Source organism: Musa acuminata, chromosome BXJ1-7 (assembly GCF_036884655.1).
Source record: "Musa acuminata AAA Group cultivar baxijiao chromosome BXJ1-7, Cavendish_Baxijiao_AAA, whole genome shotgun sequence".
Taxonomy (NCBI): Eukaryota; Viridiplantae; Streptophyta; class Magnoliopsida; order Zingiberales; family Musaceae; genus Musa; species Musa acuminata.
Window position 1 is genome coordinate 13479795 of NC_088333.1, and position 72089 is coordinate 13551883.

The following is a 72089-nucleotide window of genomic DNA, read 5'->3' on the forward strand; positions in this document are numbered from 1 at the left end:
GGTTTCATTAAGCATAAGACATTTTTAATCAAAAACATTTTATTTGTTTATCATAAAACATGTAATTTTCATGATTATTTTTAAAATCACTAGAAGGTAAGTAGGATCCAATTTTATTTTTGCATTTTCATTAAACATGCAATTCAAAAAAAAAATAATTAAAAAATAAATTTTCTAAACTAATTTAAGAACAACTTATGAAATGTATTAGGTAATTTCGAAATAAATTAAAGGAATTTCGTTTGAGTTGTTTACCTCGTTGTAGAGAGTCGTTAAGGCATAGTTTGACACTTCGCCTTTGTTATTTTCTCCTCGTCTTCGGATAAGCTTGATTCGTCTAAAATCACCTTCTTCCTTTTTTTAAGTTTATTTTTAATTTTTGATTCTTATTTTAAAATTTTCATGTGGAGCTCAAGTTCACCATCACTTGAGCTTATGCTCGAGTGGTCTTCGATTGTTTTTAGTCCGAAATCCTTCTTATTCTTTGGAAGGTGGTTCTCAAGTTCTTTGTATATATTTCACGTCATTTCATAGGTCATTAGAGACCCGATAAGTTCTTCGATCAAAAAAGTATTCAAATTTTTTGATTCTTGTATATCCATTATTTTTTAATCCCAATTCTTAGAAAGTGATCGTAAAATCTTGTTAACAAGTTCAAAATTAGAAAAGCATTTGCCAAGAGCTTTGAAACCATTGACAACATCCGTAAAACGGGTGTACATGTCTCCAATGGTTTCACTTAGCTTCATTCGAAATAGTTTAAAATTATGCATTAAAAGATTTATTTTAGAGTCTTTTTCTCTATTAGTGCCTTCATGTGTGATTTCGAGAGTGTGTCATATATCGAAAGTCATTTTATAAGTAGAAACTCGATTAAACTTGTTTTTGTCGAAGGCATAAAATAGAGCGTCCATAACTCTAGCATTTAAAGAAAATATCTTCTTCTCCAAATCATTCCAATGGTTCATTGGAAAAGAAGACATTCGAAAATCATTTTCAACAATGTTCCATAAGGTCAAATCCAAAGAAAGTAAGAAAACTCTCATTCGAGTTTTCCAATATGTGTAGTTCATCCCATTGAAAAAGGGAGGACAAATGAGAGAGTGACCCTCTTGAAAGCCGAAAAGAGTCATTTCTCTTGAGTGTTAAACCAAATGAGAAATATGGGGCTTTGATACCAATTGTTAGGAATGAGTCGGCACTAAGAGGGGGGGTGAATTAGTGCAGCGGTAAAAATTGTTGAATCTCGTATTTTGATGATGAAACCACTTGATATGTGTTTATGATTTAAACTGCATTTTGAGCGATGCAGGTCTACTCGATCAGGTTTAGACAGTTGACGCAGGAGGAATTGACATTGCGCCGGAAGAGATCACGTCAGGATATTGGATGGCTGAATGCTTCGGATGTCGGGCATCGGGCCAAGGAGAGCGAAATTGCGCCAAGGATATTGGGGTTATGGAGGTCAACCGCCGATTGGGCAACAAGCCGCAAGAGAGAATGATGCACCGAAGAATCGGACGAAGCGCCAACCAATGACGTGCCGAGCAATAGAATGTCAATTCGCGTTGTAATAATTGTCTAGATCGGAGTTGAGTTTTGGTTTATGTGTGCAGGATTAACTACGATAACGATGAAGACATAAAGCGAAACAAAGTGCTGGAGTCAAGCGCGAACGATTCGTTGGGAGTTCGAGAGTTCGACGGAAGTCCGAAGGTTTGTCGGGAATGCTGCCGGAACTAGCCGAGAATGAGTAGGGAGCTTGCCGAAGGGTTTTTCGGAATCTCGTCGGAAGGTTCGTTGGAAGTTCGTGGAGCTCACCGAGAAAGATTGGAGCTTACCGAAGAAGCTAGTTGGAACTCGCCAAGATCAAATCGTGAAGTCTAGGAGCTTGCCGGGAGTCCACAGAATGGTTTCCGAGAGTATATCGGAAGACCGTCGGAAGTTCACCGGAAGAAGTCTTGACTTACGGACTTTGTAATAGCTTAGAAAATATCTTTAAATTTGTAGTTAGCACGTTAATTAGGGTTAAGATTAGGTGTTAATCCTATAACCCAAGTAGGGGCCAAGTTTGGAGCCCAACCAGTGAGCTGAATTGGCCTAGGCGGTGGCACCACCTAGGCTGGGCGGTGGCACCGCCAGCATCGGGAACATAAGAGAATTCAAATTTTTGGAGCCCAAATTTGAATCCTCTTGAGGCCTATAAATACCCCTCAAGTCTCAGCTGAGAAGATAACTTTTTGTGCAGCAAGTGATTGAGAGAAAAGTCTTAGAAGAGTCTTTGCCTTTCTTGTTTTTAATTTGCTAGTGTTCACCTCCTTCTTTCTTGCTGAATATCTGTAAGAGAGTAACCGCTTGTAAAAGTTATAAGAGGGGTATTTACCCTTCCCTTTCAAGAGATTTGCTAGTGGAAGGTGGGAGCCTCATCGAAGAGGGGCCTCGCAAGTGGATGTAGGTCATTTGACCAAACCACTGTAAAATCGGCGTAATCTCTGGTTTGCATTTACTTATTGTTATTTATATTATTGTAAACCATTTGCACTTTAATGCTATACGACTTTGTCTCCGTCTTACTTATCTCTTCAAGTTAAAACGTAATCGAAACGGTTTAAATGAAAACATTACTTTTATCGTACGAAGTTTCCGAAAGTGTTTAAATCATCAAAAGTTTATCACACTTTACCACTGCACTAATTCACCCCCCCCCCCCCCCCCCCTCTTAGTGCCACTCCGATTCTCATTTCAGATTTACACCCGAGAGAAATGGCTCTTTATGGCTTTCAAGAAGGCTTATCGGTTTTTCGTCCACCATTGTTTAACGGATTGGACTACACTTATTGGAAAACTCGAATGAGAGTTTTCTTGATTTCTATGAATTTGGATTTATGGAATATCGTTGAAAATGGTTTTCAACTTCCCTCTAAACCGATGAACGAATGGTCGGATTTGGAGAAGAAGTATTTTTCTTTAAACGCAAAGGCTATGAATGCCTTATTTTGCACTTTAGACAAAAATGAGTTCAATCGGATTTCTACGTGCGAAACGGCTTTTGATATTTGGCGAACACTTGAAATCACGCACGAGGGAACTAGTAGAGTTAAAGACTCGAAAGTTAACATTTTATTGCATGATTTTGAGCTTTTTCAAATGCAACCAAGCGAGACTATAGGCGACATGTACACCCGTTTTACGGATGTCGTTAATAATCTAAGAGTTCTTGGTAAATCTTTTTCGAATTTTGATCTCGTAAGCAAGATCTTAAGATCCCTTCCAAAAAGGTGGGATTCTAAAATAACCGCAATACAAGAAACAAAAGATTTAAATATTTTTCCACTTGAAGAACTAATTGGTTTGTTGATGACATATGAAATGGTGCACAATGCACATGATGAACAAAATCACCTTCCAAAGAATAGGAAGGATTTGGAACTCCGGACAAATGGATACCACTTGAGCAATGACTCAAGTGATGAGGACAATGATGAACTTGAATTTCGAACACTAAATCTTAATAAGTTTATTAAACAAAAATCTAAAATAAACAATGAATTTGAACGGAGGAAGAGGCCAAAGAAGAGGAACGCAACCAAGGATGAATCAAGAACTTCCAAAGGTGAAACAGCGAATTGGGCTTTGACGGGCTTCGACTACAAGGTAAGTAACTCAACTCTCTTGAATTATTTTGAAATTACTTGATGTTTTTCATGATGCATTTTCACTTTTCTTTTGAATAATTATTTTTCTTGAAAATTGTATGTTTTATGTTAATAGAATAAAATGTTATATTTAAATAATCATATATATGTGCTTGAGAAGCAAGAATGTGTATTTTGATGATTTCCATATTAACCTTCAATGATGATGCATGGTTTTTATATGGAAGGCTTGATGATTTTTTTTTTAAAACCTTGTCTTTGGTTTTCAAACATGATGTATGTTTTTGACATAAGAACAAAACTTGAGCATGCTAATATAAAATCAATCACATAAATTAAAACTAAAGAAGTTTTAGTTATCTATAAGAATCATTCAAAATTATGTTCAATGAAACCATTGCATAATGATGTAATGAAAATATTAAACATTTTGAAACCATGTTTTAGTGTCATACATAATGATCATGCTTAATAAATTTCAAAATTATGCATATGAATCTTATGATTTATGGATTATTGATTTTTACCATAATGAAAGTGCCTTATTAATCTTTGTTGTAATAAATCTTACACTTTCGGTTTTAAACATTATACATGTTTTTATTTGGTATAAGTGAAATAAAATCATATTTATCATGAAAGGAAAATATTTTTTCCTTGAAAAATTATTTTTCTCTATCCTATTGATCTTGATGTTTATTATGATAAATCTATGTATACCATTTTGAATCTCTTGAAAGTAATGTTCATATTTTGATGATTTTGATGATTTAAATTTGAAATGAGTTTTATCAAAATCATGATATTGATTTTTTGGAATAACATGAGATTACCTTTGATGATCATTTTGATTCATGGAATTTTGGATTCATGACTTGGTCTTACATTTGTTTATGAGATGGTTGAAATCTTTGTACGTTTGAATTCTTCCCTTCTCCTTCCAATTTATGCATGTTATATGTTAAAGATTTAAAACCATGTTTTGGTATCATGCATATCTAAGAAATATTGATGTGACAAATTGAATAAGTTGAAAATGAATGATGATTTTTCTCTTGAATATAACTTGTGATATTTTTTATATAAATCATCATTTTGATTTCTCGACATTCGATACATGAGATTTTATTATAAATCAAAATTTCTCATTAATCGATCTTCTACAATTTTACTTGATATTCTCTTGAGAGGAAATTTTCTAAATGAATCATGATTTTTCCTTGTGAGTTCTTGGAGTTATTACTTGATTTTTCTTTTAAAACAAGATCTCTTCTTTGTACTTCTATGATTTTTCTTGATATTTTATTTAAAGAAGATATTTACTATATGAATCATGTCTTTTGGTATTCAAATGATTTTATCCTTCATGACATGATTTCTTTGTATTTATGGCTTGCATGGCTTGAAATGTTTTGGTATAATGCACGCAATGATGAAATATTCATAAAGTTAAAATGATGTATGCAATACTTATGATAATGATGTACATGATGTATTTATTGCATATGATGTGTATCATGAATGCTTTAAATGATGAATGTTTGGTATCATGATCAACATGTTGATAAATGCTTAAAAATTTTAATGTTTGAGTATCATGTATAATATGCTTATTAATGATGATTGATTTATTTTTCGGTATCGTGCATGAAAAATAAGGTTATTGAAATTGTGTATGTTTTAATTTGAATATATAATGATGCACAAATAAGAATGATACTTACCTTTGTCATAATATGAAAATTGATATAAGAGTCTTCCCTTCTTTTTGACAATGACAAAGGGAGAGCAAGAATTTCTAGCGTGGACATCATGAAATGAGGCAAACTAACTAGCTTGCACAATTCAAGATGAAAGCAAAAATTGCACTTCTCAAAAGAGAAGATGCAAATGTAACATTTGCCTAATTGTTTGCTTGCCTCATGTAAAACATTATCTCTTGCTAGTTTGGCATTTTTGCTAGCTTGTATGTTGCAAAACTTGATCACTTTTTCAAACATTTTGCTAGCTTACACTTTGCAAAGAAAGAAAAAATGGCACTTCTAGAAGAAAGAGCTTGTTATTTTGAACATCACAAGCTTGCCTATCTTAAGAAACAAAAATTGCAAAAGTGCTATCTTGCCTATCTCAAGAAGCAAAACTTGCAAATTGCACATTGTAATAGGAAGCAAGAATTATGAGCTTACACAAGAAAGCTATCTTACATTTGCTTTCGAAATTTTTGCTAGCTTGTATATTATGAAACTTACATATCGTAAAAATTGCTAGCTTGTAGTCTAAAGAGAAGCAAAAAGTTGCTATCTCAAAAGAAGCAAATGTGCTATCTTTCCTATCTTAAGAGGCAAAAATGCTAACTTGCACATCTAGCAAAACTTGACAAATTTGCATATTTCAAGAAGCAAGAGTTGCTTTCTTGAACATCTCAATATTGCTAGCTTGCATGATGTAGAACTTACTATCTTGAACATTACCAAAAGTGCTATCTTGTATGCTGTAAAACTTGCATATCTAAAACTTGATAGCTTGAATGTCCTAAGCATGATGCATTACTTGCTAAATTTTCTAGCTTCAAAACTGCATGATGATCAAACTTAATATTATGTTTTTCATGCAATGAGTTGAACTTATATTACAAACACAAAGAATAGTTGTACTTCTCCTTTATGTTGATGACAAAGGGGGAGAAGTATGTTGATGACATGATATGAATAAGTTTATGCATATGTTCATGATGATGTGTTGCAAGTATTCATGATGAATATTGCAATGACTTGAATTCAGTTTGAATTCAAGGTTCTATCAATATGGCATATTGATAAGGGGAGTTTGTTTAAACTCCGGGAGTTAAGGTTAACTCCGTCATCAAGTGGTTGTCATCATCAAAAAGGGGGAGATTGTTGAATCTCGAATTTTGATGATGAAACCACTTGATATGTGTTTATGATTTAAACTGCATTTTGAGCGATGCAGGTCTACTCGATCAGGTTTAGACAGTTGACGCAGGAGGAATTGACATTGCGCCGGAAGAGATCACGTCAGGATATTGGATGGCTGAATGCTTCGGATGTCGGGCATCGGGCCAAGGAGAGCGAAATTACGTCAAGGATATTGGGGTTGCGGAGGTCAACCGCCGATTGGGCAACAAGCTGCAAGAGAGGATGATGCACCGAAGAATCGGACGAAGCGCCAACCAATGACGTGCCGAGCAATAGAATGTCAATTCGCGTTGTAATAATTGTCTAGATGGGAGTTGAGTTTTGGTTTGTGTGTGCAGGATTAACTACGATAACGATGAAGACATAAAGCAAAACAAAGTGCTGGAGTCAAGCGCGAAGGATTCGTTGGGAGTTCGAGAGTTCGACGGAAGTCCGAAGGTTCGTCGGGAATGCTGCCGGAACTAGCCGAGAATGAGTAGGGAGCTTGCCGAAGGGTTTTTCGGAAGCTCGCCGAAAGGTTCGTTGGAAGTTCGCGGAGCTCATCGAGAAAGATCGGAGCTTACCGAAGAAGCTCGTTGGAACTCGCCAAGATCAAATCGTGAAGTCTAGGAGCTTGCTGGGAGTTCGCAGAATGGTTTCCGAGAGTTTATAGGAAGACCGTCGGAAGTTCGCCGGAAGCTCGCCAGAAGAAATCTTGACTTACGGACTTTGTAATAGCTTAGAAAATATCTTTAAATTCGTAGTTAGCACATTAATTAGGGTTAGAATTAGGTGTTAATCCTATAACCCAAGTAGGGGCCAATTGGGCCCAAGTTCGGACTGGTTTGGGCCAAGTTTGGAGCCCAACCAGTGAGCTGAATTGGCCTAGGCGGTGGCACCGCCTAGGCTGGGCGATGGCACCGCCCAACACCCGAGAGTTGGGCGGTGTCACCTCCTGGGCTGGGCGGTGGCACCGCTTGGCTGGGCGGTGGCACCGCCAGCATCGGGAACATAAGAGAATTCAAATTTTTGGAGCCCAAATTTCAATCCTCTTGAGGCCTATAAATACCCCTAAGTCTCAGCTGAGAAGATAACTTTTTGTGCAGCAAGTGATTGAGAGAAAAGTCTTAGAAGAGTCTTTGCCTTTCTTGTTTTCAATTTGCTAGTGTTCACCTCCTTCTTTCTTGCTGAATATATGTAAGAGAGTGAACCACTTGTAAAAGTTGTAAGAGGGGTATTTACCCTTCCCTTTCAAGAGATTTGCTAGTGGAAGGTGGGAGCCTCATCGAAGAGGGGCCTCGCAAGTGGATGTAGGTCATTTGACCGAACCACTGTAAAATCGGCGTAATCTCTGGTTTGCATTTACTTATTGTCATTTATATTATTGCAAACCATTTGCACTTTAATGCTATACTGCTTTGTCTCCATCTTACTTATCTCTTCAAGTTAAAACGCAATCGAAACGGTTTCAAACGAAAACGTTACTTTTATCATACGAAGTTTCCGAAAGTGTTTAAATCGTCAAAAGTTTATCACACTTTACCGCTGCACTAATTCACCCCCCCCTCTTATTGCCACTCCGATCCTAACAAAAATCACGGTTATAAAAATTTCTTTCGTTTCGTAAGATAAAACTGATTTTACAAACTTGCTCAACTTGAAAGCGTATTCGTAAACATGTTGAAAGCAGTAAGCAAGTAAGCAGGTTTGTAATAATATAAATTACACAAAAGAAAAGGCAAACCAGCTTTTTATAGTGGTTCGGTCGTCGTCGTGACCTACATCCACTCCGTTGATTCCTCTTCCGTCGAGGCCACCAGCATCCACTATCGATCTTCCTTTAATAAGCGAAGATCAACCTCCTTCTTACACCCCTCTTCTCCTTTTCACAGGTTTAGGAGACAACCTTTACAAGCACTTACTCCTCTCTCAAACTATTCTAACACTTAGACTAGAAGATTCTCACAAGAGATTATAACAACGTTTTTCCCTTTTTAAATTCTCTGTGCTTGTGTAAGTTAACCAAGGATAAAAGGGGTATTTATAGGCTTCAAGTTGATTCAAACTCGGGACCTAAAAAGGTCTCATCTTAGGTTTCCTAGGTACTAGCGGTACCACTGTCGTTCCTGGGCGGTACTATCGCCACAGGATCTGCTACTGGGCAGTACCACTGCCATACAAGGGCAGTACCACCGCTGGCATCATTACTGTCGATGGTACCACTGCCCAGCCTAGGCGGTACCACCACCCAGATTTCCTGGGGTGCTTTTCCACAGGTGGTGCCACCGCCGGCCAGGGTTTCAACACACGGTTGGGCCTTGAAGCTGGCCCAAACCAGCCCAACTTTGGGCCCAATTGGCCCATAACAGAGTTGATGGGATTACCTCCCAATCCTACCTCTAATTATGTACTAATTATGATTCCTAAGACATATTCTAAGCAAGATAAGTCCGATTTCTTCTGGTAAGCTTCCAGCGATCTTCCAACGAACTTCCGACGATCTCTCGGCAATGTTCCGGCGGACACTCGGCAAGCTCCTGGACTTCACGACAATCTTCTTGGAGAGTTCCGATGAGCTTATTTAGCAAGCTCCTGGACTTCTCGGTTGGTTCTGATAGAACTTCCGATGAACTCTCGAACTCTCAATGAAATCACGTTCTTGACTCCGGGACTTCATTTTGCTTTATGCATTGCTATCGTAGTTAATCCCGCATACACAAAAATACACTTCGATCTAGACAATTATTACTAAGCATGAATCATATCGTCCGGCATGTCATTGGTCTCCATCGACGCTTCGTCCGATTCTTCGACGCATCATCCTCTCTTGCGGCCTATTGCCCAATCAGCTAGTTGACCTCCACAACTCCGATATCTTTGGTGCAATATCCGCTCTTTTTGGCCCGATGCCCGAATCCATGGCCTGAAGCCTTTTGTCGATACGTCGACCGATCCTTTGGCCCGACGTCCAATCTTCTTACATGTATTCCTCCGGCCCAACATGATTCTTCCAGCTTTAATTGTCTTTCCCTGATCGAAGCATCCTGCGTCACTCAAAACACAGATTAAATCATCAACACTTATCAATTAGTTTCATCATCAAAATTCGAGATTCAACACTATTAGGAACGAGTCGGCACTAAGAGAGGGGGGGTGGTGAATTAGTGCAGCGGTAAAAACATGTCGGTTCTGAAAAATTCTTCATACCGTCATGGACTTAGCTAGTTTTGCCTAAGTCGTGCGGCACCCTTGCGTGTCCGTCCGCAAAGGTCAGCCTCCCCGAAGCCTCCCATTGTCCCTTGGGACCAACAAAAGAGAGAACGGGTTAGAGAGAACGCCTCAATCGGGATCTACAAGCAAACATCTCCGAAAAACACTTCATAGACAATGCAAATTATAAACAGACTTTACAAGCTCTGAACAATTGCACAACAAAGGGTAAAATGGTCCATTATAGACCGAGAATCTCTCGCACGTGTCCACATGACACAACCTTTATTTACAAGCCTAAAAAGGCCACCAACCCAACTAAAATGGGACTATTAAGCCTTCGGCCGCCCCTCTACATACTGTACAAGGCATGAACATGCCAAAAGACATGGATATACATAAGCATTACATCAAACATCTTGTTTAGAAGTTTGTCCATAACATTCTCCCCCACTTATTCCTTCGACGTCCTCGTTGAAGCCTTTGTCAACACTGCAACTCCTCGCCTTTGCTAAGTCTTCAATCTTCTACTCCAACTACAATGCGCCTCTTGACTCCTAGCTGCTCTCCGCTGCTGTTTTTGAGTAGTCGAACCTTTGATCCGTCATGCTGCTTCAACTCACTAATGACTCTAACTCTGTTGTGGGGTTGGCTGAGTTGTGTTGATCCTTGTTGATTCCTACGGATCTCCTAGATGAAGGAAAAGACCATCCTTACTACGCTAGTCTCTCAAATTCCTCATGCTGCTTGAATTGGGTGGATGCTTGTTGGAGCTTTAACGAGCATCGTCTCGCAAACTTCTGAAGTTTTGGGTCCTTCCTCCACAAAATTTGCTCATTGACTCTTCTTTCACTTAGTTGTCACATCAAAGTAGGTTCGCATCACTTCCGCTTTCGATTGGCATTTCGTTGGGGAATGAAGCGGACAATCTACTCTCAGTAGCACTAATCACCATTGGTGAGGATTTGACAACTATTATCTTTCATTATCTTTGAAGGGTCTTTGAATTTATGCAGAGCTCCTCTGCTGGATAGATAAGAGAATTAGGATACTCGGTTTCGCCCATTCTCTTAAGAGTTGAGAAGGCAAAGGTTACTTGACTTCGCCCGCCTCCTCGAGGTTGTACTCCATGCATCGAGCTGGTTACTGGCCTTCGCCTGCTCTTTGCTCACACTTCTAAAGCACTTGAAGTGTTTACACTCCTTGCGTTGAGTTAGTTACTGTGATTCACCTTCTCAATGCCATCGAACTTCTGGAATGCAGGAAGTATTCACCCCAACTTGGAGTAATTCTCTCATAGGTTTGGTCGCCTCTGGGATTGTACCGTCTTCTCCATCAACCCTGCCACCTACTACACTGAGTAGCAAAGGTACAACACCGTGTACTGCCTGCTTCGTTCCTTGGTTATGCACTCTTGCATGACCCGAAGTCCTTCACTTTCGACTATCTTGATGAGAAGCTCATTGACACCGGTCTTACAAAGTTCTTCGGCCTCTGCCCTTCGGCCTTGTCTCGGTACTTGGAGATTGCCTCTTCATGCTCTACCTCCTCGGCCCCTTTCACGGCCAAGCGCTCTCCCTCCATGAGAGCAAGGGATCAATGACTTTCACAGAAGTCCCGCCTCTGCGGTACCATGGCGCTGCCATGCCCATGGCCCTACTATCCGTTGCCACGCATCTGCATCCCTTTTCTTCACGATCAGTAGACATGTCTCCGTGGCACTCCTCTGCGTCCACCTCCATTCTAACTGATGCTTGATTTTGGGTAGCTAAGTCCCTCTGGACTTGTCGTCGCTTCCTCGCCCCTTTCAACCCCCTGCTTCAACACCTCTGTGTTCTCCAAACAGTCCGTTTGGTCGATGGAAAGACATATTGCAACTCTCATGCATGGCCTCCGCCATCACGTTGTAGGGTTTGCACCGATTCTATTCTCCTTAGCTTCCTTGGTAGCAACGTTCACTTACTCGACCTTGTCATCTGACTTGCCGGGCTCCCTTAAGCGAATATGAGCTCTGGAGCAGTCCAACTCTCCAACTGCTTCGATCATACCTCTGCATGATCAAGTCCCTCCCATGGAACTCACTGGTACTTGCATTCAAACTTTTTCCTTGGTGGAACCCAGCCCTCATATGCTGATGACCAAGGTTTTCATCCGATGCAAAATTCGATGCACGCCCGGAAGACCCGCCTTTGCGGTACCATGGCCTTCACTCCTTGAATCCATAGCCCTTCTTGCCGTCGTGTTGTTCACTGAAGTGGAGCTCCCAGTAGCTCCCGATCATACCTCCATATGATCTAATCCCTCAAGGGACTATGTCGTGTGTATCGCATTGCCACGAACTGTCCCACCACAATCCGCTGCACCATGTCGCCTCCTAATGACATCTCCATTGCATTCTGATCCTTGTGGAATAAACTCGAATTGTGAACCCTCCATGTGTGGCCTCTGCCAATACATCGCAGGGTCTCTTCCATTTTCGATTTTGTTCGCTCCTTTGGCAATCGACCTTCATCCACCCACTCTTGGGTCACACCTAGATGAAGCACTGCTCTAGGACAGTCCGTCGCCTAGTAGCTCCCGAAGTCCACCGACTTCACTGTAATTTGTGCACCATTGTTTGGATCCTGGGCCTCTGCCCCCTACCAGCACAATCTCTACTGCGCACCGCTTCCTTCATGGCAACTTGAATGGCAACACTGTGGCATATTCTTCAAAAGTACACGCCTCTGCGTCCTCTTGCCCCGTGCTAAGGCCTTCTGAAGCCAACTTCGCCTCCGCAAATTGAGTCGCCTTAGTTCCTCCATCAAATGCTCCTCCGAGATAATGTGCATATGCCCAGAAGCTCCCTTCGTCTTTGGCACCAAGCAAGATGCGTCCACTCCGTTAGAATGAAGGACCCATGGAACAACATGATCCTACTCTTACCTCTGTAAGAGTTCATGTCCTTGACCTTTGTCTACGGATAGCATAGTGCCTCTGCTCCATGTTCCAACTTCTATGCTGGCTCCCTTCATACGGCTTGAGTACTTCGCCAAGTTACACCCAAGTTGCTCCGCTCCTCGTTTTTGCATTGAGTCAATGGTGGCCCTTGTGCCCACCATTCCACGGGTCAGCCCTCTCTTGAGTCCGATCTCCACATCGACTCCAAGTGTGCCTTCATTTAAGTTGCTTTAGGTCGCTCCTTCACTTGATCTTGCAATGCATCCACCAATGCATTCTCTCAAGCGAGATCATGTGACGACTCCTCGCCGCTTGCTCAGTCTATTGAGCTTCATGGAGTCGTTGTTTGTTGAGGTATTCCTCCTCAACTTGTGGGGTCCATTTCACATGATTCTCCCTCTAGAGAGCAGGGACTTATCCCTCCTGGATAACTGTCCCATTGGAGCAACATCTCTCTTCGTTTCGGAGACCACCATCCCCTTGGACTACTCCGATCTGCTGAACAAACTATGCATTGTTCTGCCTCCTGCAAACGCACTTGCTAGATTGCGACTCCACGTCAATACAACCCCCGCTGCGCCACTCAAGGCCTAGCAACATGCTGAACTCATTGCACACTTCAGCCTCCTACGGACATATCCTTCACATGTCGAAGAGAAAGTTTCAATGCTCCATGGCGCCGAGTTTCGATCGCCTTTGGGATGGCCGCGAACATTCCGTCGTCCGCATACAAGCCCATGCATGAGTACCGACTTCTTTGAGTTAGCAATTCCCCTCACCTCTGTGAGCTTTGCACAACTCTTTCGATCGCTGAGCAACTCATTCCACCTTGCATGGTCTCATTCTTTACCAAGCGCCTCGCTTGCCTTGAGCACCATCAAGTATAGTTGTCAACGTTGAGCCGTATCTCAAACTCAGCCATCTCAACCTTTGTGTGCTCCGCATTCTTCCAAGCTTGTCTGTTCTCGTGGTGCCTCTTGCGCGAAAGGTTGGCCATTCCTCTGAATGCCAATCTCAAATGCCCGCTCCACCGAGCGATTCCTTTTCCCTACATCTCCATGCCTGTTTTCCCCCAAACGGTCGCGCGTGTGCTGACTACCCTCAACGCAGTCCCGCTAGGTTCCCCACGTTTGTATGCTAAGTGTTTCTATAAGTGCTTGTCCTGCTCTGATACCATCTATCACGGACTTAACTGGTTTTGCCTAAGTCGTGCGGCACCCTTGCGTGTCCGTCCGCAAAGGTCAGCCTCCCATTGTCCCTTGGGACCAACAAAAGAGAGAACGGGTTAGAGAGAACGCCTCAATCGGGATCCACAAGCAAACATCTCCGAAAAACACTTCATAGACAATGCAAATTACAAACAGACTTTACAAGCTCTGAACAGTTGCACAACAAAGGGTAAAATGGTCCATTATAGACCGAGAATCTCTCGCACGTGTCCACATGACACAACCTTTATTTATAAGCCTAAAGAGGCCACCAACCCAACTAAAATGGGACTATTAAGCCTTCGGCCGCCCCTCTACATGCTGCACAAGGCATGAACATGCCAAAAGACACAGACATACATAAGCATTACATCAAACATCTTGTTTAGAAGTTTGTCTGTGACAGTACGTTAAAAACCGATTTCGGAAAATGTTGACTTGAAAGCATATTTGTAAACATATTAAAAGTAGTAAGTAAGTAAGGAGGTTTGCAGTAAGATAAATTACACAAAAGAAAAGGCAAACCAGATTTTTATAGTGGTTCGATCATTGTGACCTACATCCACTCCATCGATTCCTCTTCCGTCGAGGCCACCGGCATCCACTATCGATCTTCCTTTAATAGGCGAAGATCAACCTCCTTCTTACACCCCTCTTCTCCTTTTCACAGGTTTAGGAGACAACCTTTATAAGCACATACTCCTCTCTAAACAGAATTCTAAGTTTAAGCTAGAGGAGGGGATTTCTCAAGAGATTTCTATAGTTTTTTCTCACTTGTAAACTCTTTGTGCTTGTTTTAGTTAACTAGGAATGAGAAGGGTATTAATAGACTTCAAGTTGATTCAAACTTGGAGCCTAAAAATGTCTCATCCTAGGTTTTCTGGGTACTAGCGGTACCACCACCCAGAATTCCTAGGGTGCTGTTCTTTTAGGACTCTAGCTAAGAGAGTCCTAATTGAGAGGGACATTTATGTAAAATCTATCTAAATCAACCCCTATTAAAGAGGTAAAGAGGTCAGATAGGGTTTGAAGGTTATTTCTTAGAGAAGAATTAGGAGTTGTAAAGGAATAGGAGTCTTGAGTAGGAGTCCTATTAGGAGTCTTGAGTATGAGTCTTAATTGAGTAGGAGTCTTGAGTAGGAGTCCTATTAAGAGTCAGAGTTTAGAAACCCTATAAATAGTCATGTATTCATCCTCTTTTGATAAGAAATAGATGAATCTTTTCTACAGCCTTTGAGCAGCAACTTAGAGGGAGGAACCCCTATAGAGTTCCAAGGAGGCTGATCCCCTAAAAAGATCAACCCATAGTTTAGAATCTGTAAGGGTTCTAACACCAGATATTAGAGCAGTGTTCTTGGTATCTCGCTGCCCTTCCATAGCCATCCATCGGCCCTCCACAACCGCCCAAAGCAATTCCCATAATTGCTTAAAAAGTCATCGTCAAATTCCGTCGTCATCTCCACCACCGCAGATCATCCTTTGATCTCCCCGTGAATTGTAATAGGTTCTGGTTTCCTACCTTACTACTACTGAAATTTAGTTATCCTTATTCGAAAATCCAAAAAAAAAATTGTTCCAAAATTGCTACATAAACTTTTTGTCGTAAAGTTTTCATCTTTATGACGAAAGATACATGGCAGAATTTCAGCCTTATAGTGCATAGTCTTTATGATCTTGCTACTGTGTTTTTTCTATCCAAATCTTTATAAAATTTTTATGATAGCTTTGACACTTCCTAACAGCAGATTTCTCTTTGGATTTGTTAAAAAGTTCTTAATATACACCATTGATCTTTTACGTCTAAACTACTATACTTGAAAATCTGCACTGTAAAATTCCAACCGCATAACATAGCTTATTTGATCTTGCTATTATATTTTTTTGTCTAAATCTCTATAAAATTTTTATGATAGCTTTGACACTTCCTAATAGTGGATTTCCCTTTTGTTTCATCAAAAAAAATTTAATATAAATCACTGATCTTTTATGTCCAATCTCCTATACTTGAAAATCTGCAGAAAATTTCAGCCACATATTGTTGCCTTAACCGATCTATTTGCAATCCTTTTTGAACAAAATTTCTTATACACTTCATAAATCATCTCGGCATCTATTAATATTGATCTATTAAGAAATTCTCTAAAAATGATTTTGTGTTGCTGAAAAATTTCGTCGCAAACCGCTGAAATTTTTTGACGAGAATTCTGTTATCGCAACTTGCACCAATTTCCTTGCTGTAATACTGCCAAAATTTTCTTGATTAAATTGGACATCCTTACTGTCATATAAACTGAGATTTTGCTGTCAATTCTCTCCTCAAATCTCTTAAGTTTTTGGTAGAAATTTTATCGAGAAACCGTTGCTTCTTCGACGATAATTCTGCTCTTACAAGACAACATATATTTGCAGCAACTTCCACTGATTTCTATCAAACCTTTGCTGCTATCTACCACAGATCCAAAACTTTCATCCACAACCCTAAAACTTCACTAAACCACGCCCTCAAACTGCACCCAAAACAACCACAAAACAAGCCTAAACCGTAACCACATCCACCAATCCACCCACCCTTTCGACCATCACTTCTCTCAACTTATACATGCCTTTAACCCGACAACAAAAGAGATATATTAATATCACAGATTTGGAGGCATATACTATGACATCTGAGGAGGTAATCAATACTAATTTCGAAGCCTTCAAGGTCTGAATGGAGGATAAGATTCGGATTCTCTTTGCCGAACACAGTTTGGGCCGACCACCAAGCCCAAAGAAATCACATCAATAAGAGAGCTCAAACCAATCATACCAAGCCCGAAGAGATGACTTCCAAGAGAGGGGAGGCTCTATGACTGACCCCAACTATCCAAGCATGAGGGTGGACTTCCCTAGATGGGAAGAAGAAGACCCGATTGGTTGGATCTTGTTCGCGAAGCGATACTTTTGGTACCACAAAATCGTAGACGCATCTATGGTGAAAATTGTAGTTATACATCTTGAAGGAGATATCATACAATGGTTTAACTAGTTTGAACATACTCATGGAGACCTCTCATGGCGATAATTCAAAGAATGACTACTGATCCGCTTCGGACTAACCGATTATAAGAACCATGAAGATCCGACAAACCTCCACCATTCAAGAGTACCAAACCAGGTTTGAAAGATTATCTAATCAAACTCGTGATTGATCTCAAAAACAGCTATTGGGGACCTTCATTGAGGGCTTGAAGCCGGAGATCCAAGGAGAAGTTAAAGCATGACAACCGTACACACTTATAGCAGCCATCTCTTTCGCATGATTTCAAGAGGAGCGATTGAACCATGAAGCCTGGAGGACTAGGGTTGCTCCCTAACCAGTAATATCGAAGCCCTCAGCCCTCCTGTTAGGACCCTTTCATTTTATGAGCTTTTGAATAATGTTTATTGAGTCTATTAATTTCAGTTAGAGTCAGGTAGAGGTTTATTTAATATTTATTTATTATTAAGAGTCCAAGTCCAGGTGGACTCTAGGTGGAACTCTATAAATAGTGATGTAACCCTTTCTTTTGATCAAGTAATCAATTAATAAAATATTATTCCAGTTTGTTATGACAAACCATAGGAGGTCGATCCCCTCGAAGTGATCAAAGAGGTCGATACTTTCGAAGCGATCAAGGAGGTCGATCCCCTTGAAATGATCGTTATCATTTTCTTTTCTCCCCTTTCTTCCACGATAAGACCTTAGAGTCTTATCATTTGGTATCAGAGCGACGATAAGACTTTAGAGCCTTATCATTTGGTATTAGAGCCTTATCATTTCTTTTATTTCTTTTATGATAAGACTTTAGGGTCTTATCATCCCCCTACTATCAACCAAGTCCCTGCACTAAAAAGTTTGACAAGAGAAGAACTTTGGGAGTGATCTACGAAGGGGTTATGTTGGCATTGTGATGAGCCGTGGAGCCGTGAGCATTGTTGTAGTAAAGAGAGACTTTTTATTATTGAACCAGTAGAAGAAGAGATCATTAAACATCTAGAAGAGAGCCTTGAACATGAAGAAGAAAATGCAGAAGAAGAGTCATAACCGATCGAAGTTATGGTATATGCACTAGTCGGCTACTCAAACCCGCAAACGATGAAAGTTAGAGGCCTTATCAAACAATAATCAGTCACTATTCTCATCGACATGGGTAGCACTAATAACTTCCTAAACAGTAAGGTTGCTATCAAGATGGCCTTACCTATCGAGAATTGCAGTAGGTTTAATGTTAAGGTCGTCGACGGATGGATTCTGAAGTATGATCATAGTCGCCTGCGGGTGAAACTGTTGCTGCAGGACTAAGAGATAATTGCATATTTCATCCTCCTCCCTCTTGATGATCATGAGGCCATGCTTAGAATTAAATGATTGACGATATTAGGTGATGTTTCTTGGAATTTTATGAAATTAATTATGAAATTTTACAGTAAGGAGAAACAGGTGATCCTGCACGAGAAACGTAAGGGCGACGTAACGACGATTTGCACACAACAAATGGAGAAGGTTTTGCATAAAGTATGCACCAACATTTTGGTATAACTTGAGCAGCAAACTAAGAGAGAGCCAACAGAAATTGAAGATCCAAATCTACTTCCTTTGCTTACTGAATTTTCAGATATATTTGACGAACCGCGCAACCTACCTCTTACCCGTCGGCATGATCATTGTATAACAATTCTTCCAGAAAAACCTCCAGCAAATACTCAACCATATCAGTATCCACATCTCCAAAAGGATGAAATAGAAATGATTGTAAAAGAGATGCTCAAATAGGAGTTGTTCGGTCAAGTTGCAGCCCCTACTCTTCACCGATGCTCCTCATACGAAAGAACGACGAAACATGGCGATTGTGTGTTAATTACCATGCTCTCAATGGTATAACCATCAAGGACAAATTCCCTATTCCAATAGTAGATAAATTGCTAGATGAAATGGAGCGTAAATCTTCACAAAGCTGGACCTTTGATCCGGGTATCATCAAATACAAGTGTGCGAAGAAGATATACCGAAAATCACCTTTTGAACACACAACGACCACTACGAATTTTTGCTTTCTTCAACAAAAGGTGGAATATCTTGAGCATATCATATTAGAGGAAGGTCTGACAGTGGACCCCTCCAAAATTGGAGCAATGTAGAACTGGCTGACCTCGAGGAACATAAAATTGCTATATGGCTTTCTTGGTTTAATAGGCTACTACCGTAAGTTCGTAAAAAATAATGAAAAGATTAGTGCACCACTTACTTCCTTGCTGAAAAATGATGCTTTCCAATGGTTGGACAAAACCACCATCGCCTTCGACAAACTTAAAGCTGCAATGACTACAATGCTCGTACTAGCGCTACTCAACTTTGGTAAGACTTTCGAAGTCGATGCCTCCAAAGTCAGAACTGGTGTTGTACTAATACAAGATGGCTGCCCTCTTGCTTTTACCAGTAAGGCATTATCTCCTTCCCATCTCAAAATGACTATTTATGATAAGGAGATGCTCGCGATTGTGCATGTGGTAGCCAAATAGAGATCGTACTTGATCGAATGACGCTTTCAAATCAAGACCGACCATAAAAGCCTAAAATATTTTTTGGAGCAGAAGATATCTTCCCCCGAGCAGCAAAAATGGATAACAAAGCTTCTTGGATATGATTATGAAATAACTTACAAAAGGGGGAAAGAGAATATTGTTGCAGATGTGCTTTCATGGCTACCCAAGCAAGCTGAATTTTCAGTCATTTCACTTTTGACTAGCAACATCCCTGAGGATATTAAGAGGGAATGGTAGGAAGATCCAGAGACTCATTATAGTTGGGACTCAAAAGAATTACGCTATAAGAGACGCATTGTGTTTGTGCCAAATTCTACTTGCATCTTCACGAGCAGATTTTAGACAGAGTTATTCCAGATGCAGGGCACTAAATTAAAAAGGAGTATGACGTATCACCCATAAACCGATGACTAGATGGAAGTGGTGAATATGTGCTTGGAGATAGCCCAAAGCCACCTACCAAATATGACTACCCAAGGAGAACTCCATACCTAGTCGATTGCCATTATTGATCGACGAATCATGACTCGACAGTGACGACCCACTACTAAAGTGCTAATATAGTGGGCGAACTTACCAGCAGAAGGTACCACTTGGGAGAACTTTGACGACTTGAAGATCAAATTCCTAGAATTCATATATTGTTAGCCTCGAGGACAAGGCTAATTTGAAGAGGGTAGGTCTATTAGAACTCTAGCTAGGAGAGTCCTTATTGAGAGGGACATTTGTGTAAAATCTACCTAAGCCGACCCCTATTAAAGAGATAAATAGGCCAGCTAGGGTTTGAAGGTTATTTCTTAGAGAAGAATTAGGAGTTGTAAAGGAATGGAGTCTTGAGTATGAGTCCTATTAGAAGTCTTGAGTAGGAGTTTTAATTGAGTAGGAGTCCTATTAGGAGTTAGGGTTTAAAAATCCTATAAATAGCCATGTATTCATCCTCTTTTGATAAGGAATAGATGAATCTTTTCTGCAGCCTTTGAGCAGCAACTTAGAGGGAGGAACCCCTATAGAATTCCAAGGAGGCTGATCCACTAAAGAGATCAACCCCCAGTTTAGAATGTGCAAGGGTTCTAACATGTTCCCCAAGTGGTGCCACCGTTGGCCCTAGTAGTGCCACCACCGGTCAAGGTTTTAGCACCCTGGTTGGGCCTTGAATCTAGCCCAAACCAGTCCAACTTCAGGCTCAATTGGCCCCTAATAGAGTTGATGGGATTATCTCCTAATCCCAACTCCAATTATGTGCTAACTATGATTCCTAAGACATAATCTAAGCAAGAGAAGTTCGGTTTCTTCTAGCGAACTTCCGATGATCTCTCGGCAATGTTCCGGCAGTCTCCCGGCAAGCTTCTGGACTTCACGATGATTTTCTTAGTGAGTTCCGATGAGCTTCTTTGGCAAGCTCCTGGACTTCTCGGTTGGTTCTGGCAGAACTTTCGACAAACGTTCGGACTTCCGACGAACTCTCGAACTCCCAATGAAATTGTGTTCTTGACTCCGGGGCTTCATTTTGCTTTATGTCTTGCTATCGTAGTTAATCCTTCACACACAAAAATATACTTCGATCTGGATAATTATTATTAAGCATAAATCATGTTGTCCGACATGTCATTGGTCCATCAATGCTTCGTCCGATTCTTACATGTTTTTCTCCGGCCCAATATGATTATTCTTACTTTAATTGTCTCTCCTTGATCGAAGCATCCTACATCACTCAAAACGCAGATCAAATCATAAATACTATCAATTGGTTTCATTATCAAAATCCAAGATTTAATAGATACATACAAATGAGAAGTTATGATCATGCATGGTAGGATGTAATGTAATTTGATATTTTGATACCATCATGATTTAAATTATTTATGATTTGGAATGATGCATGCAATACTATAATTTGTTGCTAAAGTGATGTATCATGAATGCTTGAGTATCATGTATGAAATGCTCATAGTGATGATTTATTTTTGGTATCATGCTTGAAGTAAGGATGAAATGTAAGGTTTTAAAATTGTGCATGTTTTAATTTGAAACTATAATGATGCACAAATATATTGAAATAAGATTGATACTTTACCTTTGTCACAATTTAAAAATTGTTATAAAGGGAAAAAGAATTACAATATTGTATTCTTCTCTTTTTTTTTACAATGATAAAGGGGGAGAAAGAACTAGCTTGCATATTCTAAAATGATGAAAAATTTGCTAGCTTGCATGGTGCAAATTTGTTAGCTTGCTTGATGTAAAACTTGCTATCTTACTAGCTTGCATATCTAAAACTTGCTAGCTTGCACTTCTCAAAAGAGAAAAAAGGACTTGCTATCTAGAACATCACCAAGAATTGTTAGCCAACAATCTCAAGAGAAGCAAAAGTGCTATCTTGCCTATCTCAAGAAACAAAATATGCTAACTTACTAATCTAGCAAAATTTACAAACTTGCAAAACTTAAAATTATTGCTAGCTTGAATGATGATAAAACTTAATATTATATTTATTATGCAATGATTTAAAATTATATCTAAACACTTGATAGTTGAACTTCTCCTTTTTGTTGATGACAAAGGGGGAGAAGTATGATGTTATGCATGATTTTATCATGATATGTTGCTTGAATTTTTTAATCAAAAAGTTCTATCAATATGGTATATTGATAGGGGGAGTTAAAGTTAACTTCGTCATTAATCGGTTGTCATCATAAAAAATGGAGAGATTGTTGAATCTAAGATTTTGATGATGAAACCAATTGAGAGTGTTTATAATTTAATCTATGTTTTGATTAATGTATGATCCTTCGATCAAGGAGAGATAATTAAAGCAGAAAGAATCATGTTGGGCCGGAGAAAAATATGTCGGAAGATTGGACATCGAGCCGAAGGATCGGTCGACGTATCGACAGAAAGTTTTAGGCCATGAGTTCCGGCATCGGGCCAAGAAGAGCGGATATTGCGCTAAGGAAACCGGAGTTGTGGAATCAACTGACCGATTGGGCAATAGGCTGTAAGAGAGGATGATGCGCCGAAGAATCGGATGAAGCGTCGATGAACCAATGACTTACCGGCCAACATTTGACTAGCTTAGTAATAATTGTCTAGATTGAAGTAGGTTTTAACTGTGCAGGATTAACTACGATAGCAAGATATAAAGCAAAATGAAGTCTTGGAGTCACGGATGCGATTTCGTTAGGAGTTCGAGAGTTCGTCGAAAGTACGGACGTTCGTCGGAAGTTGTGCCAGAATTGATCGAGAAGTCCAGGAGCTTGCAAAAGAAGCTCGTCAAAACTCACCAAGAAGATTGTCATGAAGTCCAAGAACTTGCCGAGAGTACGCTGGAATATTACCGAGAGATCGTCGGAAGTTCACCGAAAGATCGCTAGAAGCTCACCGGAAGAAACCTAGACTTATAGACTTGTTTAGCTTAGTAAATGCCTTAAATTTCATAGTTAGCACATAATTTGGATTGGAATTCGACCAACCCAATTAGGGGCCAGTTGGACCCATGTATGTACTGTGTTGGGCCTAATGAAAGGCCCAAAGAGTGACCCAATAGGTGGCACCGTCATGGCACAATCTTCAAGACTATGTCAGGCGGTGGTACCATCAGACTAGGTGGTGGTACTGCCTAGTGTCAGTGTCAGGTGATGGTACAGCCAGTTTGGGTGGTGGTACCCCCCAGACACAGTCTACAAGAGACTATCAAGCAGTGGTACCATCAAACTGGCTGGTGGTACCGCTTAGTGTCAAACTGTAAGCAGTGGTATTGTCTAATGCAAGTGATGGTACCGCCCATACTTGGGAAACCTGGGATAAGATATTTTTAGGCTCCAAGTTTGAATCAACTTGAGGCCTATAAATACCCCTCTCATCCCCGATTAACATACACAAGAATTGAGAGTGAAAAAGAAAGAAAACGCTGTTGTAATCTTGTGTGAAATCCTCTCAAAGATCTAAGTGTTAGTATAGTTTGACAGAGGAGTAAGTGGGGGTGTAAAGGTTCTCTCCTAAGCCTACAAAAAGAGAATAAAGTTGTACGTTGGTGGTTGATCTTCGCTTATTAAAGGAAGATCATTACTGGATGTCGTTGGCCTCGATGGAAGAGGAATCGGTGGAGTAGATGTAGGTCACGACGACCGAATCACTATAACTCGATTTGCATTTACTTCTTACAATTTACATTTACTACAAACTGTCATTCTTTACTTGCTTTACATCCACTACACTCTTTCATATGCCTTCAAGTTAATATCTTTCGAAACAGGTTTAATTGCAACAAGATTTTGAACTGACATAATTTTATCTATTGCACTAATTCACCCCCCCCCCCCCCCCCCCCTCCCCCCCCTTAGTGCTAACTCATTCCTAACAGAGATCATGCACCGAGTCGGGCCTAGCTGCTTTGGTCGACCCTACCTTCCCCGCATGCTCCTTGCTGTGCCCACTCCCAGCGACCTCCTCATTAGGGGCAGATCCATAAGACCGCCCCCTTGGGATACCGCCTGCTTGAGTGGCAAACACCCCAATCGCAAATAGACTCGAAAATTTTGGACATCCCGGTCTTCGGCTTCTTACGCAGGCGGTCGAGCTCAGAATTTCCCAATCAGTCCGAGTCCCCCGGAGATGGCGCGGTAGTTTGACAAGGCCGAGGAGCTGAAGAGGCACGAGGGATGCCCCTCATTTTCTTGAGGTTCACCATATCTGCTCAAGAAATCAAAGAGTTGTCAATAACGCAAAATAATGATGATGCAGCTAGTGAAAGGGGGATTGGCTCGAGCCATACCCTGGAGAGCTGGTCTAAGACCTACCTCGACCAACCACTCCTCGGTCATGTCCCTAACAACCCGGGAAGTAGAAAGAATCTCCTTCAAGCGCCCGAGCTGCTCGTACTCATCGTTAGATAACCCGGGGCAGCTATTGTTGATCACCCGAGCCGACCATCAGAGGCTAAACCCCCACCCCGACTACAGTTAACGAAAAAGTAGCGGCTTTCCACTCTTTGTTATTGGAAGGCGCCCTGCTCACCCGAAAACCACTGCGAGATGATAGAAAAAAGTCGCATGACCCCTTGGAAAGATGGAAGTAGGACAAAAAAGGGAATCAGGTTGGAGTAATGCTTACTCCTTGGCATTCTCCAAGGAAGGCCACCATGTATCTCCACGAGTTCGAGGCCATCTGAGATGGCGAAATCTGCCACTAGGAGAGACAAGCCTCAATCACCAGGTGTAGAGGAAACCTAAGCCCGTCCTCGAGGGCATCAAGAGTTAGTCCAAACCCATCTAGGAACGGGTCATGGGCCTATTGTCTCGACTGAGGGGCATATAGCTCATATTCGGTCAGGATACTGTAATGATCCATGACGTGCCCAAGCAACGTCGCGGTCACGATAGAGTCCAAATCGTGTAGGGATTTCATGACTTCGAGGGCCCGAGCAGCCTTCTCATTCATAGGAGATGCCCCACCCGATGACAGACCATTACTCGTGGTCAGTGCTGCAACCTCAGATCCCGACCTACCAGATAACGAAGAAGAGGAAGAAGGAGACATCTTGACCAACCTGAGATGTTTACCAAGGATCGGTAGGCAAAGGGGGAGAAGGGGAAAGGGGCCTTTATAAGGCAAGATTCCGCCAACTAAGGTGACCCTTCACCTCCCCCCAGGATGCGAGCGATTCCTCACCTCGCCATAATGACTCATAAAAGAGTACAGGAACATAAGTTCCAAGGCAAGGCATTCCTGCTAGGGCAGAAATCTCCCGTCGAAACTACAAGGCAAGAAGGCTCCCACCCCGGCTAATTTTGGCCATGGGCGAAGCAAAGTTGTCCAGTCACGTCAATCCTCTATACCCGAGTGACAATGCTCAGTCGCACCAGCCCCCAACACTCGAATCATGGCATTCAGTCTTCAATACCCAAGCCATGGTGCTCAGCCTCATAAATCCTTCAGTGCCTGAGCCATAATGCTCGGCCACATCAGCCTTCAATGCCCGAGCCATGGTGCTCGGCCACATCAGTCATCAGTACTCGAGTCACGATGCTCGGCACCATCAGTCTTCAGTACCCGAGCCATGGTGCTCAGCCACATTAGCCTTCAATGCTCGAGCCATAGTGCTTGGCCAAATCAGTCCTTCAGTGCCCGAGTCACAACGCTTGGCACCATCAGTCTTCAATGCTCGAGCCATGGTGCTTGACCACATTAGTCTTTAGTGCCCGAGTCATGAAGCTTGGCATCATCAGTCTTCAGTACCCGAGCCATGGTGCTCGGCCACATCAGTCTTTAGTGCCCGAGCCATGGTGCTCGGCTACATCAACCTTTAGTGCCCGAGTCACAACGCTCGACACCATCAGTCTTTAGTACCCTAGCCATGACGCCTGGCCACATCAGTCTTCAATGCCCGAGTCATGACGCTTGGCCACATTAGTCTTCAATGCCCGAGCCATGGTGCTCAGCCACATCAGCCTTCAATGCCCGAGTCACAGTGCTCGACACCATCAGTCTTTAGTACCCGAGCCACAACGCTCGGCCACATCAGTCTTCAGCGCCTAAGTCACGATGCTCGGCCACATTAGTCTTCAGTACCCGAGCCACGACGCTCGGCCACATCAGTCTTCAGTGCCCGAGTCATGACGCTTGGCCACATCAGTCTTCAATACCCTAGTCACAATGCTCAGCCACATTAGTCTTCAATACCCTAATCACGATGCTCGGTCACATCAGTCTTCAATACCCTAGCCATGGTGCCCGGCCACATCAGTCCTTTAGTGCCCAAGCCATGGTGCTCAGCACCGTCAATTCTCAGCATCCAAACTATTACACTCGGCACCATTGCTGCACTCGGTATCAAGCAACGCCACTCATCTAGTCAGAACTCTAACAAGCCCCATCTTCGACCGATGCTCGTTCCCAAAAATCCTTGGCCAACCATGAAAAGTGAGTTCGCCGCTTAAAGGGTCGACGACCATGAATGAGTCAAGTACGGCTAGTCCCGATACATAGGTATAAAAACCCATCGCTTGGCCAGCGCCAAGGGTAGATTCCTCATTTTGACTCAGTTCTAACTAAATCTTCGAATGGGTCGAGTCGGAAAATCCCCCTCCCGACCTCGACTAGTGTGTAGGAGCCGGGCGACAAGGAAGGAGGCGACCAATCAAAGGGGAACCCCCGCATTCCTGAAACGAGGTTCGAGCTCGATCCAACTGAATGACGACTTCCACTGCCCGAGCATCCACACGAGTGATCTTGCGCATCCAGGATAGAACCGAATCATGGTGACACCTCAGCCACCATGTAAAGGTTCACTAACAAACTTCAATTTTTTTTGCCCTCCTTAGACATTCCGGAAGCAAATGAAGAACTACTTTGCGTCTCATGAACGAAGAAGAATCTTACGTGAACCACATGAAGGTATGATTCCAAGAGAGACTCAACCGGTGTCATTTATAGCGAAAGAACTCTATGAGAAGTCATCTGTAATGCGTCATGCAATATACAAGAAGCTTCTTTCTGAATACACCTCCAAGCTTTCATCAGAACAAGTACGTCCATAAATCTGTACGTAATATAGCCATTTGCAGTATGGATTAGTTTGGTGCTTGATGCCAGATATCACATCTCTTATCTCCTCACGCACGCCACTTGCGATGGATCTCATATGATCGGAAGACTTTGGTTGACTACACGTTCTCCGGGAGATGAACCAGCCGTAGGTACGGACAAGCACAGCTGCTGCAACAATAGGTTAGACATCATGCTTTTCTAGATGCTATTGTGAATACAATACTGACAAACATTTTTCTCGTGTCAAATGGAAAGTTCAACCGTATCTTTTGCCCATGGCCAGGCAAAATCTAGCAAATCCCAAGGTGTCGCCTGTTCTGACTGAAGATATTTAGCTTTCTAGGTTTTTTCTTCCTTCCATGAGAGGCAGCCTAGCTGTAGGGAAGAACTTTTCGGATGCAGGGAGAATCCTGCAAGATTTGACCGACCTTTGTCTTCGTTGTATCGCTCCTCCTCCGACATGACCACACACGAGAAGCGCCTGGGATTACGATAATGTATTAAAACTTTAAATTGAACAGTTATTCTAAAATATCATACATTTGGATAGATGTGATGTTTTGGACATGCGGATCAGCAGATCTTTTAAAGTTCTGCCTATATTATTTCGGGCCGACAAAATTTTGTTTTTGGATTAGGCTAACATCCGGCCCTTTTTTTTTTTTTTTTTTTGATATAATTGAATAATGAGTTCAGATTTATTTTAATCCTTATGATTTTGATCATCAATCATTTAAATTTTTATACTTTACTCATGTATCAAATAATTCTTATATTTTTAAAATTATAACATATAAACTCTTTACATCAAATCTGAGTTAACAACCGTGTGAATATAATATGCTTACATGTTGACTGATAATAAAATATTAATATAATAATATATATAATTTAAGTAAAAAAATATTCATTTTAGCCTATAGATTTTGGTCATGGATCACTTAAGCCTTTATAGTTATTGTTTGTCTAAAATAACTCTTATATTTTTTAAAAACATAATATATAAGTCCTTATTAAATTTGAATTGATAGACTTTAGAGTTTGCTTACGTCGTATACTAACTCACAATAAATCATTAAGTTTAAGATAAAAGTTTATCTTGTAAAAAAAAAAGGAAACGACAAAGGCCGTAATGATGGACGAAGGCAAAAAAGCAAAGGTAAGAGAGGTCGAAGACAAAGATAAGGAGTGCTGAACGACTCGTAGGCATGATAGGTGAGGGCACATGAGATGATGAAGTGAGAGATGATGAGGACAAAGACACTCAAGAGAAGAGAGACTAGGAGACCATTGCATACTTAGCATCGGACTGGTTGATACATATCCACTCGAGGTAGGACCAGAAGCTCCTGAGCTTATCATCAACACGAGAGAGGATGCATGCATACGATGCCTTACTAAGCAATCGCAACTCGATGCTATTAGTAGTGATTACTTCCACGATGATGCCTCTTTCCGCTATTGATAGTAGTCTTAATTTTTAATTTAAAATATATGTATTATTATATTAATAGTTTATTATGAGTTAGCATGTCACGTAAGTATACTCTAACGTCTGTCAACTTAAACTTGACGAGAGGGGCTTATATGCTATGTTTTTAAAAATATAAGGGTTATTTTATATACAAGCAAAATCATAAGAGCTTAAGTGGTCTATGACCAAAATCACAAGAGCTAACATAGACCTCTTTTTTTATACTTAAATTATAAGTATCATTATATTAATAGCTTATTATGAGTCAGTATATAAGCAGACTCTAAAATATATTAACTCATATTTGACAGGAGGAACTTATATGTTATGTTTTTGAAAATATAGAAGTTATTTTGGATATGAGTAAATCATATGAGCTTAGTGATCTATGACAAAAATTATAAGGGCTAAAATGGACCTTAACCCTTGAATAATTTCTCTTGAGATCATTGGGCATGAGTTAATTCATATATTTTTGAAATCATGTGTTATCTAGATTGAATAAATTACGACTAATTAGGCTCCATAGTTCATCGATCAATGGATAAGACTAACCCAAATTAAATAATTATTTAAATATCTCAATATTTATACATGAGAATTTTATTAAATTATTATTATTATTTATTATAGTAGTGACATGGAGGTGGTTATATTTTTAATATAAGACTCACTTATATTTATATATATTTATAAAAAGTTTGATATGGTTGAGAGAGGGACTCGAACACTCTCTTAAGGATTGAAATGGATTTGAATGGTTATTTCATAGTTAATCTATATAAAAATGAAAGTTAGATTGAGATTTTTGATATAATTCTTTCGATACCGAAGCTAGTAGCTTATATAAGTGAAATCGGAACCATCATATCTGAGATAGCTTTTACTGAATTTTTATATCCAACGTAGCTTTTATGAATTATTATATGAGTTAACTAAGTGAATGTTCCATGGATAGAATATTTCAAATTCTATGTATTTTCAATATATTCTTCAATTATTATGAATGTTGACTGAGACCTATCCTATAATTGCTAACCGTGCTGCCACATAGCGAATTGTTATTGGAGGTAAATATTTCTCCTATCGACGTTAAATTTCATATAATCTAGGGAAGGACAGCTACCTACTAACATAAAGCTACAAGATCGATACAACTGCAATCCATCAATGATCAAGTGATTGATCACCTATAGCTAAGTGCAATTACTGGAAACTGCACCTGTCGATGATACCCAAAGCACCCCCTGTTCTTGATCCAAGTTCATGATTTGATGATCGACTAGCTTGAACTGGTGGTAATACATGAGGAAAGAAGCTGTGGATGGCTCGCTTCCTATTTCAGTCAGCAGCTTCATTGCCCACTTGCATGGCATTCCTGCTGTCAACTGATATAATCCATGCTACGTCCCTCTTCGACAACATTGCATGCACCGATCATGGAGTGACAGCCACGTCCACTGTGCATGCAGCCGACTAAGAGCTCAACACAGGAGATGGGAGGCGCTGCAGGAACAGTCTGATGGAGATGGGAGTGACATGTCGTTGAAACCAACACAGCACTGGTTCAGCTCATCCACAGTGATGGATTGGACTCTTGGGTGCTCTCAGGATCTTGACATCCAACTCTTCAACCACCACAATAGCTAGGGCTGAATCCAGTTCAACTTTGTGACTGAAATGAGTTAAAAGGCCTCTGATATTGGAACAGCAAAAGTTTCCAGATGATTAATTATGGTGAAATGGTACACTATGCTGATAATTCATTGAGAGCAGCCGACTAGGTTTATGGAGTTAGGTTGGGTCTCCAACCTTGATGTGTATGTGTGGTGGTGCAGGACCGACCTTGATGGATGGATGAGTATGACCTGGTGTTCAATGCATCCCACGAGTGATGGAGATGTTCACATGCACTTTGTCTCGGTAACTCTGATCTTGAACTCACATGACAAGCTTGTTCATGCAGAATCTCATGGATATCACACTGGGTTTTGTGCAAATCTTTTACTGGAATCAGCTGGGAACCACTGAAACCGGTAGATACAAGGGGGATGTTTTTGGAACTTGCATTGTTGTTGCATCTTGGAAAAAAGATATTGTGGGCGCAAAACCAGGTCTGGAGCCTGAAGTTCCTCACCATTATGTGACAGGCACAAACAAAAACCAAGTCTTCTGATTGTCATTTGTTCATCTCATGTCGATCTAATGTAATTCTACGGGTGATGGATGATACTAATAACACAAATAATGTAGATTTAGATGCATCAGAAGTCATCAAATATCAGTAGCATTCATATTAAAGCAAAAAGTTGTTCTGTGATTCTTTATATTGCTTACTCAAAAAGGTTCAACAAGTTCTATATCTACCTTTCTTCAATGCACATGTATACTCTCTTGAAAGAACAATTGTTCTTTATCCTATAGATCATGGATAACACATTGCGCACTGTGAAATGCTTCATTGACATGATCATTTTGCATGAGGAGTGTGTCACAGGATTAAAGATGATGCTGCAGTTTATTGCCTGTGCAGTGTTATATTCCTTTGATTGCAAATGTCCAGTCTGATAAATCAAAACATAATTAAGGCCTAAATCAAAATTATCTGTAACCTAAAGAATCCCTTTTTACATACCTTATTTGCATAAATAGAGGTTTATTGATCCATTACATCAGTGACTGTTCTTAAATATTAGCAGGTGACCTATTAATAAGGAGCAGATGACAACCGCCATGTTTGCTAATTATGATGTGCTGTCGATGACATTTATAAGCGATCATGCATTCCTTCTTGTTGGCTGATGGGTCATTTTAATCACAGGGACCCGTCAAACACCATGAGGTCACCTAATCTATATGTTACCACTACCGACAAATTAGTTCAAACCCTAAACTCCACTCTGTTTCCTTTTCTTCTTGTTCAACTGAGATATCGAGTTGAGATGATGCCTTTTGTTTGCATGTACTAACCTTAACGAGGATGAACTCAGCTTCGGATTAAGCTGAACCGATAAGGAAAGCATGAGCCTCGGAAATCACAAAGATATCAGTAAGTTTAGTGAGGTAAAATAGAACATCACATGATTTGGCGGGTACAGATAAAGCTGCCCTTGAAAAGACCTAAATATTGAACCTCCAAACATCGCATTCCTTGACAAGGACTTATCATAAGCAATAAAGTAAAGCGACGACCAAAACTAAGATTTGAGGACATCTCCAACCCTACATCATCGTTGGGTAACCGCTCAAAATTAAGGCATGATAAATGACATAATAGGTGACTTATTTAAGCTTGGTTTTGGTCCCTACATTACAATAGCAGACTGGTTTAAATGGCTTCCTGTGCCATTTCTTTTGTCCGACGCAATTCAAACGTGGCTTGCCAACTGGTACAGGAGGTGCTTCATTTGCTGCTACTGCTTGATTTCATCGGCTTTGGATTTGTGTGGAAGGAAAGTGAATCTATCCAGCCTCATGCCTATTTATACCTTACTTGCTATACATTTCTCATCCTCTCCGTCCTACATTTCCTGGTTCTCATCACTTAGTTTTGCATGGCTAGGTCCTTATCAATGAGAAGGGCATCACCTCCTGCAAGAAGGGGAGGTAGAGGAATGATGCACATGAGAGAGAAGAAGCCCCTTCAATGTTTGGTGCTAAAGAAACTTAGGAAGCTCAAGAAGATCGTCCCTGGTTGCAGGGATGTTGGGTTAGAGGCATTGCTGCGCAGGACAGCTGACTACATCTCCTTTCTGGAGTTGAAAGTCATCGTTCTTAAGAGGATATTTGACATCCATGGTGTTTAAGACTGTGTTTCCTTTCAGTTCGCGTCATTGAATCTCCTATTTTAGCTGAAAAGAGAGTTTTGTTGTCTTTCTAAGTCCTACTTACTCTATCGATGCCTCGGGGTTTTATTTCAGGATATATATGAAGCACTCTTGTCTTTCTACTGTCATCAAATGCTTTTGAATCTTTGCAGCTGTGGTCTTGTTTCTTCTCATCTGTCATTTGCTTCTCATAGATCAAAGTGTCTACTTGTTCTTTGTTCATCGTATAAGTTTCTATACTTCATAGATGGGTTAGGATTTGTTTTGCAAATATCTTCCCGATGACTTTTATTTGCACAGGAGAAGATAGACATCAGAGTTAACATGTGTTTTCTCGTGATCCATGAAAACAACTTTCTCCAAATGATGGATTGGCTTTCATTGTATCCTAAGAAGGTTCTCATATCCTTTTCGTTCTTAAATTATGGAGCTCTGATAGTCCGTATTCTATTAGTGGATACATTATGGTGTTTCCTTGAAGCATGCAGGTCCTGTGATTCTATTGATGAGATGTTACTGACTTGACTTGCATCTTGATCTTGGAGTCTTAGGAATAAGTGTCCCTGATGAGAGATCATGGTCACATCGTTCTGTAATGTACGACCTTAGAACATGACTTAGGTGCTATAAGCTAAGCAGTCATAGTTGTTGGGATGTTGGAAATTGATGCTGATGTATCTTATATTTATGCGCACATGCCTTGCATTATCTTGCAGATACCATGACTAATATTTGTTGAGTTATAGCATGCAAATGAATCCATGACAGCTTTTGCTGGCCATCAGCTCATCCATCATTGTGTTTTCTGTGCATATTTGTCAATAAAATTTCTCAAAATTCTGTATTATTACCATCTATCGAAATACTTCGTTTAGACATGACTAAAAGTATAGATAATCTTTCAATGTATTGGCGATACGATGGTGTTATGTATTCTCCAAAAAAAAAATGACAATATATATGATATTTTGTAAGCTATGATTGGAGAATACTTCAAAAGTATCCTTCTCTTTAAAGGGACAAAAAATGACTTATAATATTCTAAAGATCAAACTATCCTCTAATATGATTAGGGTGAAATAACATCAAAGTCTGTGAACTCATTAAAATCTCAGCAGGATATTAATGACATGATTGCAAAAACAAGGAAAGTTAGCAACAAATGGAAAAGATTGAGAGATTTATACAGCCAAAAAGAGCGATATCAGCCATGACTTGTGCGATATACTCTGACATCAGTTACCTAATTTTTGTCCACTAACATATCTGATCATGTCTTTGCCAATATCCGCAAATCCCACCTTACAATCATGGCGTTTTTGTTTTTGTTTTGAGTTGTGGAAATATATTAGATTTGATCGAGATTGTTATTTCATTATAACTTAAACACTTAAATTATGATTAAGTCATGACTCGAATATAATGTATATTATTGAACTCTTATAATATCTAATTTATCTTTATTTTTATCTCAGATGCATGAAAATCCTTATTTTGTACTTTATTAATTTCTTTCTTAGATTCATTAGTAGTTAATATAATCGATGCTGATGAGGAGGAAAAGCCAATGACTTCCTACTGGATCTTTTAATGAGAAAAAAATTACTATAAGTTGTGATATATACATATATATATATACACACATATATATATACACATATATATATATATATATATATATATATATATATATATATATACACATATATATATATATATACACATATATATATATATATATATATATATATATAATACTGGAAATCTAAAAAAAGAGAGTATACAAATACATGAATAAAAGTCGGTAGTAAATGAGATATAGAATTCTCTGTTCACAACGTGTGGACCCACCAAAAAGTAAACAGAGAAGGTGGTCAAACCTTTCACGTCTCGTCGCAGTGTTTCTGATTACCAATGCGAGATATGGAAGATATCAGAAGCTTGACTCGTCATGGAATGCAACAGAGATGAGAGAGAGTGAGAGAGTGAGCGAGAGAGAGATTTAAGAAGGCAATGCTTATTGCCGAGAACTACTTCATCTTGTCATTGACAACGAGATCAGTATGAGGCGTTCTTTAGTTAGCATCGAGGGTTCAAGAATGCAACTAGTCACCTTCGATTGCTGGAAGGCGTGAAGTTTACATAGAATACAGAAATATACAGTGTTAGGGTGCATCTCATCGCAAACAGAATGAAAACGTGATACGGAGGAAACATCTAAACCTGGTCATGGCACAGCTCCAGAGATTAAAAGGGTCACTTCGGAGACCATCTACCCTACATTTCTTTCCTCGTGAAGAGCACACGACGTCGGTAAAAGGAACAGTCGCACATCTTATCACCCACCTTTCCCGGATCTTGCGAACCATCACATGCACGCAAGAAGAGAAGAGACCGAGCTCCCACCATGCTTTGGCTTTCCACCGGATCTTGCGAACCATCTCGAGGACAGGGCAAGCCTTGAGTCTTCGCTTTCCACCATGCTTTGGCTGTGCGTAATTATCCCAGCCCACAACATAGCTTATTTCGTGCAAATGTAGTAGCCAAATGAACAGTCGCAGATAAAGCAACTGCAGATCAACAGGGCTCTCATGTCGAGGTTTATTTTGGTGTGTAATATTGGTGGGGGCTGATACGCCATGTGCTTGCATGTGGTGTGTCCACTGCACCAACCGATCATGAAACTGATGGTCGTCGAAGGCTCGTAAATGGCATGGGAAGCTAGCAATAAAGATAATGGCTTACAGTAGCAAGCCAGTCTTGACGCCTCGCCATGGCATGCTATGAACTCGTCATATGAGTCCTCAAGAAAAGTCTGCATCAAGAATACCCAGTTAGTGGTGACAGAAGAACTGCTGCCTCTCCTATAAATTTTCTTTCTTCTCCTCTGTTTTCATTTCTTCCCTCGCTTCTAACCAAATATTTCACTGTACATCAGCATCTCGGCCCTTTGGGTTGTTGTTATGTCATCAATTTACTAAATGTTCTTAAAGCAATGTAATAGCAGGATCTGATCGAAACAATTATAAAGGCTTAGGCTAAAGTTTGAGGAGCAGTGTACAAATATATATATATATATATATATATATATATATAAGGTTATCATTAGTTAATCATGAGTTGGTATAATTGCAACTAAAAATTTACATCTAAATTCGTAGATAATTATTACTATAGCTAAATGCACATATCAAAATAGAATTCAATATGCTAATATATATTATATTCCCAGAATCATATTTAACCATTATAGGTAATACATTTATCCCTCTGTCAAGGCTAAAAAGAAAATTAGTTTCTAAATTTATAATTAATGTATAATCCCCATAGGTATTATCTAAATCATAGTCAAACTGACTAAACAACGGAAAATTACGTAAAATAACATATCAATATATCCTTTCAATAAATCAGTCTTTACCTATCATTTTGAATATGATGAATAATATAACATTTGAAACTACAATAATTAGACACTCTTTTCATTTTAAATGGATGTAATACTATAGAGATTTTTCAAAAATGATAATAAAACTCATAGGTAACTTAATAATCATATAACTTAATCGATGGAAACTAATATATTATTAATTTTGAAATCAAATCAGACGAACTCATTGAATACATAACCTTGATCATGGATTATTAGAAATGATACGGCGATCAAGACTCTTCTTTTTCTCCTAATAATTTAAATAACATAAATCAATATAACTAAGAATCATAATTTTTTCTTTCTTAACTAAATAATAATCATTTATTCATTTTTCTTTTTTTTAACATCATATCACATTCAATGATTTAAGATTAATCGATGTATAGTCCTTGTTAGGATCAAGAGCACTAAGAGGGGGGGGGGGTGAAATAGTGCAGCGGAAAACTTTCGATGATTAAACTGTGTTCGTATGTTGAAATCCGATTCCGACGTAAAAGTCATTTCGTGTAGATAATAACTTTGAAAGCTTACGGAAATGTATTTGAAGTAAAGTAAGGCAGGAAGTTTACAGTTAAGATAGAAATCAGAATGTAACCGCAAACTGAAATATAATGTTCGTACGATAAAATCGATTTTCAACATAAAACCGTTTTCAGAAACTTAACTTGAAAGTGAGTTCGTAAAAGAGCAGAAGGCAATAAGCTATTGAGGAGGTTTGCAGTAAAGATAAAATACTCAAAGTAAATGCAAACCGAGATTTAGAATGGTTCGATCAATCTTGACCTACATCCACTTTTGGCTTCCTCCACCAATGAGGTCACTGACGTCCACTAGAGGCCTTCCTTCAATAGGCGAAGGCCAACCACCCTTTTATAGTTTCACTCCTTTTGACTGGCTTAGGAGACAACACTTACAAACTTTTCTCTCCTCTCTTGAAAGATCAAAACTTGGAAAAAGAGGGAGGAGAACTTCTAGCCTTTACAATACTTTTGAGCTATAAAAATCATAGAGTAAGATTGGATTTTCGGTGCCCTTTCATACAGGAAAGGATGGAGTATATATAGGCCCCAAACTAGTTTGAATTTGGAGCTCAAAAATATCTTTTCCCGGATTTCTGGGGTCCTGGCGGTACCACCTCTTGATTGGGGCGGTACAATCGCCTGACAGCTAGGAGACTGAGCTTCTGGGCGGTGCCATCGCTTGATAGGGGCGGTTGCACCACCCAGTCTCGCTCGGAGACTGAGCCCTGGTAGTGCCATCGGTTGTCAGGGGCGGTTGCACTGCCCAGTCTCGCAAAAAGACTGAGCCCTAGCAGTGCCACCGCCTGCCTGGGGTGGTTGCACCGCCTCGTTTTCTTGGGAAACCCTCTCTTGGGTGGTGCCACCGTCGACCCTGGCGGTGCCACCGCCGACCCTGGCGGTGCCACCGCCTAGTAGGAATTCTAGTCCAAATGGGTTGATCCATTCGGCCCAATTTGGGTCTGTCAAGGGCCCAATTGTCTCCATATTAAGTTAATGGGATCACCTCCCATTCCTAACTTAATCTACATGCTAACTACAATAATTCTTAAGACATTTACTATAGCTTGCTCCGGTGCGTCAATCGCTTCTTCCGGCGAACTTCAGGCGAACATCCGGCGAACCTCCGACGATGCTCCGACGGACTTCCGGCAAACTCCTGGACTTACGATGATCCACTTGGCGAGTTCCAATGAGCTTCTTCGGCAAGCTCCGACCTTTCTCGGCGAGCTCCGCGAACTTCCAACGAACCTTTCGGTGAGCTTCCGAAAAACCCTTCGGCAAGCTCCCTACTCATTCTCGGCTAGTTCCGGCAGCATTCTCGACGAACCTTTGGACTTCCGTCGAACTCTCGAACTTGCAACAAATCCTTTGCACTTGACTTCGACACTTTGTTTTGCTTTATGTCTTCGTCATTATCATAGTTAATCCTGCACACATAAGCCAAAACTCTACTCCGATCTAGACAATTATTACAACGTGAATTGACATTCTATTGCTCGACACATCATTGGTTGGCGCTTCGTCCGATTCTTCAGCGCATCGTCCTCTCTTGCGGCTTGTTGCCTAATCGACGGTTGACCTCCATAACCCCGATATCCTTGGCGCAATTCCGCTCTCCTTGACCCGATGCCCGATGTCCGAAGCCTTCTGCCGTCCAATATCCTGACGTGATCTCCTCCGACGCAACGTCAATTCCTCCTGTGTCAACTGTCTAATCCTGATCGAGTAGACCTGCGTCACTCAAAATGCAGTTAAACATCTAAACACAATCAATTAGTTTCATCATCAAAATCTGAGATTCAACAATCTCCCCCTTTTTGATGATGACAACTAAAATTGATGACTAACGGAGTTTACCTTAACTCCCTGGAGTTTAACCAAACTCCCCCTATCAATATGCCATTGATAGAACACTTGGATTATCCCAAATCCAAGTAACATTCATCACATGTTATGAAAAACATTTAAACCATCATGCAAATATATATAAAATATTCAATTCAATGCATGAAGTCATCAATATACTTCTCCCCCTATGTCATCAACAAAAAGAAGAAGTAGCTCTAGCTATTTTAAAAGATATTCAAGTTTTTGCAACATGAAGCTAGATTTTTATCACAACATATAAGTGTTGAATCTCGGATTTTGATGATGAAATCAATTGATGGGTTAATTGATCTAATCCATATTATTGAGTTAAGTATGCAGGATTAACTATGATAACCAGAAAACACAAAGCAAGGATACCAGAGTCAAGTTCGATGGACGTTTAAGAGTCCAAAGAATCGTCGGAGATGCTGCCGGAACCAACCGAGAAGAAATCGGGAACCTGTCGAAATTTTTGGAAGTTCGCCAAAGAGATTGTCGGAGGTTCACGGAGATCACCGAGAAGGCTCGGCTACTCGTTAAAGTCATCATAAGTTCGGGAGCTTGATGGGAGTCCGTTGGAAGAAAGTTCGTCGGAAAGCTTGCCGGAACAAGAATCGACGTTCATGGTTGAAAACTTGCTTAGGATGTGTTTTGTTATGTAGTTCACTTGTAATTAGGACTAGGATTAAGAGATAATCCTATATCTTGGTTAGGGGCCAACTGGGCCGAAAGTCAGATTTGGTTTGGGCTAAAATTAAGCCAAACCAGTGAACCGGAGAGCCAGGCGGTGGCATCGCTTGGCTGGGCGGTGGCACCGCCCAGCACTCGAGAGCTAGGCGGTGACACCTCCTGGGCTGGGTGGTTGCACCGTCCAGCACCCGAGCGTTGGGCGGTGGCACCGCTTGGCTGGGCGGTGGCACCGCCAGCATCGGGAACCCAAAGAGAATTCAAATTTTGGAGCCTAAATTTGAATCCTCTTGAGGCCTATAAATACCCCTCAAATCTCAGCTGAGATTATAACTTTTGAGAAGCATTTGATTGAGAGAAAAGTCTTAGAAAGTCTTAGCAAGTCTTGTTTTCAATTTGCTAGAGAGTTCTCCTCCTTCTTTCTTATTGAAAATTTGTAAGAGGTTGAACTGCTTGTAAAAGGTTATAAGAAGGATATTTACCCTTCCATTTCAAGAGATTTGCTAGTGGAAGGTGGGAGCCTCATCGAAGAGGGGCCTCGCAAGTGGATGTAGGTCATTTGACCGAACCACTCTAAAATCGGCATAATCTCTGGTTTACATTTCATTATTGCTATTTACATTACTGCAAACCTTTTTACATGCTTTAGTTCCTTATTACCTTTGCTGTGCAACTTTAATAATACGCTTTCAAGTTAAGCTTTTCAAGTTCCGTTCTTATCGTACGAAAGATTTTTCTATAACCGAAGTTTTAATCCGCTGCACTAATTCACCCCCCCCCCCCTCTTAGTGCCGCTCCAATCCTAACAAGTGGTATCAGAGCGAGGTTATCTCTCATATTTGGTTTAATACCCAAGAGAGATGGCTTACTCCGGCATGCAAGAGGGCCATTCTATTGCACGACCACCTTTGTTTAATGGGTCGGATTACACATATTGGAAGACTCGTATGAGGATTTTCCTCATTTCTATGGACTTTGAGCTTTGGTCTATTGTCGAGAATGGATTTCAAAAATCTTCTCTTCCGATGAGCGAATGGAATGAATCGGAGAAGAAGGTTTTTGCTTTAAATGCAAAGGCTATGAATGCCTTGTTTTGTGCACTAGACAAAAACGAATTTAATCGTGTTTCAATTTGTGATTCGACTTTTGATATTTGGAGAACTCTTGAGGTCACTTATGAAGGCACTAGCCGAGTGAAAGAGTCCAAAATCAACATCCTTGTGCACTCTTACGAACTTTTCCGAATGAAACCAAGTGAGTCCATCGGAGACATGTACACCCGGTTTACGGATGTCATCAATGGACTCAAAGCTCTTGGTAAAGATTTTACTAACTTTGAACTAGTAACTAAAATCTTAAGATCCCTCCCTAAAAGTTGGGATCCAAAAGTTACGGCCATTCAAGAGGCCAAAGACCTTAAAGCATTCCCTCTTGAAGAACTCATTGGGTCTCTAATGACCTACAAAATGACATATCAAGCTCATAACGAGCTCGAGAACCCCCTTCCAAAGAACAGGAAGAATATGACACTCAAATCACAAGAAGACCACTTGAAAGGAACATCAAGTGATGAGGACAATGACAATGACATTGCACTTTTGACTCAAAAATTTAAAAAATATTTAAGAAAGAACAAATTTAAAAATAATATAAAAAATAAATTTGAACAAAAGAAGGACCAAGTGATTTGCTATGAATGCAAAAAACCGGGACACTATAAGAACGATTGTCCTCAAGCCAAAAAGAGAACATCAAAGAAGAATGCGCTCAAGGCAACGTGGGATGATTCAAGCGCTAATGGCTTTAGGAGAAGAGGTATGTGATTTATTTAATGAAGATTTATCTTTTGAAGAACTCTCTATCGCTTTTCATGAATTATTTGATGAATGTAGAACTGTTAGCAAGAAGTTAAGTATCTTAAAGAAAGAGCATGCTTTACTACAAGATAAGTTTGATAATCTTCAAACTCCTCCATGCTCTAAGTGTGAGCATTTAGAAGCAATAAAAAATAAAAATTTTCTTCTTAAAGAAACCTTAAACAAGTTTAAGGTTGGTAGCAAAGGATTATATATGATCCTTGCACACAAGGGTCACATCGCAAATAGAAATGGAATTGGATTTGTAAAAGAATTACATCAAAATCCTACCACTTTCATAAAAGGACCTACATTACATGTTTCCTCTTATATGAAATGCAACTTCTGTTGTAAATCCGGACATATTGCCTACAAATGTCCATTTAGGAAAATTAGTTCACAAAAATTAATATGGGTTCCTAAAGGAACTATAAAGGATTCAATAATAAATAACAAAGTTAGTGGGTCAATTTTTGAGGTACCCAAAATCAAATGGGCACCTAAAAATCATCCTCTTTTGTAGACAAACCCATAAGCTAGGAGCAAGAGATGGTATCTCGATAGTGGATGCTCAAGACATATGACTGGAGATCCATCTTATTTCTCTATGCTCACTAGCAAAGAAGAAGGGTACGTAACCTTCGGAGACAACAACAAAGGCAAAATCATTGGCAAGGGAACTATTGGTAACAAATTTAGTTTTTCCATTGATGATGTTTTACTAGTTGATGGATTGAAACACAATCTCTTGAGTATTAGTCAACTATGCGATAAAGGTTATATCGTTAGATTTGAATCAAATATGTGCATTATTGAAAAACCAAATCATAACATGACTATGATTGCTTTAAAACAAAATAATGTCTATACCATCAATCTTGATGAACTAAGTAATGAAATGTGTTTCTCCGCCGTAAATGATGATGCTTGGCTTTGGCATAGGAGATTAGGTCATGCAAGCATGAAAACAATATCTAAAATCTCATCTCAAGAATTAGTACAAGGGATTCTGAATATGAAGTTTATTAAGGATAAGGTATGCGATGTATGTCAACTAGGCAAACAAATAAAAACAAGCTTCAAACCAAAAAATCAAATTAGCACCACTAGACCATTACAATTGATCCATTTGGACTTATTTGGACCAATTGACACAACAAGTCTAGGTGGAAGCAAATATGCTTTTGTGATTGTGGATGACTACTCTAGATACACTTGGACCTATTTCTTAGCTCACAAAAGTGATTGCTTCAAGTGTTTCTCTAAATTTTGTAAACTCACTCAAAACGAAACAGGCTTCATGATTTCATCAATTCGGAGTGATCACGGTGGTGAATTCCAAAACCGTGACTTTCAAAATTTTTGCGAAGTTAATGGGTACAATCACAACTTCTCAACTCCAAGAAATCCTCAACAAAATGGAGTAGTTGAAAGGAAAAATAGAAACCTACAAGAAATGGCAAGAACTATTTTAAATGAACATAGTTTACCCAAATATTTTTGGGCCGAAGCCGTAAATACGGCTTGTTATATCATGAATAGGGTCCTAATAAGACCATCTCTATCAAAAACTCCCTATGAATTATGGAATAACAAAAAACCAAATATTTCTTATTTTAAAGTTTTTGGTTATAAATGCTTCATTTTAAATGAAAAGGATGCCCTAGGTAAATTTGATGCTAAATCCGATGAAGGCATTTTTCTTGGTTACTCCTCCGTTTCTAAGGCCTTTCGTGTCTTTAACAAAAGGACCTTAGTAATAGAAGAGTCTATTCATGTAGTTTTTAATGAAATTTCTGATTTAAAGAAAAATGATTTTGATGATGATCTTGGTTTTGATAATTTGAATTTAAACGAACCCCCTCCTCAAAATAGCCATTTGAATGCATCTTCTTCCGAAATTTCTTTACCCAAAGAATGGAAGTATGTAGATGCTCATCCAAAGGAGCTAATTATAGGAGATACAACAAAAGGGGTTCAAACTCATTCATCTTTCAAGAATTTTTGTGCTAACGTCGCTTTCCTTTCTCAAATTGAACCTAAATGCATTGACGAAGCCTTAAAAGATGATTTTTGGGTCATTGCAATGCAAGAAGAATTGAACCAATTTGAGAGGAATGAGGTATGGAAGCTTGTTCCTAGACCAAGTGACCACTTAGTCATAGGTACTAAGTGGGTTTTAGAAACAAGCAAGACGAAAATGGTATCGTGGTTAGAAACAAGGCTAGATTAGTGGCCAAATGTTTCAACCAGGAAGAAGGTATCGATTACGAAGAAACCTTCGCTCCCGTGGCTCGATTAGAAGCCATAAGGATGCTCCTTGCCTATGCTAGTAGTAATAATTTTAAACTATTTCAAATGGATGTCAAAAGTACTTTCTTGAATGGTTTTATTTCCGAAGAAGTATATGTCGAACAACCTCCCGGATTTGAAAATTCTCTTCTTCCTAATCATGTATTCAAATTGACTAAAGCTCTCTATGGCTTGAAACAAGCTCCTAGAGCTTGGTATGAAAGGCTTAGTTCCTTTCTTATTTTAAATAATTTTACCAAAGGCAAGGTTGATACTACATTGTTTATTAAACATTTTGAAAATAATTTTCTTATTGTGCAAATTTATGTTGACGATATTATTTTTGGCTCTTCGGATGAATCACTATGTGAATCATTTGCCAAATGTATGAGTCATGAATTTGAAATGAGTTTAATGGGTGAATTAACTTTCTTTTTAGGATTACAAATCAAACAACTTAGTGATGGTATATTTCTTAACCAATCCAAATATACATTAGAATTGTTAAAACGATTTAACATGGATAATTCAAAAGCAATAAACACCCCTATGAGTACTGCGACTAAGTTAGATATGGATGAAAATAGTGAAAATTTCGATCAAAAAACATATAGGGGAATGATTGGTAGTCTACTCTACCTCACCGCGACTAGACCAGATATTATGTTTTGTGTAGGACTTTGCGCTAGGTTTCAATCTAATCCTAAATTATCTCATCTGAAGAGTGTTAAAAGAATATTTAAGTATCTTAAAGGAACTCCAAATTTAGGATTGTGGTATCCAAAATCTGAAAAATTTGATCTAATAGCTTATGCAGATGCCGATTTTGGCGGATGCAGGATAGATAGAAAAAGTACATCCGGAACATGCCAATTTTTAGGACATTAACTTGTTTCTTGGACTTCCAAGAAACAAAATTCAGTTGCACTATCTACGGCGGAAGCCGAATACATTGCTGCAAGTTCATGTTGTGCACAAGTCATTTGAATGAAAAATACATTAGAAGACTATGGAATTCACTTTAAAAACATTCCCATAAAATGTGATAATACTAGTGCCATATGTCTTACTAAAAATCCAATTCTGCACTCTAGAACTAAGCACATCGACGTTAGGCATCATTTCATACGTGATCATGTCCTTAACAATGATGTTGTTCTAGAATTCATTGACACAAAGCATCAATTAGCAGATATATTTACAAAAGCTTTGAACAAAGATCAATTTGAATTCATTAGAAGGGAATTAGGCATGTTAAATTGTCCTTAAAATGAGCTTCACGAAAAATGACTCGTCCTTTTCCTTTCTTTTGTGGATTTGATTTCTTCCTTCTTCTTCAATTCAAAATGATCCATTAAAGTATAACTTATGATCTTGAGGGAAGAAGCTAAACAAAAGGGAGGAAGAAAATTTTTTTTTCTTTCCTCCGCGGGATGCCAGCGGTGGCACCGCCAGATCCGACGGTTGCACTACCTGGCGCTCGGGCGTCAGGCGGTGGCACCGACCGAGCGACCCTTATTAACCCGAGGGGTTAGGGCCGGCGGTGACACCGCCCCCAACCTGAAAAAAAAAAGCTCTCAAAACCCTCTCCCATTCCCTCTAACCCTCATTCTAACTCTTAGAAGCATTGGAGAAGGATTCTTGAAATCCCATTCATCGGCGGTGGTCCAAGCTTTCCATCTCTCAACATAATCTCCATAAGGTAACACTTGAAATCCCTCTTTTTGGTATCCCATTCCCTCTTTTCTTTCCTCTTTCCCTTGCTTATTTTTCACAATTTCATCATCATCTTGTCTAGATAATGGCTCCTAAGAGATCAAAAGGAAAAAGGATTGAAGGAGATTCATTTGACCATGATCTTTTTAGATCAAAAGAGGTAGCCCTTAGCTTTCCAAAATTTGAAACACGATGTATCCATAAGGAAAAATACGTTGATCTGGATGAACTAGAGGACTTAGAACCCATTAGGTGGTTTGCACACCTAGAAGCTCTACCTCTACTACAAATAGATGAACCAATCTATCCGCGATTAGTTAGATTGTTTTATGCCAACCTATATGAGGACAACGATAGCCTAAGCACTTACCTTCTAGGAACACCCATTAGAATATTTGACAGCACTATTTGTGAGTTAATTGGCATAACTGAAAAAGATAGGGGATGCTATTTTAAAGGTAAATGGACGTCAACACAATAGGAGCAACCTATACCGAAGCCGTAGAAACAATTTTTGCAAATCCAAACCTTGACTTCCTACCCAAGAGCTGTGAACACTTACTGCTTTTCAACTCTAAAATTCTTCATCACATTATCACAAGCATCATATTCCCCAAACAATTTCATCTTGACGAAATAAGTCAAATAGAGATAAGTACCATGTATTGGATTATGACCGATCAGCATAATTGTTTTGGGTACTTAATTCGGCAACATATGCAGGATATTATGGCTAAAGATACTATGTTGCCATATGGGAGGTTAATCACTAGATTTCTTCATGCCTATGACATTTGCATTCCACCCGATGAAGAATCTATTCAAAATGATCGATATAACATAATAAATAAAAACCTACTGAAAAGACTTATGTGCACTTTTAGCAATGGCATATGGGTTAGGCAGCCTAGAAGGACGGATCCAATTCCTCCACTAATAAAACACCCCGAAACATCAATTCTTATGGGAAATGAATCTCCTCCTCCCAGTCCCTTTGGCGCAGCACCTTCAGCTCCTGTTTCCTCCTCTAAAGATCTCATTATGATGGAACTGTCTCAGATCAAATCACAGCAAGAATAAATTCAGAATCAACAAGTTGAAATTTTGAAGACACTACGACAAATGAATGAAAAAATAAACATCATGTATCGGCACTGTGGATTACCTCCTAAGGATTAAATTGATGTATCTTTTTATTCTGTTATGTTTGCTTTTAACAACAAGTTCAAAGTTTGTCATCGATTGAACGATAACTGATCCTTCCTTTTAGATAACTACTGTTTTGATCTGCATAAATGATGATGTCTTTTGGATAAACTATTTCTAGCAAATTTGAATGATGAACTTTGTTTACTATTAAATGCTAAACCTTTTTTCTATGATCATCAATTAGCTGACTTGTCTCTTTTTGTTGATGACAAAGGGGGAGAAGTGATGACTAAGTGATGACTTACACCATAACGATAGCATGACTTATATGAATTACAAAAACTTGTGTGATATGAATGTCTTATATGCCTTGCAAAATCCTTGAAAATATCGCAAGATTGATTGATCATATTGAAAGCATGCCTTACATTTATATTATGAAATTCATGTTGAAAATCTTTATCTTCTATCGTAGTAAAAATTGTCTCTTATCATGATTTTCATCGAAGTTTTGTATTTACTATTGCTTAATGAGAATAACGATAAGTTCTACGGTTAGAACTTATCGGTTTATGCTTGAATTCTATGGATGAAATTCAAGTGTTTTCATCTTCTCATAATATGGCATATAGATAGGGGGAGTTATGTTTAACTCCGTCATCAATTGATTGTCATCATAAAAAAGGGGGAGATTGTTGAATCTCGGATTTTGATGATGAAATTAATTGATGGGTTAATTGATCTAATCCATATTATTGAGTTAAGTATGCAGGATTAACTACGATAACCAGAAAACACAAAGCAAGGATACCGGAGTCAAGTTCGATGGACGTTTAAGAGTCCGAAGAATCGTCGGAGATGTTGCCGGAACCAACCGAGAAGAAATCGGGAACCTGTCGAAATTTTCGGAAGTTCGCCGAAGAGATTGTCGGAGGTTCACGGAGATCACCGAGAAGGCTCGGCTACTTGTTAAAGTCATCACAAGTTCGGGAGCTTGATGGGAGTCCGTTGGAAGAAAGTTCGTCGGAAAGCTCGCCGGAACAAGACTCGATGTTCGCGGTTGAAAACTTGCTTAGGATGTGTTTTGTTATGTAGTTCACTTGTAATTAGGACTAGGATTAAGAGATAATCCTATATCCTGGTTAGGGGCCAACTGGGCCCAAAGTCAGATTTGGTTTGGGCTAAAATTAAGCCAAACCAGTGAACCGGAGAGCTAGGCGGTGGCACCGCCTAGCACCCAAGAGCTGGGCGGTGACACCTCCTGGGCTGGGTGGTTGCACCATCCAACAACCGAGCGCTGGGCGGTGGCACCGCCAGCATCGGGAACCCAAAGAGAATTCAAAATTTGGAGCCTAAATTTGAATCCTCTTGAGGCCTATAAATACCCCTCAAATCTCAGCTGAGATTATAACTTTTGAGAAGCATTTGATTGAGAGAAAAGTCTTAGAAAGTCTTTGCAAGTCTTGTTTTTAATTTGCTAGAGAGTTCTCCTCCTTCTTTCTTATTGAAAATTTGTAAGAGGTTGAACTGCTTGTAAAAGGTTGTAAAAGGGGTATTTACCCTTCCATTTCAAGAGATTTGCTAGTAGAAGGTGGGAGCCTTATCGAAGAGGGGCCTCGCAAGTGGATGTAGGTCATTTGACCGAACCACTCTAAAATCGACATAATCTCTGGTTTGCATTTCATTATTGCTATTTACATTACTACAAACCTTTTTACATGCTTTAGTTCCTTATTACCTTTGCTACGCAACTTTAAGAATACGCTTTCAAGTTAAGCTTTTCAAGTTCCATTCTTATCATACGAAAGATTTTTCTAAAATCGAAGTTTTAATCCACTGCACTAATTCACCCCCCCCTCTTAGTGCCGCTCCGATCCTAACAATAAGCACAAAAGCATAGCAAGATTCTTAAGTTCAATCATGGCAATTCAACATGTGAATTTTTGTGTAAGATTGCACTTTGCTTTTCTTTGCAAGTAACAATATTTATGATGTTTGATATAGCAAATTTCTTGATTACAATGATCGAGCTAGCAAATTCTTCATTCTGAGTGTGCAAGCTAGCAATAACTTTCTCCCCCTTTGTCAATGTCAAAAAGAAGGAGAGGAACCAATGATTTAGACTTTTACATCAACTTTGCATCAATCAATATTTCAATCATCACATGATGCATACAAGACAATAATGCAAAGAAATCATTTCATGAAGGAAAGCAATGTGAAAATTCACCAAAGATCACATGATACAATCGTAAATCATGATATCATTATGTGATACATCATGAGATGATAATTTATCATATCAATGAAAGATATCAATTGTTAAACATGATATGATAATAGTCTCAAAAATTTCAATTTGCGATACATGTGATACATTGCGATACACTAAAAAATTTATTGCGATGCTTTTAAGGATATCAACCTATTTTTGATACAAAGCATGAGAAGAGCAATTTTGTTGCAAGTTTTCTAAGTTTTGCACTTTTTGCTTCTTTCGATAGGCAAGATCTTTCTTCTCTTTTTGAGAAGTGCAAGCTTGCAAGTTTTACTTCCTTAGCATGCTACGAAGTTTACTTTCATTTTCAATGCACAAGCTAGCAAAACCTCCTCCCCCTTTATCAAAGTCAAAAAGAAAGGGAGGACTCAATGGCTAAAAATTTCAACCATTCAACAAGCTAAATATGCAAAGAATTCATGAAATATATCAATAATGATCAATTCACGAATACCAAAGATATGATTCATGGTTCATTAAAATTCTTCTTAACAAGTTCACGATCAAGATTCATATAATTCATAATAAAGCAAATTGATATACAATCATCACATAAGGCATACAAGGCAAAGAAATCTTGTTATTTCTATATTATGAAATATATGATATCAAGGCTCATAATTCATTTGAAAAGATATAGCACAAAGAGCAACTTGAAACATTCTTATAAAGATCACATTTTAAAATATTCCAAGTATCAAATGTTTAGAGATAAAAAGTTCAATACATTGTATGAAAAAAGTATAATATCAAGTTTTATCATTATGCAATGTAGCAATTAAAGATGTGCAAGTTTAGCATTTTTGCTTTTCTTGAGATAGCAACTGTTTGCTTCTCTACAAGCTAGCAATTTTTACGATATGCAAGTTTTACTACATACAAGCTAGCAAATTTAAAGATTTGCAAGTTAGCATATTCTTGACTTGTGCAAGCTAGCTAATTTCTATTTGAGATGACCCTTTACATCAATTCAAGATAGCACATTAGCAACTCTTTCTCCCCCTTTGTTATTGGCAAAAAAGAAGGGAAGACCCTTTACATCAATTATGACAAAGGTAAGTATCAATCTTTTTTGTGCATCATCATATTTTCAAATTAGAATATGCACATTTTCAAAAACCTTATATTCATTCATGCACGATATTGAATAAATCGATCAACATTATGAGGATATCATACATAATACTAAAATTTTTAACTATTTATCAACATTTTGATCATGATACCAAACATTCATCGTTTAGAGTATTCATGATACAAAACATTTAAATCGATATTTATAATACATCATTTTAGCAACAACTCATAGTATTTTAAATCATGATTTACATCATATGTAATACATCACATCATAATTAGAAAGCACAAGTATTACATGCATCATTGCAAATCATAAATGTTTCATATTATGATAGTATCAATTTATCAAATTATATCCTACCATGCATGATCAAAACTTCTCCCCATTTGTATTTCATGCATAATTTCACTTCATCATATTAGGAGTATCAAGAGGAATTAATTGGGTGATGAGATAAATATTTCACGAATACATGGAATTATATAAAAAATCATATCATAAGTGTTTCATACATTCATATCATCACATGAAGGAACAAAAATTAGTGATGAGATATTACTTCATGAATACAATAAAATTCATATAGCATATCATGGTTTATTAGAATTAGTCTTCCTTTTGGTGAATAGCAAAAAGAATAGTAGAAGAGCAAGATCTCAATTCATGCATATCAAATATTCAATCATCAAAATCATGATTCATCTAGAAAATTCTCCTCTTTAAATATTCAAAGAGAGAATCATGATGAACATTCTTGGTTTACATAAAGTTTCAAATCATAATTATCAAGATCATGAATACTAAAAGACTATGAAACATTTCAACAAATCTCCTTTTAAATAGAAAACAATCTTGATTCATAAAGGATTTCATGTTATAAATTTCAAGAGATCAAGATCGCGATTTCGATAAAAAATTATTCAAATTTAAATCATCAAAATCATTACCAAAATCCAAGAGATTCACAAATATGATACAAATGGATTCATCAAAATCAATAAGATTGAGCAAAATAATTTTCAAGAATGTTTTCCTCTTTTCGATTGTTTCAAAACATATGATTTTGTTTCATTTATGCCAAATAAAAACATCTTTAAAACCGAAAGAGTAAGATTTATTACAACAAAGATCAATAAGGTACTTTCATTATGGTAAAAATCAATAATCCATAAATCGCAAGATTCATCATGCATAATTTCGAAATTTTTTAAGTATGATCAATATGCATGACACTAAAACATGGTTTCAAAATGTTTAATATTTTTATTACATAATTTCATCATTATGCATAATTATATATAACTTTACAATGTCTTGCATAAAATCATCAAATCATAGTATTAAAATTTTAATATTTTCATTACAACTTTATGCATCATTAAGTATACACTTGTCAAGCATGAAACTTCACTATTTCATATAAGCATGCCTATTTCATTTATGTCAAATCAAAATATACATCATTTTTTAAAGCCACTTTTATGCCAAATCAAAAAATGCATCATTAAGCATGATCATTATGCATTACTTCAAATCAAACATGATTTCATTTATTTTCAAAATATTTATCATGATAGAGCATATAAGCCTAAGAAACTATTAAACATAAAGCATATTCATCAATGATGGTTTCATTGAGTATAAAGTATTTTCAACCAAAATCATTTGTTATTTGTTGTAGTCATACATTTTTCTTTTTAGGTGAATCTATTTTTTCATGCTTAGTTTGCATACAAAAGCCGTGCATCATTTTCGAAAGCAACTTTCATCATGGTATAAATCGATAATCCATAAAACATAAAAGATCATTATGAAAACATCAATAATCAATAAACTATAAATTACCCAAAACTCATTATCATCATGCATAGCTTCAAAAAATAAATTTATTAGGCATGATATCATATTTCATAAGGCAGTTTTAATCAAAATCATTTTGTTTATCATAAACATATAATTTTCATGATTATGTTCAAAATTACAAGAATGATAAGCATGATTTCTAATTTTTTTATTTTCATGTAATTTTTAAGAAAATTAATCATAAACTAAATTAAAAATAACTCATGAAAAGTATTATGTAATTTTAAAATAATTCAAGAGAGTTGAGTTACTTACCTTGTAGTCGAAGCTCGTCAAAGCCCAATTCGCCGTTTAACCTTTGGAAGTTTTTGATTCATCCTTGGTTGCCTTCCTCTTCTTTGGCCTCTTCCTCCATTCAAGTTCATTATTTATTTTATATTTTTATTTAATAAACTTATTAAGATTTAGTGTTCGAAGTTCAAGTTCATCATTGTCCTCATCACTTTGAGTCATCACTCAAGTGGTATTCATTTGTCTGGAGTTCTAAATCCTTCCTGTTCTTTGGAAGGTGATTTTGTTCATCATGTGTATTGTACACCATTTCATATGTCATCAACGAACCAATTAGTTCTTCAAGTGGAAAAATATTTAAATCTTTTGTTTTATGTATTGTGGTTATTTTAGGATCTCACCTTTTTGAAGGGGATCTTAAGATCTTGCTTACGAGATTGAAATTTGAAAAAGATTTACCAAGAACTCTTAGATTATTGACGACATTCATGAAACGGGTGTACATGTCGCCTATAGTCTCGCTTGGTTGCATTCGAAAAAGTTTAAAATCATGCAATAAAATGTTAACATTCGAGTCTTTGACTCTACTAGTTCCCTCGTGCGTGATTTCAAGTGTTCACCAAATATCAAAAGTCGTTTCGCATGTAGAAATCCGATTGAACTCATTTTTGTCCAAAGCGCAAAATAAGATATTCATAGCCTTTGCGTTTAAAGAAAAATACTTCTTCTCCAAATCCGACCATTCATTCATCAGTTTAGAGGGAAGCTGAAAACTATTTTCAACAATATTCCATAAATCTAAATTCATAGAAATCAAGAAAACTCTCATTCGAGTTTTCCAATAAGTGCAGTCCAATCCGTTAAACAACGGTGGACGAAAAACCGATAAGCCCTCTTAAAAGCCATGAAGAGCCATTTCTCTCGGGTGTAAATCCGAAATGAGAAATACTGGGCTCTGATACCAATTCTTAGGATCAAGAGCACTAAGAGGGGGGGTGGGGTGGGGGGTGAATTAGTGCAGCAGAAAACTTTTGACGATTAAAAATATGTTCGTACGTTGAAATCCGATTCCGAAGTAAAAGTCATTTCATGCATATAATAACTTTGAAAGCTTACGAAAATATATTTGAAGTAAAGTAAGGCAGGAAGTTTGCAGTTAAGATAGAAATTGGAATGTAAGCGTAAACTGAAATATGATGTTCGTACAATAAAACTGATTTCCGACGTAAAACAGTTTTCGGAAACTTAACTTGAAAGTGAGTTCGTAAAAGAGCAGAAGGTAGTAAGGTATTGAGGAGGTTTGGAGTAAAAATAAAATGCTCAAAGTAAATGCAAACCGAGATTTAGAGTGGTTCGGTCAATCTTGGCCTACATCCACTTTTGGCTTTCTCCACCATGTTAGGATCGAGAGCACTAAGAGGGGGGGGGTGAATTAGTGCAGCGGAAATCTTACAGCGATTTAAAAACCAAAAGCTGCGTTCGTTCAAAAACTATTATGATGCAAAAGCAAATTCTCAGTTTGTATCTAAGTGCAGTTTGCGTCTAAGCGCAGATTGCGTCTAAGCGCAGTTTTGCGTCTAAGCGCAGTTTACGTATAAACTCAGATTTACGTCTAAACGTAGTTTTACGTCTAAACGCAGATTTACATCTAAACGCAGATTTACGTCTAAATGCAGATTTACGTTTAAACGCAGTTTTACGTCTAAACGCAGATTTACGTCTAAACTCATATTTACGTCTTAAACTCAGATTTACGTCTAAACGCAGATTTACGTCTAAACGCAGTTTTACGTCTAGACGCAGATTTACGTCTAAACTTTGAAACTTGTTTGTATACTCGCAGAAGGCAATATGCAGTTGAAATCAAGACGTAAACGTGAACTGAAATCTGATGATTGAGCGAGGAAAGCCGATTTACGTCTGAATGCAGTTTTACGTCTAAATGCTGAAACTCGTTCGTAAAATCGTAGAGGAAAGTTTGCAGTTATCAATAGGATCAAAATGTAAGTGTAAACTGCAAAGAAGCTCGTTCGTAAAAGCACGGAAGACAGTTCTGCAGAATCAAACGTAAACGTAAACAGTAATGTATGAAAATACGAATTTACGTCTGAATGCAGATTCGGAAGAACAGCACTTAGAACTTGTTCGTGAAAGCGCAGAGAGCAGTAGCAATGAAGGAGGTTTGTAGTAATGATAAAGTGCTCGAAAATAAACGCAAACCAGAGATTTAGAGTGGTTCGGTCAGCCTTGACCTACTCCACTTTTGGCTTCCTCCACCGACGAGGTTGCCGACGTCAACTAGGTGCCTTCCTTCAATGGGCGAAGGCTAACTGCCCTTTTACAGTTTCTCTCCTTTTGACAGGCTTAGGAGACAACCTTTACAGACCTTTCTCTCCTCACTTTACAATTGAAAACTTGAAGAACAGAAGGAGGAGACTTAAAGGCTTTACAACACTTTTGAGCTCTTAGAATCACAGAAAAGATCAAGATTTCGGTGTAGGTCTGTATCTTTTCAGTGCTGAATGGGTGGGGTATTTATAGGCCCCAACCCAATTCAAAATCCGAGCTCAAAACGATCAAATCAATCAAATACCAGAATTCTGGGATCAGGCGGTTGCACCTCTTGACTGGAGAGGTGGCACCGCCTGGCAGAGCTCGAAGACTGAGCTCTGCCGATTGCTTCTCTCTGCCAGAGCTCGAAGACTGAGCTCGATGGTTGCATCACCTGGCAGAGCTCGAAGACTGAGCTTGGTGATTGCATCACCTGGCAGAGCTCGAAACTGAGCTCGGTGGTTGCATCACCTGGCAGAGCTCCAAGCTGAGCTCAGGCTGATCCACCTCTCTGCCAGAGCTCGAAGACTGAGCTCGGTGATTGCATCACCTGGCAGAGCTCGAGACTGAGCTCAGGCTGATGCACCTCTCTGCCAGAGCTCGAAGACTGAGCTCGGTGGTTGCATCGCCTGGCAGAGCTCGAAACTTGAGCTCTGGCGGTGCTACCTCTTGGCAGAGGAGGTTGCACCGCCCAGTCTAGCTCGAAGACTGAGCTCTGGGCGGTTGCACCTCTCGGCTGGAGCGGTTGCACCTCCCAGCCTTGCAGCCCTGGCGGTTGCACCTCCTGGCTGGGGCGGTTGCACCTCCCAACCCCACAGCCCAGGCGGTTGCACCTCCTGGCTGGGGCGGTTGCACCTCCTGGTGTAATCAGGGTCCGAATGGTTCACTCCATTCGGCCCACTTTGAATCTTTTCAGGGGCCCAATTGTCCCAAGATTAAGCTAATGGGATCACCTCTCATTTTCATGCTTAATCATCATGCTAACTACGATTAACTCTAAGACAACTTCTGCAGCTTTGCTCCGATGCGTCAATCGCTTCTTCCGGCGAGTTTCCGGCCAACTTCCGTCGATCAACCGATAACCCTCGGTGATCCTTCTACGGACATCTGGCATACTCCTGGACTTTGCGACGATCCACTTGGCGAGTTCCGACGAGCTTCGCTTGGCAAGCTTCTGGACTTCTCGGATCTGTTCTCGCTGAACCTCCGACGACCGTCCGAACTTCCGTCGAACTCTCGAACTCCCAACGTGATCATGATCTTGACTCCGGCGCAACACCTGCTGCTTGTCTTACTCTCATCGTAGTTAATCCTGCACAACAAATCAAAACTTCGATCGAGACAATTAATCCTAAGCAATTAACCAAGTTGTCCGACATGTCATTGGTCCCTCGACGCTTCGTCCGATTCTTCGGCGCATCGTCCTCTCGTGCAGCCTATTGCCCAATCGGCCAGTTGACTCCGCAACTCCGATATCCTTGGCACAATACCCGCTCTTCTTGGCCCGATGCCCGAGTCCACGGCCCGAAGCCTTCTGTCGATACGCCGACCGATCCACCGGCCCGACGTCCAATCTTCTGACATGTTCCTTCGGCACAACATGATTTTCCTGCTTTAATTGTCTCATCCTGATCGAAGCATCCTGCGTCACTCAAAACGCAGATTAAATCATAAACATATATCAAGTAGTTTCATCATCAAAATACGAGATTCAACAATCTCCCCCTTTTTGATGATGACAACCACTTGATGACGGAGTTAAACTTAACTCCCGGAGTTTAAACAAACTCCCCCTATCAATATGCCATATTGATAGAACCTTGAATTCAAACTGAATTCAAGTCATTGCAATATTCATCTTGAATACTTGGCACACGTCAACATGAACTTATGCATAAACTTATGCATCACATGTCATGTCATCAACATACTTCTCCCCCTTTGTCATCAACAAAAAGGAGAAGTACTATAATCAAGTGTTTGTGTGTGATATTGGTTCTTCTCTTTGCATGAAAAACATAGTATCAAGTTTTATCATCATGCAATCTTGGAGCTAGAAGATTTAGCAGGTGTTATATCATGCTTAGGATATTCATGCTATCAAGTTTTAGATATTCAAGTTTTATAACATATAAGATAGCACTTTTGGTAATGTTCAAGATAGCAAGTTCTATATCATGCAAGCTAGCAAACTAGAGATGTTCAAGAAAGCAACTCTTGCTTCTTGATATATGCAAATTTGTCAAGTTTTGCTAGAAGTGCAAGTTAGCATTTTTGCCTCTTGAGATAGGCAAGATAGCACATTTGCTTCTTTTGAGATAGCAGCTTTTCGCTTCTCTTTAGACTACGAGCTAGCAATTTTTACGATGTACAAGTTTCACAATATACAAGCTAGCAAAAAACTTTGAAAGCAAATGCAAGATAACTTTCTTGTGTAGGCTTATGATTATTGCTTCCTATTGTAATGTGCAAGTTGCAAGTCTTGCTTCTTGAGATATTCAAGATGGTGATGTTCAAGAAGACAACTTTTCCTTCTTGAAATAAGCAAGTTAGCAAACTTTGCTACTTACGATAGGCAAGCTGGCAATCAAGTTTTTGCATCTTCTTGACTTGTGCAAACTAGCTATCTCCCCCTTTGTCATTGTCAACAAGGGAAAAACCCTTTACATCAATTTCTAAATCATGACAAAGGTAAGTAATCATTCTTATTTGTGCATCATTATAGTTTTAATGCACAAATTCATTAACATTACATTTCAAAAAATTTATGCATGATACTGAAAAATCAATCATCATCATGAGCATATCAAACATGATATTCAAGCATTCATGATATATCATTTTGGCAGCATGATCATAGATATTCAAATGATGGTATCTAGAATTCATTACATCCTATTATGCATGATCATTAACTCCTCATTTGTATTTCATGCATTATTTCATTTCATCTCATAAGGAATATCAAGAAGAGTTATTGGATGATGAGATAAATATTTTATGAATACATAGAATATCATAAGTGTTTCATGTATTCATATTATCACATGAAGCATATTATCATTTTTAAGATTTATAACATGAATAACGTTATTACTATTTCATCAAAATCAGTTTCGAGATTCACATAATATCATGAAATCATTAATCTCGATAAAATGGGAAAAACATTTTCTTTTTAAGTGATTCTTTTAACACATCATAAAAAAGAAAAACTCATTCATAATTCAAGTGATTTACAAGATATCATAAATGAATTTATCACTTGTATTTCACCAAAATCGAGAACTCTTAGAGATAGAAAATGATTGAAGCATTTAATCTGATTGAAGAATGATTCATATTTAAAGTGTAGCATTTGTCAAATCTAAAATCATCAAGTATAACTTTAATATTTTCATTGCAACATTAAGCAAGGTTTCATTGAACATAATTTTGAATGATTCTTATAGATGCCTAAAACCTCTTTAGTTTTAATCTATGATTGACTTTATAATAGCATGCTCAAATCTTTATTTTTATGTCAAAACCATACATTATATTTCATAAACAAAGACAATGAAAAATATCAAGCCTTCCAGACAAAAGCCATGTATCGTCATTGAAAAGCAATATGAAAATCATCAAAATATACATTCTTGCTTCTCAAGCACATAAATAAGATTAATCTCACTAGGTGTAAAATCATTAGATTTCTATCTTGTATTAACATAAGACATGCAATTTTCATTATCATTTTCAAGATTACAAGCATGATCATATTTTTGCATTTTCATTATTAAATTATTAAAAATATAATTTTCAAGAAAATTTAAAGAAAAAGAAAAGTGCATCATGAAAAGCATCATGTAATTTCGAAGTAAATTAGGGGGATTTCGATTACCTCATCATTGTAGGCTGTTAAGGCGTAGTTTGCCGCCTTGCTTTTGTTGACTTTCTCTTCTTCGGAGGAGCTCGATTCATCCCAATTTTTGTTCTTCTTCTTGCGTTTAAAGCAAGTAGTTCCATTCTTTTTGCTTTTTAATTTTCGTTTCATTTTAAGTTCACCATCACTTGAGCTTATGCTCGAGTGGTCTTCAAATGTTCTATGTCCCAAATCCTTCCTGTTCTTTGGAAGGTTGGTTTGTTCATCATTGTCCTCATCACTTGAGTCATCGCTCAAGTGGCATTCATTTGTCCAGAGTTCCAAATCCTTCCTGTTCTTTGGAAGGTGGTTCTCAAGTTCTTCACGTGCATTGCACGTCATTTCATATGTGATCAATGAACCAATTAGTTCTTCAAGTGGAAAATGGTTCAAGTTTTTCGATTCTTGAATAGCAGTTACTTTTGAATCCCAAGTTTTAGAAAGTGAGCGCAAAACTTTGTTAACGAGTTCAAAATCCGAAAAGCTTTTACCAAGTGATTTTAAACCATTGACGACATCCGTAAAACGGGTGTACATGTCAACAACGGTTTCGCTTGGTTTCATATGAAAAAGCTCGAAATCAAGCAGTAGAATATTAACTTTCGAGTCTTTGACTCTACTAGTTCCCTCGTGCATGATTTCAAGAGTGCGCCAAATATCAAAAGCCGTTTCACACGTAGAAATCCGATTGAACTCATTTTTGTCCAATGCGCAAAATAAGGCATTCATAGCCTTTGCGTTTAAAGAAAAATTTTTCTCCAAAACCGACCATTCGTTCATCGGTTTGGAGGGAAGTTGAAAACCGTTTTCAATGATATTCCATAAATCCAGATTTAGAGAAATTAAGAAAACTCTCATTCGAGTTTTCCAATAAGTGTAGTCCAATCCGTTAAAGAACGGTGGACGAAAGACCGAACAGCCCTCTTGAAAAGTCATTTCTCTCGGGTGTAAATCCGAAATGAGAAATACCCCGCTCTGATACCAATTGTTAGGATCGAGAGCACTAAGAGGGGGGGGGTGAATTAGTGCAGCGGAAATCTTACAGCGATTTAAAAACCAAAAGCTGCGTTCGTTCAAAAACTATTATGATGCAAAAGCAAATTCTCAGTTTGTATCTAAGTGCAGTTTGCGTCTAAGCGTAGATTGCGTCTAAGCACAGTTTTGCGTCTAAGCGCAGTTTACGTCTAAACTCAGATTTACGTCTAAACGCAGTTTTACGTCTAAACGCAGATTTACGTCTAAACGCAGATTTACGTCTAAACGCAGATTTACGTCTAAACGCAGATTTACGTCTAAACTCAGATTTACGTCTTAAACTCAGATTTACGTCTAAACGCAGATTTACGTCTAAACGTAGTTTTACGTCTAGACGCAGATTTACGTCTAAACTTTGAAACTTGTTTGTATACTCGCAGAAGGCAGTATGCAGTTGAAATCAAGACGTAAACGTGAACTGAAATCTGATGATTGAGCGAGGAAAGCCGATTTACGTCTGAATGCAGTTTGACGTCTAAATGCTGAAACTCGTTCGTAAAATCGTAGAGGAAAGTTTGCAGTTATCAATAGGATCAAAATGTAAGTGTAAACTGCAAAGAAGCTCGTTCGTAAAAGCACGGAAGACAGTTCTGCAGAATCAAACGTAAACGTAAACAGTAATGTATGAAAATACGAATTTACGTCTGAATGCAGATTCGGAAGAACAGCACTTAGAACTTGTTCGTGAAAGCGCAGAGAGCAGTAGCAATGAAGGAGGTTTGCAGTAATGATAAAGTGCTCGAAAATAAACGCAAACCAGAGATTTAGAGTGGTTCGGTCAGCCTTGACCTACTCCACTTTTGGCTTCCTCCACCGACGAGGTTGCCGACGTCAACTAGGTGCCTTCCTTCAATGGGCGAAGGCTAACTGCCCTTTTACAGTTTCTCTCCTTTTGACAGGCTTAGGAGACAACCTTTACAGACCTTTCTCTCCTCACTTTACAATTGAAAACTTGAAGAACAGAAGGAGGAGACTTAAAGGCTTTACAACACTTTTGAGCTCTTAGAATCACAGAAAAGATCAAGATTTCGGTGTAGGTCTGTATCTTTTCAGTGCTGAATGGGTGGGGTATTTATAGGCCCCAACCCAATTCAAAATCCGAGCTCAAAACGATCAAATCGATCAAATCCCAGAATTCTGGGATCAGGCGGTTGCAACTCTTGACTGGAGAGGTGGCACCGCCTGGCAGAGCTCGAAGACTGAGCTCTGCCGATTGCTTCTCTCTGCCAGAGCTCGAAGACTGAGCTCGATGGTTGCATCACCTGGCAGAGCTCGAAGACTGAGCTTGGTGATTGCATCACCTGGCAGAGCTCGAAACTGAGCTCGGTGGTTGCATCACCTGGCAGAGCTCCAAGCTGAGCTCAGGCTGATCCACCTCTCTGCCAGAGCTCGAAGACTGAGCTCGGTGATTGCATCACCTGGCAGAGCTCGAGACTGAGCTCAGGCTGATGCACCTCTCTGCCAGAGCTCGAAGACTGAGCTCGGTGGTTGCATCGCCTGGCAGAGCTCGAAACTTGAGCTCTAGCGGTGCTACCTCTTGGCAGAGGAGGTTGCACCGCCCAGTCTAGCTCGAAAACTGAGCTCTGGGCGGTTGCACCTCTCGGCTGGAGCGGTTGCACCTCCCAGCCTTGCAGCCCTAGCGGTTGCACCTCCTGGCTGGGGCGGTTGCACCTCCCAACCCCACAGCCCAGGCGGTTGCACCTCCTGGCTGGGGCGGTTGCACCTCCTGGTGCAATCAGGGTCCGAATGGTTCACTCCATTCGGCCCACTTTGAATCTTTTCAGGGGCCCAATTGCCCCAAGATTAAGCTAATGGGATCACCTCCCATTTTCATGCTTAATCATCATGCTAACTACGATTAACTCTAAGACAACTTCTGCAGCTTTGCTCCGATGCGTCAATCGCTTCTTCCGGCGAGTTTCCGGCCAACTTCCGTCGATCAACCGATAACCCTCGGTGATCCTTCTGCGGACATCCGGCATACTCCTGGACTTTGCGACGATCCACTTGGCGAGTTCCAACGAGCTTCGCTTGGCAAGCTTCTGGACTTCTCGGATCTGTTCTCGCTGAACCTCCGACGACCGTCCGAACTTCTGTCGAACTCTCGAACTCCCAACGTGATCATGATCTTGACTCCGGCGCAACACCTGCTGCTTGTCTTACTCTCATCGTAGTTAATCCTGCACAACAAATCAAAACTTCGATCGAGACAATTAATCCTAAGCAATTAACCAAGTTGTCCGACATGTCATTGGTCCCTCGACGCTTCGTCCGATTCTTCGGCGCATCGTCCTCTCGTGCAGCCTATTGCCCAATCGGCCAGTTGACTCCGCAACTCCGATATCCTTGGCACAATACCCGCTCTTCTTGGCCCGATGCCCGAGTCCACGGCCCGAAGCCTTCTGTCGATACGCCGACCGATCCACCGGCCCGACGTCCAATCTTCTGACATGTTCCTTCGGCACAACATGATTTTCCTGCTTTAATTGTCTCATCCTGATCGAAGCATCCTGCGTCACTCAAAACGCAGATTAAATCATAAACATATATCAAGTAGTTTCATCATCAAAATACGAGATTCAACACACCAATGAGGTCACCGACGTCCACTAGAGGCCTTCTTTCAATAGGCGAAATCCAACCACCCTTTTATAGTTTCACTCCTTTTGACAGGCTTAGGAGACAACCCTTACAAACTTTTCTCTCCTCTCTTGAAAGATCATAACTTGGAAAAAGAGGGAGGAGAACTTCTAGCCTTTACAACACTTCTGAGCTCTAAAAATCACTTTGTAAGATTGGATTTTCGGTGCCCTTTCATGCAGGAAAGGGTGGGGTATATATAGGCCCCAAACTAGTTTAAATTTGGAGCTCAAAAATATCTTTTCTCGGATTTCGGGGTCCTGGCGGTACCACCTCCTGACTGGGGTAGTACAACCGTCTGGCATCTCGGAGACTGAGCTTTTGGGTAGTGCCATCACCTGACAGGGGCGGTTGCACCGCCCAATCTCGCTCGAAGACCTCGCCTTGGCAGTGCCACTGCTTATCAGGGGCGGTTGCACTGCCTAGTCTCGCTCGAAGACTAAGCCTTGGCGGTGCCACCACCTGCCTAGGGCAGTTGCACCGCCCCGTCTTCCTGGGAGACCCTCTCCTGGGCGGTGCCACCACCAACCCTGGCGGTGCCACCGCCTAGTAGGAATTCTGGTCCGAATGGGTTGATCCATTCGGCCCAATTTGGGTCTGTCAAGGGCCCAATTGCCCCCAGATTAAGTTAATGGGATCACCTCCTATTCCTAACTTAATCTACATGCTAACTACAACAATTCTTAAGATATTTACTACAGCTTGCTCTAGTGCGTCAATCGCTTCTTCTAGCGAGCTTCCGGCGAACTTCCGGCGAACATCCGACGAACCTCCGGCGATGCTCCGACGGACTTCCGGCAAACTCCTGGACTTGCGACGATCCACTTGGCGAGTTCCAATAAGCTTCTTCAGCAAGCTCCGACCTTTCTAGGCGAGCTCCGCGAACTTCCAACGAACCTTCCGGCGAGCTTCCGAAAAACCCTTCGGCAAGCTCCCTACTCATTCTCCGATAGTTCCGGCAGCATTCCCGATGAACCTTCGGACTTCCGTCGAACTCTCGAACTTGCAACAAATCCTTTTCGCTTGACTTCGACACTTTGTTTCGCTTTGTGTCTTCATCGTTATCGTAGTTAATCCTGCACACATAAGCCAAAACTCTACTCCGTTCTAGATAATTATTACAACGCGAATTGACATTCTATTACCCGACACGTCATTGGTTGGCGCTTCGTCCGATTCTTCAACGCATCGTCCTCTCTTGCGGCTTGTTGCCCAATCGGCGGTTGACCTCCGTAACCCCGATATCCTTGGTGCAATTTCGTTCTCCTTGGCCCGATGCCCGACGTCCGAAGCCTTCTGCCGTCCAATATCCTGACGTGATCTCCTCCGGCGTAACGTCAATTCCTCCTGCGTCAACTGTCTAATCCTGATCGAGTAGACCTGCATCACTCAAAATACAGTTAAATATCTAAACACAATCAATTAGTTTCATCATCAAAATCCGAGATTCAACAGTCCTATCTACTTTTCGTTTAGTAGGAATGATAGGAATTAAAAAATATTCATGTTTATAATTTTTTAAATTTTAAACGAATATTTTTAATATAAAAATAAGATCCTTAATATTACATACCCGTTATCCCACACCCCCCCCCCCCCTCCTTTACATGCACGCCACCTCTCTTCCCCTTTGTCAACAAATTCAGCTTACGCACTGATGGGATATAATATGGAATAATCTTTATATATGAACAATATATGAACAAGTATTAGAAGACCATAATACATAACAAAATTAAATTAAATCATAATCAAATAGAACATCAATATATACGTGGAAAACCCCTTCAATATGAAGGGTAAAAGCCATGGGGCAAACTAGAGATAATCCACTATGAGAATAATGAATATACAAATCTCAATCTCTTGCCCTAAACCCTAGCAACAATCACAAGAGAATAACCGAGATACAAGGATCACGTCACTATGCTAAATATCTAAATCCTCCCTAATTCTCCCTAAGTAATCACAGTAAGAATCTACTATAGATTTGATCTAACTTGAGATAAGAATACTGCTGGATGATTGAGAACAGTCTCTCTACGTTGTTCTTGTTTTCTTCCCTTTCTTTCTCCTTGGGTTTCTGTCCTTTTCTCCTCCCTTTTGCTGCTGCAAGGATTACCCTGTTGCTGCCCTCATTACTGTCCTATTTATGTAGTTTTTTCGTAACCACCACACACCTCCTAATGTTAATTAGGGTTATGTTAAGAGAGGGTGAGCTGTGGACTGATAAAGCCCACATTGGGTTAAATATGGGCTGTCAGCCCAATAACCTCCCCCTTTAGCCCATAAGGGAGGCTGTCTTGTGACTCATCAATGTGAAGCCATACCGACTAGCTGTCGGCATATCTCCTGTCTTTCTTTCGGTAAAGTCTTTATCAATATGTCTGCTCTATTATCATCTATGTGAATTTTCTAAAGCTTCAACTACTTCTCTTCAAATACATTTTGAATCTAGTGGTATCTGACATCTATATGCTTTGACTTAGAATGAAATATTGAGTTCTTACACAAATGGATGACACTCTAGCTTTCACAATACACCACATAATTTTTCTATTTCAGCCCTAATTCTTGTAAGAATTCTTTTATCCATAACATTTCTTTGCATACCTCTATAGCAGCAATATATTATGCTTCTGTGGTGGAGAGAGCAATGCATCTTTGTAACCTGGATTGACATAGCTCCCCCTACAAAAGTAAGTACATAACCTGAAGTAGACTTCCTCATATCTATATCTCTTACCATATCTGCATTTGTGTAACCTATCAACATATGTTGTCCACTTCCAAACAAACCTTAGAGCTCCCTCTAAGATATCTAAAAATCCACTTCACTACTGCCTGGTGCTCTTTGCTTAGATTTGCAAAAAATCTGCTAGTAACACCAACTGCATATGCGATGTCTGGCCTCGTACATACCATTGCATACATTAAACTTTTAACTGCTGAAGCATATGGAACCTTTTGTATTTTCTCCTTCTCCTCATCACTTGACGGACTCTGTTCTAAGCACAACTTGAAGTGACCTGCAAGAGGAGAACCAACTAGTTTTGCATTGCTCATACTGAATCTTTTCAATACCTTCTTGATGTATTTCTCCTGTGATAACCAAATCTTCTTATTTTTCCTGACATGAGAAATCTGAATACCTAGTATTTGCTTTGCTGGCCCCATGTCCTTAATTGTAAAAGACTCACTTAGTTCCTTCTTTAACCTGTCAATTGTAGACATATCTTTCCCAAGAATAAGCATGTCATCAACATAAAATAAGAGAATAATAAAATTTTCACCAAACCATTTGATGTACACACAATGATCTGAAGCTGTTCTTTTGTATCCATTTTCTATCATAAATGAATCAAACTTTCTATACCACTATCTTGGAGCTTGCTTTAGCCCATACAAGCTCTTTTTCAATTTGCAGACAAAGTTATCTTTACCTTTGACTTTGAAGCCTTCTGGTTAGTCTATATAAATTTCCTCATCCAAATCCTCATGAAGGAAAGTTGTCTTCATATCTAACTACTCAACCTCCAAGTCCTGGCTAGCAGCAATACCAAGAGCAGCACGGATAGAAGACATTTTAACAATAGGAGAAAAAATCTCTTCAAAGTCAATACCTTTCTTTTGACCAAAGCCTTTCACAACCAATCTAGCTTTATACTTTGGTTGAGAACAATATTCTTGAGTCTTCAACCTGAAAACTCATTTGTTCTTTAAGGCCTTCATTCCATTTGGTAGTAGCATCAAATCATAAGTGTGGTTCTTCTGAAGAGCATCCATCTCTTACTACATAGCAACTAACCACTTCTCTTTCTGCTCACTTTCAACTGCTTCCTGGTAACTCTCTGGTTCACCTACATTAGTAAGAATCACATACTCATATGTAGAGTATCTTCTAGAAGGTTGCCGTTGTCTAAAAGATCTTCTCAACTAAGGTTCTACGGGAAGTTGCTCTCCAACTTCTTCTTGCTCAACATATCATGCAGGTAGATCAACATCAAGCTCTACACCATCTTCCTGCACATCTCTTCCATTACTCTAATATATTGGAGGAGTAATTGGGTCACAATATGTTAATCCTTCTATAGAAGTCTTGGCTGGTGCCTTCTTCTTCAAATCCTCAAAGGTTTGATCCTCAAAGAAGACCACATCTCTGCTTCTGAACACCTTCTGTTTTTCTGGATCCCAAAGCCTATAACCAAACTAATTATGTGAGTAACCAAGAAAAATATATTCTTTAGTCTTACCATCCAGCTTAGACCTCTTATTGTTTGGAATATGTGCAAATGCACGATAACCAAACACTCTCAAATACTTATAGGAAACATCTTTCCCTAACCATTCATGCTCTATAACATCACCATCTAGGGCTGTACATAGTGATAAGTTGATCACATCAACTGCAGTCCTCAAAGCCTCATCCCAAAACCTTTTGGGTAGCTTAGCCTGTGAAAGCATACATATGATCTTTTCCATGATGGTGCAACTCATCCTCTCTATAATTGCATTATGCTGAGGTGTGCCAGGAACTATCATCTCATGTTAGATCCCATGTGACCTGTAATAATCATTAAATAATCTTGTATACTCACCACCATTATATGATCTTATGCATTTTAATTTCTTTTCTGTCTCCCTTTCAACCCTAGCATGAAACTCTTTAAAGACATTAATAACCTGATCTTTGGTCTTCAAAGCATAGGCCAAACTTTCCTGAAAAAATCATCTATAAAAGTGACAAAATAAAGTGCACCACTTATACCAAGAACATCAACAGATCCACAGGAGTTTTTGTCCTCAAAGGACCACATACATCTATATAAACATGGTCTAAGGTATGCATTTTTTTAGACAAAGCAAGACTAGCAAATGAAACTTTGTGTTGTTTACTAGCCAAACAATCAATATAAGGATTCAAATGTATACCTCTGAGGTTTGGCAATACGTCTCTCTTGGAAAGAGCTTGCAGTCCCTTCTCGCTCATGTGTCCTAATCGCCTATGCCATAACTCTATGCTGAAGTCTTTTTTTGTAGCATTTAACTGCTCACCATAAGCTTTAGCTTGTAACATGTACAAAGTATGATATTTCTTTCCACTAGCTATGATATTTGTAACATGTACAAATATACTATCATAGTCTTCATCATCTAGCCTTCCAATTAAAATTAAATTCAGCCTAAAGTCAACCACATGCCTCATATTCTTAAGCACCAACTTATAGCCAAGGTTGGTCTTTAAATGGATATCACCCATGCCAATGATGTCTATTGTGCCATAGTTACCCATCTTGACAACACCAAAATTTCTAGACCTGTATGTAGCAAAAAACTCCCTCTGTGGTGTAGTATGATAAAAAGCACCTGTGTCAATCACCCACTCAAGATCCTAATACACAAAAAAAAAATATCATCAGAAGGAGACAAAATCAAATAATCACCACCCTACACTATAGCTGTGATATTATCTTTTGACTCTATAGACTCCACTTCTTTTCCCTTTTTCTTGCTCTTCTTAGGTTGCTTACATTGGTTTTTGTAATGTCCTTTCCCACCATAGTTATAGCAAACAATATCTTTTCTTGATCTTGACTTGCTTCTACCCATGCGTGAACTGCTTCTAGACTTTGACCTTCCTCTGTTCTCTAAGATAAGTGCTTGTGAATCATTCTGAGATGTTGCTGAACTCTTTCTTCTCAACTCCTCATTCAATAAACTATTTATTACTTGACTCATAGTGACAACACTATCTGATGCAGAATTACTAAGGGAAACCATCGGTGTTTCCCAACTTTCTAGTAATGAACTGAGAAATAACAATACCTGCAACTCATCATCAAGAGACATTTTCATAGAGGATAATCGGTTAGTAATACTCTGCATTTCATTCAATGCTCAACAATAGAAGTACCCTCTCTATATTTTAGGTTCACAAGTTTTCTGATAAAAAAAACTTTGTTGCCAACTGTTTTTCTTTCATAGAGACTTTCTAACTTTTTCCAAAGAGAATATGCAGAAATTTCAATAGAAACATGATGAAAGACACTATCATCAAGCCACTGTCAAATAAACCTAACTGTTTTTTGATCTAACATCTTCCACTCTCATCTGTCATAGTTGTGGGTTTTGCACTATCCCCCTACAAAGGTCCATACAAATCTTTGCAATACAAGAGATTTTTCATTCTTAGTTTCCATATCATCCAATTATTTTCATTCAAACTAATCATGCGAGAAACATTACTGGCCTCCATGTTCAAATACAAAATTAAATCACCAAAATCCTGCTCTAATACCAGTTGATAGGATATAATGCGGAATAACCTTTATATATGGACAAGTATTAGAAGACCATAATACACAGAGAAATTAAATGAAATCATAATTAAATAGAACACCAAGATATACGTGGAAAACCCCTCCAATGTGAAGGGTAAAAATCATGGCGAAAACTAGAGATAATCCACTATGAGAATAATGAATATACAAATCTCAATCTCTTACCCTAAACCCTAGCAACAATCACAAAAGAATAACTGGGATACAAGGATCACGTCACTATGCTCAATATCTAAATCCCCTAATTCTCTCCAAGTAATCACAGTAAGAATCTACTATAGATTTAATCTAACCTGAGATGAGAACACTACTGGATGATTGAGAATAGTTTCTCTGCGTTGTCCTTATTTTTTTCCCTTTCTTTCTCCTTGGGTTTTTATCTTTTTCTCCTCTCTTTTGGTGCTGCAAGGATTACCCCGTTGCTACCCTTGTTACTGTCCTATTTATGTAGTTTTTTCACAGCCACCACACACCCTCTTAATGTTAATTAGGGTTAGGTTAAGAGTGGATAAGTTGTGGGCTAATAAAGCCCACATTGGACTGAATATGGGCTGTGAGCTCAACACGCACACCACCTATTTTTTATGGTGCAGCACCTTCTCATACACGCCCTACCACACCACAAAGTCCCACGACTCTACCTGATTAAGTTATAAAATACATGTATATAAATTTTTTTACATTTATAATCTAAAAATTTCGATGAAAAAATGATAAGAAACATCATAATCCTTCCTTTCTCTTTGATATGATCTTGATTCCCAATTGAATATTGTCCTAGAGATTTAATCTTCCTCTTTACCTTGAGTTTTCTGAGGAGATTGCCTCTACCTTATGATAAAATAATAAAATTTACATACTAAATACCTTAATATCTAAATTTTTTAAATATGCTCCTCTATAGTAATCTTAATTATATAATAATAATAACAACATAATATCATGGGTATTACATTCTCGTAATTGGTCTTCGTTATCTCATCGAGTTCTCATGTGTTCTCTTTTGTTACGATTGCTCCATTGTCTTTTTACATATGATAATATTTTTATCTTAAAATTTATTCCTTTTCATCAATGATGCAAATAGGTAACTCTTTTTATGACATCTTTTTGTAACACAATTTGAATCAGGGATATATTTCTTCAACATTAAAATACAAAATACCTCATGTACTCCAATCAATGCAAATGGTAAGACAACTTTATAAGTTACTTATCCAATCCTTTCTAAAATCTCAAATGGTCCTACAAATCTAGGACACAGTTGACCACATAATCTAAATCTTATAAGACCATCGCTAGGGGAAACCTTCAAGAAAAATGATCTTCAATATTAAAATTTAAATCACATCTTTTATTATCGGGATAACTCTTTTATTACCTTTATGCTACAAGGTGTTGATTCTTATCTCTAATGTCATCCGAACATATATGAGATCTATTTTTTCTTTCAAATAATACTTTAAATGAGGCCATCTTAATATTTGTTTGATAGTTATTATTATAAGTAAACTCCAACAATAAGAAACTTTCATCTCAAAATCCACGCAAATCAATAGCACAAGCTTTATGCATGTCCTCAATGATTTTTATATCTCTTCCTAACTGACAATCTGTTTATGGGTGAAAAATTAAATTAAAATTTTGATAAATCTCTAAAGACTTATGAAGGTTCTTCCATATGTATGAAACAAATCTTAGAGCTCTATATGAAACAATGGTCATTAGTATACCATGCAACCTAACAGTTTACTTTTCATGTGAAGTGTCAATCCTAATATTAAAAAAAAGGAGCTAACTTGGTAAGCCAATCCACAATCACCCAAATAACATCATTTTCATGACTAGTCCTTAGCAACCTTATCATACGTATATCATGCCACTTTCATTGAGATATAAGCAAAGGTTTTAATTTTTCAGGTGAATTCTTTTGCTTTATTTGTTGGCAAATAAGACATTGCAAAATAAATTCTATATTTTTTTTCATATTATTCTACCAAAAATTTTCTCATAAATCTTTGTACATTTTAGTTCTCATAAATCTTTCAAAGCAATGACTATTACTGTCAATTCAAGATATGTGTGAGATAGTTCTTCTTATATAGTTTTAATTGTTTAGAGAAAAAAGTTACAATTTTATTATGTTGCATCAATCCTTCAAGCATCATTGTATATAGTATAGCCTCCGCTACTAGATAGTATAATAAGAATAAGAGTGGATATTAGTCTTTTTTAAATTCTTGGAAGCTTTCTTCACAATTATCTGAACATTTAAACTTAATTCCTTTTTGTGTCAACTGAGTTAAAGATGTAACATTCTAGAAAACCTTCTACAAACATTTTATAATACCGAGCCAATTCCAAGAAACTATAAACCTTTGATTAAGATTTAGTATTTGGGCCAAATAACCATTGCATCCCTTCCTAATTAAGTGTTTAACTTGAATAGTTGAAATGATTTAGGGAGGAATGTTGGTAGAACAGCCATAAAAGCTAAATTTAGTCTTACTTGAGATATGAAAATTTACAATCTTTCAATGACAATCAAGGAATGCATAATATTGGGATAATCAGTCTATTCCTAGGATAACATAAAAATTTATCATTTCTGATTTAATTAAATTATAGAAGCTTTTTACCATCAAAATTGATCAGTGGGTGGCAATTTCTTCTTTATCGGTTAGGATATCAATGCATAATTCAACATCTAAAGGCACAAACACCATATTATGCTTTTTAGCAAAATTTATAGACACAAGGGAATGAGTGGCATCATAGTCAAATAATAATGAGGCAAATGTTGAAGATACTAATATGGTACCTGATACTATAACGTCAGAAATTTAAGCAACTTATAATGTCACACATAAACTTTCCCAAATGCTTTAGATTTTTGATAACGAACCTCAACCCTCTTGGTACAATAAGATTTTAGATTGAACCCTTATATCCCTTTGGTCCTGTGTCTTCTATTGGAGACATTCAACAATCTTATGGCTCTATGATCATAATAAAAAAAAAAGGGGCCCAGAGAGCCACCGACATTCATCATCAGTATAAAATTTGTTACAATATTTGCATTTTGGTTGTTCCATATTGTACTCTCTTTTTTTGTTAATTGTTGAATATTTTGTCTTGGTCCCCTTGTAAGAAGTTTGATTTTGATGAAAGCCCGAAGGATTATATCTCTTCTTTAATGCGCTTTTTCTTTTTTTTTCTTTGATTCATTATTTTATTCTCTCTTTGAAATTCTTTGAGTCTCAGTTTTACAATGTGAGCCTTAATAACTATAGCTACATATGTTGTCAATTCAAATGATATCATTTGTTTTTTCATTTGTCCTCTTAATTTAGATAGAAATTTTTTTGCTCTTATCTGTACCAACCAAGTTTGGGTCATATTAGCCAAATTTTTTAAACTTTAATTGATATTCAGCTACTAACATATCATCTTTTTTTGCTTCAGCCTTGAGATTTTTTTCTCCTTTTGTGTTTGAACACCTGTAGGAAAATATTTTTCCTGTAAAAAACTCCTTAAACATATTCCAAGAGATTCGAATCTCATTCTCAATAACATCCTTCTCGACTGTTGTTCTTTTAATTTGCCGCCACTCACGCATTCTCATGCAACATAAACGTCTCAAATCTAATCTTCTCTTCATTAGTACATAATACAGTCCTTTTTGTTTCCTTAAGAGATTGATGAGAGTTCAATGGGTCGGCACCGCCCATAAACACGAGGATTTAATCTCTTGTACTCTACAAGCCTTTTATTTGAATTAGGCTACAGTCCAATGCTTAATTGGAGTTGTTGCATCTCCTAATTCTTATCATCCCCAGCTAAGGATTGCATTAACTGCAGCATTTCCATCTAATCCTCTGGTGCTTTATTATTTTCAGTCTCGTCAACACTTCCTTGCGGAGCTATGCACATTATTCAAATGATAAGAATTGTCATATTGTTGCACTTGAGTGGTCTATGGATTAGCATCTTTTAAAATGTTTTTCATTCTCCTAGTGCGTGGTGACATCTTATCCTGAGATGATGAAATCAATTATGTAAGTTTTAAGTCACAAATTATAAAAACAAATCATATAGATTATAAACACACTTATAATTAATTGTATCTATCTCTTAGATACCTTTAAACTCAATACATTAAATTAAATTATCACAATGAGATAACTAGCTTATTAGCTTCAGTTAACAATAGTACATTAAATTATCTGTCCATATCTAATTAGATAAGATATATTATAAATCTGATTATATCATGATTATGGTTACCAATTAATAGAAAAAAATCCAATCATAATAAAATTTCTTTGGAGATGACACTAATAAGATAGACTCTCCTAATTATCATCCTAGACCCTTTGCTCTCATTTATAAAAGGACAAAACCTTCTAGGGATGAACTACCAAGTATTAAGATTATAGATCTATTCTCAATCTCTCGTCTCTAACCTATTGTTTACAGTGACTTTATAAAGAATAGGAAGAGAGAAAAAAATGAACTT